General features: G+C 46.7%; 3 protein-coding genes across 8 annotated transcripts in view; 2 read left to right on the top strand and 1 right to left on the bottom strand.

Moving 5' to 3' along the window:
• Window positions 1-2468: 2468 nt before the first annotated feature.
• Window positions 2469-28923, bottom strand: ZBTB49 (zinc finger and BTB domain containing 49). Of its 5 annotated transcripts, XM_065914399.1 has the most exons (8): window positions 28834-28923; window positions 23778-23948; window positions 19352-20454; window positions 15897-15943; window positions 9032-9105; window positions 7500-7582; window positions 7243-7404; window positions 2469-3882 (listed from the first exon to the last, which is right to left on the bottom strand). In XM_065914399.1, exons 2-8 carry the CDS (start codon window positions 23927-23929, stop codon window positions 3206-3208), a joined length of 2298 nt encoding a protein of 765 aa, XP_065770471.1. In that variant the 5' UTR covers window positions 23930-23948; window positions 28834-28923; the 3' UTR covers window positions 2469-3205. The 5 variants fall into 5 exon arrangements, with proteins under 5 accessions (XP_065770471.1, XP_065770469.1, XP_065770470.1 ...); XM_065914397.1 differs by lacking the exon at window positions 15897-15943 and having other exon boundaries at window positions 19272-20454; XM_065914398.1 differs by lacking the exon at window positions 15897-15943 and having other exon boundaries at window positions 19272-20454; window positions 28795-28896.
• Window positions 28924-28997: 74 nt separating this feature from the next.
• On the top strand, window positions 28998-46971 carry LYAR (Ly1 antibody reactive). Of its 2 annotated transcripts, none has more exons than XM_065914230.1 (9): window positions 28998-29137; window positions 35942-36119; window positions 37437-37551; window positions 38382-38489; window positions 38613-38696; window positions 42252-42663; window positions 43004-43090; window positions 46056-46141; window positions 46646-46971. In XM_065914230.1, the coding sequence occupies exons 2-9, from the start codon at window positions 35998-36000 to the stop codon at window positions 46778-46780; spliced, it is 1149 nt and encodes a 382-aa protein (XP_065770302.1). In that variant the 5' UTR covers window positions 28998-29137; window positions 35942-35997; the 3' UTR covers window positions 46781-46971. The 2 variants fall into 2 exon arrangements, with proteins under 2 accessions (XP_065770302.1, XP_065770303.1); XM_065914231.1 differs by having other exon boundaries at window positions 29038-29137; window positions 35947-36119.
• Window positions 46972-61606: 14635 nt separating this feature from the next.
• TMEM128 (transmembrane protein 128) overlaps window positions 61607-62870 on the top strand; it is a 13952-nt gene continuing 12688 nt past the window's right edge. Inside the window, exon 1 of the mRNA XM_065914052.1 lies at window positions 61607-61729. Coding sequence (XP_065770124.1) covers window positions 61633-61729 — 97 coding nt within the window. The 5' untranslated portion in view covers window positions 61607-61632. The remainder of the gene's footprint in view (window positions 61730-62870) is intronic.

Genomic DNA, 62870 nt, shown 5'->3' with positions numbered 1-62870 from the left:
CAGGACGAACCCGAAGCTGCTGTTATTCCTGGGCACACTGCCTCCCAGCTCAGGGCATCTATCCGATGAGGGATGCAGACTAGAGCAGAGCCTCTTCAACTACTGTCCTGATACCACCTGCCTGAGAATCACCTCGGAAACTTGTTAAAATGCAGTTCCTAGGCCTTGGCCCTGACCAAGAATCAGATTTGGTCAATTTGATTTTGATAGCTGCAAAATGACAGAGATCTGCATTGTTAACAGGACTTCCCATTGACCTCACAGAACGCAGAGACCCGTCTGGAAACAGGATACGATTCCTAAGGTCCCGGCCAGCTCTAAGAGGCTGGGGCGCTTCTGAAGACCTGTCCAATCTCTTGGCATCTGCACTCCAACTTTGTAATGAAAGGCTGTTCTTGGCCCTGGAAGGATCTACAGGAGCCTAGTCATGAGTCATCTAGAGTGTTCACAGAGCAACAGAACCGTGAAGACCTCATCCGGTTGTCAGGATACTGAAGTCCAGAGAAGGGAGGGCATTTGTCACACGTTGGTGATGGAGCTAACACAGTCCAGGTCTCCTGACTCTGGGGCCAATGATGTGCATGTGCACATGTACACACACACACACACACACACACACACACAGAGGCATTCGTTCGCGCCATGGATGGCCATGTTATGTGTGCACCACAAAGTCAAGGCCTGGTGCACTGCAACATAATCTCCCATTCAAGGCCACGCTAGCACACGTCCAAACATTTCACCACTCCTAAGTTTTTCCTTATTTAGGTTAAGACTTTGGGGCAGAGTAATAAGGGGAGAAAGAAAGAGGCAGGAAATATGAGTTTTAAAGATTTGGTTTTCATTTTTTCCCTAAACTTTTATTTAGGTCAAATTATTGTCCCAGTCATGCAGATTTATTCAAGGATGGTTACCTTGGCCTCAGTCGCCTCTGACTCTGAGACCCCTTGGACTGTAGCTCGCCCGGTTCCTCGGTCCATGGGATTCTCCAGGCAAGAATACTAGAGTGGGTTGCCATTGCCTTCTGCAGGGGATCTTCCCGACCCAGGGACTGAACCCGGGTCTCCTGCATTGCAGGTGGACTCTTTACCCGCTGAGCCACCAGGGAAGCCCTACCTTGGCCTAGGCAAATCTTATTCTTTGGGCCTTGAGGATGGGGCAGGGAGGGACAGAGGCTGCAGAGCACCATGAAGACGGAAGAAAAGTCGTCCAGGACAGCACAGGGCCTCGATCACCAAGGAAGGAGGTCAAACGGACCCCGACCTCACCAGGAGCGAGTTGTGTTGGAAACCAGAGGGTGGCTGCTTCCCGCCAGCCAGGCTCAGCGCCCCATGTGCAGGAGTAGAGGGCAGGGCTCAGCAGGGAAGCTTGACAAGAGAGGCTGGAGGGTGGATCAGAGCACGTCAGCCCATGGGGTACAGCCTGGGAAGGAGGTGGACAGGGACACGAGGGGTGAGGAGCTGACAGACAGGCTGGAGGTCCTGGTGGGCATGAAGGGCTGCTGGGGCTGGCATACTAGAGGGAAGCTGGAAAGAGGTGGTGAGGATGAGAAAGGGAACAAGCGAGGAGGCCCAGGGAGATGACCACCCATATGCAACTAGGGCTTCCCCGAAGGCTCGGTGATAAAGAATCCGCTTGCCATACAGGAGACGCAGGAGATGGGGGTTCGATCCCTGGGTTGGGAAGAATCCCCTGCAGGAGGGCATGGCAACCCACTCCAGTATTCTTGCCTGGAGAATCTCCATGGACAGAGGAGCCTGGCGGGCTGCAGACCGTGGGGTTGCAAAGAGTCAGACACGACTGAGTGTGCTTGCACCGTCCGTACCAGCGGTCAAGTTTCAAGTTCACAGCTAGGCACGCCCCCTTCCCTGGGCAGGTGTTTTCAAGTGGATGAGATCATCATTTGAGCCTTGTAAGAATACCGAAAGCTATTCACCTCGCACTACAGAAAAGTGAACCCACGCAAGGTTCTGGGAGGTTGAGGAGCTTGCCCACGACCTGACGGGATGTGGCAGCCAGGACCCAGACTCTTGATCTGCGGGTTGCCGAAGCCACTGTCCAGGATGACAGAACTGAACCTGGTATTCACCCTCAGGGTGAGCCCTCCTGGATGCTTTTTATTATTTCTGGCTGCACTGGGTCTTTGTTGCTGCACACAGGCGTTCTCCAGTTGCGGCAAGTGGGAGCTACTCTCTAGTTGCGGTGTGTGGGCCTCTCATTGCAGTGGCTTCTCTTGTTGCAGAGTATAGGCTCTAGGTGCACGGGCTTCAGTAGTTGTGGCGTGAGGGCTCAGTTGCATGTGGGATCCTCCCAGAACAGGGATCGAGTCCATGTCCCCTGCCTGCCAGGTGGAGTCTTAACCACTGGACCACCAGGGAAGTCCCTTAAAAAAAAAAAAAGCCTTTTTTTTTTTTTTTAAAAGCTTTCAATTTATTTGTTTCTGTCATGTCTTTGTTACGGCATGCGGAATCGGGGTGTATGGCTTCTCTGTGGTTGCGGCAGGCAAGCTCTCTAGTTGTGGGGCGCAGGCTCAGTAGTTTGGCTTACTTGCCCCGAGGCACGTGGGACCTTAGTTTACAGACCAGGTATCCAACCTGTGTCCCCCGCATTGCAGGGTGAATTCTTAACCACTGGACCACCAGGGAAGTCGTCGGGAAGATCCCCTGGAGAAAGAAATGGCAACCCACTCCAGTATTCTTGCCTGGTGGCCTACAGTCCATGGGGTCCACAAGAGTCAGACAGGACTTAGCAGCTAAACCACCACCACCACATGGTCTTAGGTTAATAAGAATGTTGAAGGTAACACAGTATTATGCAGAAAGGCAACTTCCATTTATTCAAATTAAATTATTGTATGAGTTCCCTATACAAATAAAATCTTTTTTGTAAATAAAAATACAAAATGCTACAAATTTCACCATGTAAAAATGCAAAAATAATATCTGGATTATTATAGATGTGTATTTTCTCTTTACCATGACCGAAATGGGCAGGAGTTCCCCGCAGTCCATACCACCCGGTCCCTGAGCCCTGTTCCGTCCATGTGCACCTCCCGGAGGGGCCAGGAGGCTTTCTCCTGCACGCTGAGCCCAAGGTGCTGGGTTGCTCAGCCCCACCAGGTCAGGGTTGGGCTGTCTCGAGCCGGACAGAAGGTGTCCCGCCCCGAAGCCCGGCCCCTGACGCTGAGTGAGACCCAGCGGGGGCCTCACTGGTCTAGCTCGCTTTCGTTCTGCAGCGTCTTCATCGCCAGCCCCCAGAGGGTCATGCTGGAGAAGAACTGGCCCTCTGAGTTCCTGTAGGCGGGGGCGGCGGCGCGGCTGCCCAGAGGGTCGGTGCAGGGCGGGTGGTCCAGGGCCGCCAGGGACGAGCGCAGGGCAGCCACGCCATCGGCCTGCAGCGGCTCGGCGCTGGCCGGGGCGTCCATATCCGGGTAGCCGTAGGCCTGGTGCTGCACCGGCGGCACGTGCGGGGGCTTGGCCAGCTTCCCGGGCTCCAGGCTGAGCTTCTCGGGCTTGCTCGACCCGTGCGGGGGCTGAGCCACCGGCTGGAACTTACAGGGGCTGTCAAACTCCGCCACCGTGTCCTCATCTGCCGGGTGCGCGGGGATTTTGACGGTCACAGCGGGCATCAGAGGCACGGACAAGTCCTGGGAGAAGGAGTCCGAGCTCTGGGACCGCTCCAGGTCCGGGGCCTCGATGGCCCGCGCGAGCGCCTCCAGGGCGTCCGGCCCCTCGTCGCGCGCCCGGCAGTGCGTCTTCTTGTGCCGCCGCAGCACGGCCGAGCGGGTGAAGCACTTGTTACACACGTCGCACGTGTACGGCTTCTCCCCGGTGTGCGTGCGCACGTGCCTGCGGAGGTCGCCCGAGCCTCCGAAACACTTCCCTGCAGGGACAGACAGGGCGCGCTTCAGAGGAGGACGTTCGGGAGGGTGTCCCCGCCGCCCCCAAGTGCCAAACGACCCCGCTTTCCTGTGAACTCGGCCGAGCCCTGCTGTCACCCACTCACGCCGGTTCCAGACCCTTCCATGCCCCTCTGCTGCAGCCCCCCAACCTGCAGCCTCGGTCTCCACAGCCCCGTCTCCCTGCCCAGGAGCATCCCCTGGGGGCCTGGGGGCCTGCCCGACAGCCCACGCTGGGAAACCGCATCAGCGCTCCTCAGATATCCCCAAATCGAACACAGCCAATCTCTACTTTAGAGGCATCTTTTCTAGAGTTACTTATACACTCAATTTCTAACATAATTTTACACTCCTTCTCCAGGTCCTATTTCCTTTCTCTAGGTATAAGCTAGAGGTAGGTGACCTAAGGCCTGCCATGATCAGAACACCAGAAGAGAAAAAGCAATACATAACCTTATAGAAGACATTTACAAAGGACTAAAACAAACTATGCTTTGTTTGAAAAGACGCCTGCTCCTTGGAAGAAAAGTTATGACCAACCTAGACAGCTTATTAAAAAGCAAAGACATTACTTTGCCAACAAAGGTCCATCTAGTCAAAGCTATGGTTTTTCCAGTAGTCACGTATGGATGTGAGAGTTGGACTATCAAGAAAGCTGAACACCATAGAATTGATGCTTTTGAACTGTGGTGTTGGAAAAGACTCTTGAGAGTCCCTTGGACTGCAAAGAGATCCAACCAGTCTGTCTGAAAGGTGATCAGTCCTGAGTGTTCATTGGAAAGACTGATGCAAAGAACTGACTCACTGGAAAAGACCCTGATGCTGGGAAAGACTGAAGGTAGGAGGAGAAGGGGATGACAGAGAATGAGATGGTTGGATGGCATCACCAACTCAATGGACATGAGTTTGAGTAAACTCCAGGAGTTGGTGATGGAGAGGGAGGCCTGGTGTGCTGCAGTCCATGGGGTCGCAGAGTCAGACACAACTGAGCGACTGAACTGAAACAAACGACATGATTTACGTGGACACACCTTTTAGAACTTCTCACTTAATCCTATGTCCCTGTATTTGAATTCTCAGTTATCCAGCCCTGGTCAAGCAATGGTGGGCTGTCTGGACTGCTTCCATCTGGTTGCTACCATACCTAAGGGTCAGCGCACATCATTCTTTCCCTTGTTTCCTTAAGATAAATTCTCAGTAGTGGACATTATGTGGCAAAAGGTGTCAATGGATATAAATTTCAGCCACAGGAGAGCTCCCCAGAGAGGGGAAATGGGAGGAGGAGTCTCTCATTGTACCTCAAGTCAAGACAGGGGCTTGATGCGGGTCCCTGGGAGGTCACAGTGGAGCCGCACCCGCCTCCGGCACGGGGAGAATGGAGACAGCTCGCTTACTGTATGGGCGGCCGACAGAAAGAGAGCAAACGGTCACCCCTGCACCCGTGTGGGCCTGCAGACCCCGGAGCACAGAACGTGAGTGTTTCCACAGATCAGACAAGGGTCATGCTTGCAAGGGAGCCAGCCTTGGAACCTAAGAGGACTGCCCAGAGGGGTGATGGGACCCCAACAGGGAAAGTCTCCTTGGAATGAATGGCTACAAAACCGAGGGCTAAAGAAGAAAGTCCAGCCAGAAGAAAATGCACCTTTCCATCCTGGAAAGTGCAGCTAAGTGCTGGGGCGGGAGAACAGGGTGGAAGGGGAGGCTTAGGAAGAAGGTGAAATGCTGGAGGGAGAGGGAGGGGGAGGAGGAGGGAGGGAAGAAGAGGCAGAGAGGGCCAGGCTTTCAAGTCAGCAAAGCTCAGACTGTGAAGCCACCATTAAATGGAAACTGTCTTTTGAATCCAAGAAAACGAAAACATACACCCACATATACACTTGCATGTGAATGTTCACAGTAGACTTGCTAAGTGAAATGAAGTCAGTTACAGAAGGCCACACATTACAGGATGCTGTTTCTATGAACTGTTTGGAACAGGCAAATCTAGGGACCGAGACTAGATTAAGGGTTGCTGAGGGAGGGGATGGGGAGTGACTGCTCGTGGGCATGGGGTTTCTTTTTGGGGTGATGAAAATGTTCTAAGACTGTGGTGAGGGCAGCACAACACTGAATGCACCCCAACTGCTGACTTGCTCGCTCCCAACGGGTGGGTTTTATAGACAGGACTTAACTCAGTGAGTGTTAATAAAGATTCGAACCTGCCACACAGAATCATTCTCGCTCCCTTCCTCTCCCTGCTCTCCCCGAGAGCTGACCTCGTCTGGGTCAGAAACCTCAGTTAGTGAGTAGCGGGGAGGGGTGGAAATGAAGGATGGGGGGAGACAGGGGCCCGCTGCACTGCCTCCTCTACAGGGGTCATAGCGGGCAGCAGGTCCTGGCTGGAAGGAAGGGAACAGTGAACCTGAGGTCAAGTTCACAGTCGGAATAGTAATTTAGAACTGACATCCTACACTAGGGATTTGAGACTGCAACTGTGATTGAAAATGATGCAATTTTATCCTCTAAGAGGGAGCGGACAAGTCACGGAGCGGCAGATGCTGGTGTCCGGGGGATCTGACCCAGCTTACGTGGGAGACATGAAGGAAGCTGCCTCCGGCCACATCCCGCATGTCCTACACTATTTTAGGGACCAACCACGAGAACAGAGCCGCTCCGAGGATGTCCCAATTCCAGGTTCCCCACGGCCTGACTCTGAGCAGTTTTCCTCTTTGTTCTAACCAGGTAGACATAAAAATGGTTACTCACTCATTCAGTCCACATTGTCACTGGCACATGTGTACACATGCGCGCGCGCGCACACACACACGCCCTCCCCCAGTTCTTCAGAAGCTCCAACACTCTGTGATCACGGGTGCTTAACTCGAAGCCCCAGTTCCCTTGCCTGTGCAGTGACGTGCCTGGAAACTGAGCACCGCGGGCCTCCTCTTTCCCTCCCGATGACGTCACTGATGCACCAAATGCCACAGAGGTGACTGCTTTGTGACATGTGACACGGTCTCCAGAAGCCCCCTCCTGAGCCCACCGCGTGCCCCCGCTGCCCCGCAGGCCGCTGTGCCCCACCCCCCACTTTTCCCACTGCCAACGCCCTGTGGCACCCAGGCCTCTGTCACCAGTCACGTTGGTATCTAGGCAGTTGCCAAAACCTCGGGTAAATGCCACACGAACACAGATCAATCAGAGAAGACCAAGGTGGTCAAGAAACAGCAATCACTTCCGTGTTATCCATGAGAAGAGGGGTGACCTATCTGAGCCCCGCTAATGACCAGGACGGCGTGTGGGCAGAGCCCGGCACCCTCCCCATGGGGAGGAGCAGGTGAGCACGGGGTCTGCGGCGGGCGGAAACTTACCGCAGGCCGAGCAGCTGTAAGGCCGCTCACCCGTGTGCCGGATCCTGTGCTTTACCAACTTCCTCTGCATGTTGAAAGACTTCCCGCACTCATCGCAGGTGAAGACTTTGTCAGCCGTGTGCGTCTTTTTGTGCTCCTTCAAATTACTGAAGTTACTGAACCCTAGAGAGGAGACCACACACCGAGGTTAGGCTGATGGACAGAGAACATTTTAATCAGAGATCTTCACGGAAGAGAAGGGAGACGCTCGGCCATACCTCGACCACAGATGTCACACAAGTGTGGCTTTTCTCCTGAGTGGATGATAATGTGACGCTGGACATCTCCCGAGGCTGCAAACCTGCAAATGCAATTTGGAAAGTCAATTAAGAGCTTGCCTGCGTCACTGCAGACCTTTCTAACTCAAGTTGCCCGGGGAGGAGACGAGCTGCTCCCCTAGAATGTGACCAGGAGTGGCCTGATTTCGTTTGAGATGCTCATTAGAAAAGAACATCTTTTTTTCCTCCTCTTTTTAAAGGAAGAGTAGAGAACGATCCTAGTATTTCAATTCTAAAATACTTTTTCCCTACCTACTTGCGTTAACCTTTCTTTCTCAGGGGTGATCGCTAGGTGGGCTGGCGGCGGCGGGGCAATCCCAGCCCAACCCAAGCCCCGGCATGGAGCTCGGTGCCTCTTTGTCCCGCCTCACTTGACCGCAGGACCATGCATCTGGGAAGACTATAAATGCACGCTTTACTTCTAAACGGGAGTTCAGAAGGCTCACACTGAAAACACCCTGAGAAACAAGACTTTCAAGGACCCCCCCCCCCCACACCCCAGAGAAACAGCAGAGGGCCTGTGCTACAAGGCGCCCCAGCCAGGCGGGACCTGGGTGCTGAACCTGGCCTTCAGTGTCGGGCAGCTGGGCAGAGGCACTACCAGGCCAGGAGGCCTTTACTTCTGTTTTCTACCATCTGCAGAGACAACTGCTTTTTCTGGAATTGAACCAAGGGTGCTGCCCCATCCCAGCAGAAGACTGTGACTATAACTGCCCCATGTCATCCCCCCCCACCCCACCCGCCCCTGACTCCTGAATACGAACGTATCAGAGGCAGAGAATGTCAGTGTTCCCATCACAGCACTTAGCACACAGTAGGTGCCTAATAAATGCTGAATGGCTGAATGGTTAAATGAATGAAGAAAACACTAGTGACCAGTAGAGGCCTGGCTGTTGCCTCCTGTCCTAGAACGACCAACCACCAGATAACAGAGGGAGTGGAATCCCCACAAACAACCCCCTGAGGGGCAGGGGGAGCAGGCTGCAGGCCGGTATGCCCACAGGAGCGGGCACCTCCACCTCCAGAGGCAGACTGTGCTCTCCCAAGTCCGCAGCCTCCCTGGCCCCGAGGCTCGCCCGTCCTTCCTGTAGCTGCCCTCTCAGCCTTTTCACGGCTCTGCGAGCGGGGCTGGCGTGCGCCCAGCACCCCCCGCCTGATTCCAGGCATTCAGGCTGCCGAGTTTCACTTCCCTACCAGACGGTCACCTCCGTGGGGCCAGTCATCTTTTAATAGACATTTCTGGAATGAATGGAAATTTTAGCGTAATTGTTTCCTGTAAAATCCCATTTCCTACAACTGTGTCCTAGATTCTCCTTTGATTAACATTTCCATCTCTTTTCTCTGTTCTCATGTGGATCACATGAAAGGCCAGCGGGTTCGGTTCTGCTGGTTCCTGGGTGACCTCAGCCCCTGAGAGGCTTGGGGATGCCGAGACGGCTCCTCTCAGGCGGGTGAACGAGCCCTGCACTGACCTCTTCCCGCAGATCTCGCAGATGTACGGCTTCTCCCCAGAATGCCGACGTAAATGAGTCTGCAAATTACCCGCCTGCGGAAAAGGAAAAGAAAAAATATGCCAATAATGGAAAAAAAACTTTTTTAAGGGCACATACATTCAAAAGGGACACTGACAGATATAGCCAGGTTCCAATCCAACTTCCCAGTGAAGATCCCAGATGCACAACTCAGAAGCAGCAAGAAGATGGAGGCCCAGCCTGGGTTCTGAATTGGGAGCGGCCCTTGCCTGGCAACTGAACAGGGGGCAACTGATTTCAGCTCAGCTCCATGCCAGCCCCTGGCCCGTCCCTCATCAGGGGTACAGGCCGCCATGTCCCTGTAAAATGGGCCGACATTCTGTGGGGGCTTCTTTTAGGGTTGCTAAGCCTGTATTTTGAACAGCTGTTGATGTATCATATTTCCTATTTTTTTAACCTTGACCACCTTCATGCAAACATCATGTGGAAAAAGGTAGCACTTGTACGTGGTCATTTCAGCATGCACTGTTTTTTCTTAAAAAACATGCTTTTGCTCATAAGGAAGGTAAGAAATTTCCAAAAAGTATTTCCTCTGGTGGTACAGTTGCTCTTACTGACAGGTTGGTCATTTTTACTTCTGTGCAAAAAGAGCAAATCAGGAGATTCACGGTGGTCCTTCAGCTGCAGGCCTTCTATGTTTCTAATCTCTGAAACAGCAGGGCTTTACGAAGAATAAGTGATTTAAATGGAGATCACAAAATAGATTTCCATGTGCTAATCAACAGGAAATCAACACTAAATTGCCTAAAGTACAGTGAAATTAAACCTGCAAATGCCTGACATTACAAAAGCTACTGGCAAATGTTTCAAATTAGGACTGGAAAACACAATCTTCCATTGCTGTAATTTACATTAACGGTCTCAATCTGTCACTTCCCGACTTAATTTTTTATAGTGTTCTGCTATGAAAAACACTGAGGAGGATGAAAATATCCAAGGTAATAATATGCAGGCCTTACGTACAAAATAAGCCAAAAAAAGAGAATGAACAATAATCCCCAACTCCTAAATTTGGCTTCTAATTTTTTTTTGGATAGGTAAGAAGTGGATTTATTTAGAGAGAAACACAGACACTGTGGGCCACCTCAGAAGGCACAAGTGGCTAGCTCTGTGAATTTGCAAACTATATTTTAGATGAAACTCAAAGATAGTTCATGGTTGTAGGATTGAAAGTATAAAGAAAACTGTGGATTTTATGTTATGTAACACGGAAGATTCTTTACGTCTATCAGACTCTGAAAACACTGAGTTAGATACTATATTTCAAAATATGATAAATACGGCATAAGGAAAAAAAGCTGGTTTATTTTAGGTAACCAAAGAGAAAGTATTTGGCAAAACAACGGGAAATACCTAGCTTTTAACTGAATGACTATTAATAACAATAATAAAACAGCAAATGTCAACAGCAAAAGACATTTGGTCTACTCACACATGACCAAATTACCCTTAGAAATTGGTATTACTGTTTCTGTTTTCTAGGTGTACAATTGAGATTCAGATAAATAAATTAGTTGCTCTGGTTACACAGTAGGCCAGAAATTAATGCTGGCTGAGCTGAGCTTAAACTCTTGTCCTCCATGAGGGCCTGCAAGCTTCTGTGAATAAGCTAGCCTGTGCTGAATTCTCAGTATGACAGTGACTCTGCTGTCCAGGAAACGGCTCCCTGGATTTAAGATAACACACATTTTAAATCAGTCACTTCCAAATTTCAGAAAAGCTGGTCATTTAAATAGCAATTTGTATGGCACCATCTGTTCCATGGTTTAATTAGATCCTTCGTTCAAGTTCTTATATAAACCATGTATTATGGTTGAAATGCATTGGGATTCAATTCTTAGCAATGGTGCATCTTTCCTTTTTACGTACAGCTTAACAATGACTTGTTTTCAAAGTAAATATAACTGAAATGGTCTTTCACTTAATATTACAGTGGTGGTGTTTTAGTCACTTAGTCATGTCTGACTCTTGTGACCCCATGGACTGTAGCCTAACGGGCTCATCTGTCCGTGGGATTCTCCAGACAAGAATACTGGAGTGGGTTGCCATTTCCTTCTCCAAGGGATCTTCCCAACCCAGGAATCAAACCTAGGTCTCCTGCATTGCAGGCAGATCCTTTACTAACTGAGCTACGAGGGAAACCTAATATTACAGTAAACAACAGTAAAACGAACGTTAAGATGTTTTCTTAGCTATTTAATACTGAAAATGTATCATGAAAATAATTATTCTCCCAGATAAAGGAGCATATATTAATCTGATAAATGCCATAAAAGTAGATTAAATAATGGAAAGATTCAGGCAAAAAATTTTAATCATGCATTCAAAAAATGTATACCAAATTACATAGCAAACTGCGGCCCAGATTATCTGCCCTTTAGTCAAGTCTTTATTTTTGGTAAATTTTGCTATGCTCTGCGTGCTTGCATGCTAAGTCACTTCAGTCGTGTCCGATTCTCTGTGATCCTATGAATTGTAGCCTGCCAGGCTCCTCTGTCCATGGGATTCTCCAGGCAAGAATACTGGAGTGGGTTGCCATGCCCGCCTCCAGGGGATGTTCCTGACCCAGGGATCAAACTATAGGCTCCTGCACTGCAGGATTCTTTACCACTGAGCCACCAGGTTACTAATTATATCTTAAGTACACAGACTGTATCTCAGAAATTATCTACACACTGTTGGATCCATGAAAATTCCAGCAAGTGGTAAATACCAGTAGGTCTCCTTTGTTAAGGGTTTGCTATGAGAGGAACACTTTGCTCACCAGTTACAAACTGGCTTTCAGAGAGTCCTCACAATGTCCTCACAAAGAGTAATTCACCCGCTCCAGGAGGTAAACAGAGGCCCTGGGAGGGGGGCAGCCGTGGCCCCCCCATCTGGGATGGAACACTCCCCAATTTGACTTTGTCTGTGGACTCAAAAAGCTTGTGCTGCTGTTGGGCTGAAAAATATTAGCAGAAAAGGAAACTCTACCCTTTCTAAGTGGACACCACTTTAGTTTATGATGGAGTTGTCAGAACTGAAAAACTCTGCTGTAGAAGAGAAGCTAATGCCTGGTTTGTTGAGTAATTTAAAAAATAAACTCCTAATAGGTATCTGAACCTCAGTATTTAACCATGATCAAATCAAGCACATGATCTCTGGCAGAGTACTCTTCTAGTGGTAGGTGACTGTTTCTGTACAAAATAGGGAACTGTGAGACTTTAGACACAAAAGAGAACTCAGATCTTAAAAGTCACCTAGTTGAGTAGTTTTAAGACTTTAAAACAGAAAAAAAAAAAATCTGGAGATTAACATAAAGATATCACCTAAGGAACAATGATTACTCCATTGATAAAAGGATTTTAACATCAAAAGTATGGAAATACTACCTCAGAGTTGAAGATTTAATAGCTTAGATTCATTTGAAAAATTATTTCTGGCATATTCACCACGGATAGGATGCAGCTTGGCCACCTCTGGCATCGGGCCGCATTAGCGCCCTGGAACATGTCTAAGCAGCCTCCAAGGGGAGGCAGTGCCCTGTCAATCACACCCCGGACACAGGAGGTGGGGGAAGGTACCGAACCTCTCAGAACCCATCCTCCTGCAGCAGCTGCTCAGGGTCTCTATTCTGCTTCACTGGAGAGGCGAGGGAGCTCCACTCCTCTCCCCCAAGACAGCTGAATACACCGGGTTTCCCTCTGCCTGCTTTTCTTGTGACAGGCAGTCCCGACCTGTCACGGTCTTAGATTTCTCCTCTGCTTGCACTGAACGGCCTGGGCCCTCCTGCACACGGGAGACACGTGGCTCCAAACGGGACCTCACGCACAGTGTCAAGTCCTGCATGGCTCTCACTTGCTGTCAGCCGGGCAAGGGCCATGTCTGGAATTCCGTTAGCACACGCAGAGCCTGCTGCCACAATCCAGGCTTATCACAGCTGTTCCAAAGCTGAGGTCAACTGTTTGCTGACTCATTATTAAGGTTGTGGCTAATTTTTTTTTTTTTAAAGACTAGCCAACCCTTAGTAGTATTAAATACTACAATGAGTAAAAAGTTAATTCTTATTGGTAGGTTTGCTTTCTGATTGTTGAATCTTCCCAAAGGGAAGGTATTTTCAGTCCACTGTAACCACATGTATTCCAGTTCACATGAGAAATGAAGGACAGGTAAAGTGTAAACACCGCCACTGCTCCCTCCGCCTGGAACGCCAGAGCCTCAGGCCCATCAAAGCCTCCCATCTTCAGGGCCCTGCCCCAGGCACGGGACACATCCCATGACCTCACCCACCAAACATCCCAACTTTCAGGTTGGAATGACCACTGCCCTCTTTGCCCATACTGTTCCCCATACAAGTGCCATGGAACTTCCACTGTTTCATCGTGCTTTACCACTTTATGCACCTGTTTCTTCCTCTAAACACAAAGCTCCTTGAAGCCTTATTCATCTTTGTGCCCCAGCACAGGCAGAGCTCCTCAGACATTGTAGGTTTGTGATAAATACTTGTTGAAAGAGTTCTTATTCACAAAAACTTCATCATTATATTAGGAAGTAAAACAGCAATATACATCTGAAAACCATAAATATATGGCTATGTTCATTAAAAAAAAAAAAACTCTTTATAAAAATCTGATAAAAACACAGACACCAATATAGAAGAGGAGGATTTCTGTAGCGTCTGTCAGACACGGTTGCCCTTGGTGGGACTTGAGAGCGAACGTGTAGTCAGGGTCTGAAGCAGAGGACAGGGTGCTCAAAAGTACCAACACTGAAGCCCCAGCCCCAACCAGCAGCACCAGAATCTCTGAGGGTGAGCCCCGGCATTAACCCCAGGAGAGAAGGCTGAAGGCAGACTCAATGCCTGAATGTCTGGTTTCACTTTATTTGGCTAACAGTGAAAACCCATGGAATTCTGAACAAGAAAAGGATAGAACCTAAAGTGTTATCACAGTGTAAATGTATAAAGGACTTTCACATCCATTTTTTTTTCCATTTAATCCTCCTAATATCCCATGAGGTGGTATTATCTCTATTCTAAGAATTAGAAAAATGAGACCCAGAGAAGTTGTGATTGCTCGTTATTAATGGTCATTAATCCAGTTTTTACTCTTTCCCATTACACCAAAGCTGGAAAGATTACAGTGGTGGGGGGTGGAGTAGGGGGGTGCGTGCCTTCGGAAACCTGGTCTACAAGAGCAGAGAGGACAGAGATGGGAGGCAGTGGCCACAGGAGAGGGGCTACTGATGTGTCCTGAGGACCCACCATGGGCCAGGCGTGACGCTGAGCATCTTCAGTTGCTCAGCTGTGTCTGACTCTTTGCAACCCCAAGGACTGTAGCCCACCAGGCTCCTCTGTCCATGGATTTCCCAGGCAAGAATACTGGAGTGGGTTGCCATGTCCTTCTCCAGGGGATCTTCCCAACCCAGGGGTCAGACCTTCTTCTCCTCCATTTGCAGGCAGATTCTTTACTACTGACCCACCTGGGAAGCTGGCCCTCTTATAAACTCGTTTACTCCTCACATACCACGGGGGTCAGTGGTCCCACCCTCGCTTTACAGATAAGGAAGCTAAAGTGCCAAACACGTAGGTTGTCCAAGGTCAAAGCAGAAAACCAGAGGCTGGATGCAAATCTAGACTGTCTGGCTCTAGAGGCCAAGCTCTGACCTCCAGGGAAGGCTGGCAGGAAGCAGCACAGGCCTCAGCTAGAGTGCACAGCAGGTAGACCAGCAATCCCGCCACTCAGCTCCGCAGAGGCTTACTGAACACTTAGTGGGGGTGTGCAGCCCCTGCCTGGACTGGTAACGCCAAGGACCCCACTGGGACGTGGTGAATCACTGCTCACAGCCAGCAGGCAGAGTGAAAAGCAGCCGGATGGCAGGTCTGGGTGTGCAGGAGCTCCAGCTCCTCCATCGAGGCCCAGCTCCAAGGTCCTTCCCCAGTCAAGGAGCATCTGGACATGCTCTCACTCCAGGATTATCATGTGTGTGTAGAAACAGTGTGAGCTGTTTCCTCAAGGCACTGGGCCTTGCGAGCAGCTTCTGGGAATAGCTACCCTCCGCTGCAGAAGGATAAGCGGGTTCCCACAGCCATTCTCCTGTGTCCAGAATTTCCGCTGAAACCTTTGCCATGTCTGGTGCCCAGATCAGTACAGAGCCCACAGGAGGAGACGACACACCGACCGAGTGAGAGGATGTGTGCAAGGGCGGGGCGCGCAAAGTGTGTGGTGTCTTCTCCAACGCCCTAACATCTACAACCCCAGTGAGAGTGAGAAGGGGTCTGTCTTGGGTCCAGCCTGGCGTAAACTGACGGGGGTGTTCAGTTGTTCAGACTCTTTGTGAGCCCATGGATTGCACCTCGCAGGCTCCTCTGTCCACGGGATTCTCCAGGCAAGAATACTGGAGTGGGTTGCCATTTCCTTCTCCAGGGGATCTTACCCACCCAAGAATCAAACCCATGTCTCCCATACTGCAGGCGGATTCTTTACCACTGAGCCACCTAGGAATCCCCCAGCCCTCAAGTGGTGCTCAATGTGGTTTATATCATGCACAGGAAGAGAAGAACTATACTAGAATTAGACCCATCCTTAATGAGGGAAGTTATTGTGAGAGTTCACAGTTATGCTTATAAAAAATGGTACCCCTCACAAGGAGCTAGAAATTTTTTTTCTTGAAAATTATTTTCTCCTGATTTAGTATGAAGACTTTTAAGTTACAGATATCATCAGAGTCTGCTCTCACAAGTCCCCAAATTATGTCTCATCTGTAATAAAAATAAACACTGGGTTTCAGGTTTCCGATTATTAACAATAAATAAAAGTATTCCCACCTGAGAGAAGTGTTTCCCACAAATGTTACATTCAAAAGGTTTCTCACCTAAAATAAAACAAAAGAACAGCGGGTAAAATCATTAGTAATACCTGCATGACAGTTTTCCATTTACAATGTTTAAACTGCCTCCGTGTCCCACCATTCAAAACAGAGCATAACATACTTCATCATCAGGGTACGAGCATGGGGAGACTCTGTCCCCACCATCTCTCTCACCCTTAGATGACAGGCAGAGATGATAACAGTGAGATCTATATCTCTGTGTGTGTGTGTGTGTGTGTGTGTGTGTGCGCACTCAGTCATGTCTGACTCTGTGACCCCAGGGACTGTAGCCCGCCAGGCTGCTCTGTTCATGGGATTTTCCAGCAAGAATACTGAAGGGGTTGCCATTTCCTCCTCCAGGGGATCTTCCTGATCAAACCCAGGTCTCCTGCATTGGCAGGTGCATTGTTTACCACTGAGCCACCTGGGAAGTCCCAATCTATATTTACTTCTCTCTCAAAAAAAAAAAAAAAAAAGAAATGGTTCTTCAAATTTAAAGCTGTATTGAAATTAAACGTATTTATCTGCACTCAAAGTATAATTAGGCTTTGGACATAGAATTCTCCTTCAGTCGAAAATCAAATGTGAGTTTTCTTGCTGACCAGCACAAATCCATCCTTCAGCCTGGTTCCTGCACTGACCACAGGTGAGCCCTAACAGAACCAGGGGACTCACCCATATCACACGAGGTATGAACCTGGAACTGCTCCAAACAGAGCAGGACCTCCTGAGTGTGTGTGGGGAAAAAGCCCCTCCCCGCTGCCTTTCAGCCTTGGTTGAAACATGCTAACAGCAGAAAAGAAGATTCCACCATGCGACATGTTCCCTGGCTGATTGCTTGGCCCCTCTGATTCCAGTAACTCTGAATGATCACATTTTGGGACAGAACAGGTGTAGAGAATGGAACTCTACTACAAAGAAATCACAATGATTCTGAAGACAGTCTCCAGAAAATGGTCTGTTTAAAAACATACTTCAGGTACTGCCTTTAACCTACAGAAACCCTAATAAACAAACCATGTGAAGGCCAAGAGCCTTTCACTTTCCCCATTCCCCTCAAATCAAGTGCTTTCATTAAGATCCTTTCTAAAAAATAATGCTTCACCTCCTGTTGTGTTGCTGGAGTTGGCGAGCTTTCTGGGCCTCTGCTAAGGTCCTTTTGATCTTTTCCTGAAACTGTTTAAAGGCTTCCCCAGGATGAGGGGGGAGCTCCTGACCACAAGTACAGGTGACCCATGAGCCACAAGGTTTTAGCTGTGCAAGTCCACTCTTACGTGGATTTTTTTCAATAGTAACTACATCATGGAGGCTGGCTGAATCTGCAGGCATGCAGGGACCAGTACACGGAGGACCAACTATAAGTTACACCACGATCTGACTGCTCAGATGGTCAGCACCCGTAAGCCCTGTGTTGTTCAAGGGCCAACTGTAATTATAATCACATGAATGCTGTATTTTGAACTACATTTATGTCTGAAGTTAAAGAGATAATAGATAATGCTACATTAAAGCCCCCACTATGAGATACGAGAGTCTGAAAAAAGAAGTTGTTACTAGTTCCTAAGAGTCTCAGGTGACCAGGGTTAATAACCCCACACCAGTGGTTCTCACACTTCTTGCTCTCAGGACTCCTTCACACTCTTAACAGTTGAGGACCCTAAAGAGCTTTTCCTTATGTGGGCCATATTTGGTGGTACAGTCTGTATTAGAAATCAAAACGGAGTGATTTTGGAAAAAACGACTAGGCATTTTTCATTGGCCACCAGGTGAAGGCCTCATCACACATCCTGCAGCCTTGAGCCGACTCCACTGTACACCTGCCCTGGAGGAGGAAACGGCACCCCGCTCCAGTCTTCTTGCCTGGAAAATTCCAGGGGCAGAGGAGCCTGGAGAGAGACAGTCCACGGGGCCACAAAGAGTCGACTGGACACGACGGTGAGGGCCTGAGCACTTACACTTGAGGGAAGGGCAGGGAGCATCGTACACAAGGGTGCAAACAGCGCCGGCCTCACTGACCCCCTGAGAGGGCTCCCCAAGCCACGCTCTGAGAACTGCTGCCCCTCTCAATCTATTATGTCCCGGGGAGCAACAGTGCCACAGAGCGGTCCGACTGCTATCATCCAAAGACGCTCTTGCAGAATAAAAACAATCCTTGTTTCCTTTAAAGCTAAAACTGCTAAGTTTCTCAAATAAAAATTATACTGATCTTTAGGCTCCAGAAAATTACAGAATGATCTAAATTAAGCTTTTTCAGGGCAAAATTTAGTCAATGGTACAAAAATGATAGTATTTTATATTCAAATACAACAAAATTTATAGAAGGCTTTCATAAATACTAATTCAGTCTCAACAATGCAATAAGGGAGTGAACATCTAAGCCAATGGGGAATCAGGAGTGATAACAGGACATCACACCAATAGTCACAATCACACAAGCATCTTGAAAGCAGTTACTTTAGAAGCCTCCTGAACATACTCCTTTTCATGCCTCGAAGATAACTGACAATAATGAGTAATGTGTACTAGGGTCATCAGGCTTAAGTGCAGGAAAGAAAATAATATACATGTATTATATTACATACTGTATAAATATTGCATAACACTTTTTCTAAAGCTTTGGAAAAAATAAATATTTTGGAAAGGGGAAGAGGTATGAGCTAAGGTAACAGAACTTTGAAAATTCAGTGTTCAGAGGGAAGAATTTTTCACTTGAAAATACCAAATGGTTAAAGCTGATCCTCATTCACAAGTTTACCTCCTGCCTCCCAAATCACAATTTTTAAAATCTGACATTCAAAGAGAGGGAACATGTACACCTATGGCTAAGTCATGTTGATGTATGGCAGAAATGAAACCAATATTGTAAAGCAATTCTCCTCCAATTAAAAATAAATAAATTTAAAAAAACACATTAAAAACAAACAAAAAAATCTGACATTCAAATTACTTTCCAAAGCTTTCAGAATTACTCAAACTAAACTACTTTGGTCTGAATTAACCAACATCATGCTTTAAAAAAAAAAAAATATATATATATATATAATTCTGAAGAAAGAACTAAATATTGCTTATCTGTTTTAGAATTAATATGAAAATCTGAGTGAATCAAAAGAATCTGCCATACTTTGAGATGGAAAGCTTCTCATAGAAAACCACAATTAAAAGATGAAAAGTGCACCATCTTTTTTAAAATGGCTCTATGAAAGCATTTACTAACTTAAGATTATTCTTTAAACGACATCGCCAAAAACACAAAGCAGAAGATAGCGAACACTCTTTGATTTTGGGGTAAATATCAATGACATCATCAAGCAATAGCAAAACTTCTTACAAAAACGGGAGCAGGCAGTGGTGTCTGATCGTCTGGTATTATTTCCTTTCCTTCTGCCTGCGGGGACCAAATCAGTGTACCTGTATGAGACCGTCTGTGCAGCTCCAAATTGCTGGGGTGTTTAAAAGGTTTCCCACACAATTCACACGCGTACTGTCTCTGTGACTGTGGCATCTGGGTCTGGTCTTCCAGGGCCGCGGGGTCTTCAGGCCTCTCCATCTCACTCACGCCATTGAAGTTCTCAGAACTGCTGAGTTCCTCACTTTCCTTTTCTTCAGCACTGGGGCTGTTCACTTTCTCCACAGGGTGTTCCCTGACAGCTTCCAGCCTCTTGGTTAAACTATCATCGGGTTTTGGTTCAGAGGTTTGCTCTGCAGATTTCTGTGACTTTAGGAAGTTGAGCTTCTTAAGGTGAACGGCCTTCTTGAGCCTCATCTGCCGGGTAGGCTGCTGGCCGGCGTGGTCGGACGCGGGGTCTGGGGCATTTTCACCCAAAGGCTGGGCCAGGAAGTTGGAAGGCAGGTGCTGGGAGGACTCCAGGACACACTCGGTGTGGCTGACCGCACAGGGCTGGCGATCCGCGGCGTGAAGGTCGGCGGAGGCGCCGAAGGTGAAAGGCTGCTGGGTCACGCGCTCGTGACTGGCACAGCCGGCGTGTTTATAGCACTGCTTACTGTACAGGTTTCTGAGCTTGTAGTAACAGTTGGGCTGCTTGAAAGGCAGTTCTGTGCAGCTGCCATCGAACGGGTCGGGGGCTTGTTTGGAGGTTTCGGCCGTGGGGGCATGAAGACCAACTGAGGCTGGCGCGTGAGAGTGTGACTCGTCCACGGCCCTGCCCTGCTGGACGCCCGCGGAGCACTCGGGCAGCAAGGGAGGCGGGTAGTTCTCACTGAGGACACAGTTCGTGTCGGGAGTCAGGGTGCCCTGCAGGGAGAAGGTGCCCTGACAGGGCAGGCCCGGAGGCTGGTCGACAGTGGCGGACTTCAAAAAGGTGTGACACAGATTGAGGACATTCTGAACCTGCAAACACTGGGCTGTGTCCAGCATGACTTGGATGTTGTCCTGGTTAAGATCCAGATGCGACGTGTACATGAAGTCCAGGATCTGCCCGATGCCGCTCACATTCTTAATATCCAAATGAAAAACATCATTCTTCTGGCCTGAAGAGTTCTGAAAGAGGCTCCTGATAAAAGAAAGGATATCTGTTTACAGGGTTAACAATCCATACATTCTGATAGTTTTTTCTTTTAAGTAATATCCATGCTAATGTTCAAAATGACTATCCTTCAATAAATGCTAAGATTAAAAATTAAGTATGCTTTTGAGAACTCCACAGACAGAGGAGCCTGGTGGGTTAACAGTCCATGGGGTTACAGAGTCAGACATAACTGAGTGACTAATACTTTCACAGTTCTATTTACAATAGCTTGGATATGGAAGCGGGGCTTCCCAGGTGGTGCTAGTGGTAAAGAACCTGCCTATAATGCGGGAGACACAGGTTGGATCCCTGGGTTGGGAAGATCCCCTGGAGGAGGAAATGGCAACTCACTCCAGTATTCTTGCCTGGAGAATCCCATGGACAGAGGAGCCCGGCGGGCTACAGTCCACGGGGTCACACCGAATCAGACACAACTAAAGCAAGCTAGCACGGCACAGGACCTGGAAGCAGCCTAGATGCCCATCGGCAGACGAATGGACGAAGGAGCTGTGGTACTCAGACACAGCAGAATATTACTCAGCTATAAAAAGGAATGCATTTGGGTCAGTTCTAACGAGGTGGATGAACCTAGAGCCTATTACAGAGAATGAAGTAAGTCAGAAGGAGAAAGACAAATATTCTGTATTAAAGCATATACACAGAATCTAGAAAGATAGTATCATCAATGGTACATGCAGGGCAGCAAAGGAGACACAGACATAAAGAACAGACTTGGGGACACAGTGGGAGGAGGAGAGGGCGGGACGATTTGAGAGAAGAGCATTGAAATATATATACTACCATATGTAAAAACAGATAGCCAGTGGGAGTTTGATGTGTGATGCAGGGAACACAAAGTCGGTGCTCTGTAACAATCTAGAGGGATGAGGTGGGGAGGAAGGAGGGAGATGGGGTTCAGGAGGGAGGGGACACATGCTTGCCAATGGACGATTCACGTTGATGGCAGAGGCCATCACAATACCTTGAAGTAATTATCCTCCGATTAAAATAAATAGAAACAAATGGTAACAGTTGTTAATGCGTCATGAATAAGATCTAGAGATCTGCTACACAACATAGTGCTTATAGTTAACAACACTGTATACCGTACGCTTAAAAACGTGTTAGGTGGGCAGTTATGTTAGGTGTTCTTACCACCATAAAAAATGTTAAGTCTGTCAATTCTGAGTCAAGATCCAGGTGTGTCTGTGATATTATTGATTCTCAATGTTTTTCAGTATTTTCCTAATCACTCAAAATAAAACATATCCTTTTTAAAAGCAAAAAAAAAAAAGTATGCTTCAATCCTTTAAGAACTTTTTGTAAGCTATTCAATAAAGCAATTTGGATGAACTGAATTTGTATGCTGAATATCCAAACTTCCAAGGAAATCTCAAAGATTTTAAAATATACTCATTGTTCTTTTTTTTTCCCAAAATGTAATTATACATATGTATTATTCATTGCATACAGATAGATTACAGAAAACTAAGAACATACTTTTCAATATTTCATGTTTAGTCTGACAAATTATCTATCTCAAACCATAAAACACATACAAAAATACTTCTGTATCTAAGTATCTTAAAAACATCCGAAAATGAAAATAGAGACAATAAACCAACTCTAGATACAGACTCTTTAAAAAAAATTTTTTTTTTAATTTGTTAACCATGGCCAAACACACATAAGGTCAAACACCTGGCTATGTGGTTCATATGGTAAATTCAGGGGCACTTCGTACATTCGCACCGTTGCGTAACCACCACCACTGCCCATTTCCAGAACCTTTTCATCATCCCAAACAGCAACTCTTTCCATTGAACAATAACCCCTATTATCCCCAACCCCTCAGCCCCTGGCAACCACCCTTCCACTTTCCGTCTCTGTCAGCCTGACTGATCTAGGTACTTGATGCTTCTCAGCAACCCAGTGGTCCACAAACCAGCAGTGAGAGAGCCCTGTAAATTAATGCGGAGAAAAGGCATCATAAAGCCCAGGCCCTTTATTCTGGGTATAAGTTAAGTTGACAGGTGAATGAATTTGTCTCAGTATTTGCAAAAATACTGAGTCAGGTAAGTTGCCCTGCAAGTTTGTTAAAGACATTTTATCAAATAAACTAGCCAATGTATCACAACATCTAGACCTAACTGTCCTGGAAAGACAGAAGAAACAGGCAAAGCCCAAGCAGAGGACCATTTTACACATGGGCAGAAAGTCCTGCTGCCTCAGGGAGCCAATCCACTATAATATGACTTGCAGCACATATGACAGCTGAGACTTAATTTGATGATTCGGGATTATCAAGGAAAGAGTAAATCCTGTTCCATGTATCATTTACTAGAGTAGTAAAATTGTATGCATTTTAGAGGGAAAGGTTCTGAAAAAGTGTGTGTGTGTGTGTGTTAGCTGCTCAGTCGTGTCCGATTCTTTGCGACCCCACAGACTGTAGACCACCAGGCTTCTTTGTCCTTGGGATTCTCCAGGCAAGAATACTGGAGTGGGTTGTCATTCCCTTCTCCAGAAGATCTTCCCAACCCAGGGATCGAATCCTGGTCTCCTGCATCACAGAGAGATTCCTTACCTTTTGAGCTATAGGGAAGTCCTGAAAAAGTGCTTCAGGACAGATAAATCCAGTTAACCAGAAAATGTGTGTAGAATACTTAAATGAAATACTATTGCTATTATTGTTTATAAGTAAACCTTTCATTGAAACAAAAACAATTATAGAAATAAGTAAATTGAGTTCAAACCTGTTTTCCTAGAATAGTAAAATGTGAAACAAAAATGAAAATGTTTTAATTTAAAAAAATGGCATATAGGATGTTTTCCCCTCTCAGATTTCTTATCACAGAAATGTTCTTACCAGAAACTCTATTCCTCAATCTTTTTCCCTAGAAAGGATAAGAAATGTATACAGAAGCCTGATATTAATTACAACTCAGAAATCAAAGACAAAGTGCCAAATTACTTTCATGGCCCTAAATATATTTTAGTTAAAAAGACTCGTGTGTGCATGTGCTCAGTCACTTCAGTCCTGTCTGACTCTTTGTGACCCCACAGACTGCAGCCCGCCAGGCTCCTCTGTCCATGGGAGTCTCCAGGGAAAAATACTCGAGTGGGTTGCCACTTCCTCTCCAGGGGATCTTCCCGCTCAGGTTACTCTAAACACAAAAGCAAAAAGAGCCCACAGTGTGCTACAAAAGATAAGGAGAATGAAATCCGAGGAGAAAATAAAATTTAGACAAAAGATCTCCATTCCGGAAAAGCTTTCTCTCTGTACAATGAGAACAGTCTAAAACACGTACCTAAAGTACTGGCTGAAAGCTGCTAGAACGTTCTTATGGGCTTTAAAGCAGACTCCTTTCACCACCAACATACAGTCGCAGAGCAGGCCTTGAATCCGCTGCTCGTGCAGCTGCTGGAGAAGGTGGCAGCTGTGGGCAGCAACTGGGTCCATGCTCCACCATCCAGGAGACCTAGGACAAAGGGCGCCGATAAGCAGTGATCCTTGATGCCATGACTGGACGCTAAAGGGCGTCCAAACCGACCGACTGATCCGTGCTTCACTGTCATGACGTCCTGTGCAACACGGACACAGAAAGGCAAGCACCATGTCAGATGGCGCGGCGCAGTCCCCAGAGCCGAATCCTCAGGGCGCTGAACGCCCACAAGACCGGGTGATCGGTTACCTACCCTGTCCCACTGGTTGCCTGAAAAGAAAAGCCTTCTTGGTTTATCATTATTATTAGCTATCATTTACTGACTACTTACTACAGACCGGGCACTGTGCTAGGAATATTCCAGTCATTAACTCGAAATAATGCTAGAAGAACGCTTTGATCACCATTTTACAAGTGAGGAAATTAAGGAGTGAGGCATTAAAGTAACATGGCCAAGATCAGAAAACTGTTATATTCCAAAGCCAGGACTTAAACCCTGGTTCCTAAACCCAAAGTCCATGCTCCTATGCCCATGAGAAAAGGGACAGGAAAAACACAACACAGAAGCTTCCTCCAAAGACTTAAGTGTTAAAATACAGCAAATATCCTGAATCTATATCACACATTTTCTGATTATACAGAAGTGACATGCAAAGTTATTCCACAATTTGACTATAAAAACTGTAACTACTGTATGTTACTTAGCATAGTTCTCTAACTGCTTCACGATATCCATCCTGTACCTTCCCAAGTACGATTATAAAAAGCTCCAGAAAGAGAATTTGCATCTTAGATTTTTTATGTGTCTTACAAATAACCACCACGAATCATAATATATCATATACCTCATAAGGATAATCATGATATTTATCCAATGTTTCCTTTATGTCAGGCACTATTCTATCTAAGCCCTCTACACATATGAACTCATTCAGTTCTCAGAATAGCTGTGAGATAGATACCACATACCATTAGCTTCACTGTATAGACAGATGAGGACAATGAAGCACACGGCACATTAAAGATGGCCACAACATCTGTGACCCAAGGAGAGGTGGGATCTAGGTCTCCTCTCCTTGACTCAGAGCAGCCTCTATCTCAATCAACAGAACAGGTGAAAGGAAGGGTGTAAAGCCGTGCTCTTTTCCGGGCCAAGGCCTTTGAGCTGACAGTTCCCACCTTCCATCTTCTGGACGATGCCTCTGGGAGGCCTGCGTTGCCAACAGGCCTGTAAGATGCCCAGCTGGAGCCAGTATATGGGGCAGGAGAAGGGCCCTGTTGAACCTAGCCTTCCTGGCATCCCTTCCCAGGGCCCAGACATGGGAGCAAAGTCATGCTGAAGGCTCCAGGCTGGCCCCATTTCCCACCCACACCACGGTAGGGCTGAAGAACCACCCGGCAGAGCCCCGCCTGAATTTCTGACTCACACAACTGTGAGATAAAACAAAACAGTTTTTAAGGTACCAAGTTTTAGGGTAGTTTGCCACACAGCAAATAGATAACCTGGCCAGAATTAGAGAGGACCGACATGGCTAATAATAATAGGGTACCAACAAGGGACAGACTTGGGATTTAAACCAGGGAATCTGACTCCAAAGCCCACATGCTTAACTGCTACTCCAAGTTACATGCAATAGCTCCGAGGGCTTCCTTGGAATCCAATCAGCACCCTCTTCAGTCTATTACCAACGCCTGGCTGTCCAGGTGACCCCACAGACAAGCACCAGCGTAAAGCACAGCACACAGGAGGACGAACACGTGCAATACAGGCTGTGCGCTACGATACATGGAGCACGGCATGCTCTCTGTCTTTTCGGCTAACTCACTTTCTGACAAGTAACAAAAACCTACTGTCTTATCAATTAGCACGTCTTTGGTACCCAGAAGAGTGCCCTGGACATGGTAGGTGCTCAATACATGGTTTTGAGATGGATGGAGACTCTGGGCCTCAGAGTTTTAATCTGTAAAAACAGAGGCTCCCCTATTGGGTTAGATAATCTCTAAGGTATCTTCCTGTTCTAAAGGCCACAAATCTACATCAAGAATGTGATGGTGGACTGAATGGCATCAAAAGGAAGGAAGAGGAATATGGGAAAAGAGAAAAAGGGAAACAAGAAAAAGCTTAGATACATGCGAACGAAGAGGTGCTTCTACTGAGAATAAAAACCAGAATGGAATTTTATCCTGTAGCGACAGCTCCTAGGGCAAAGGCCCTTCGGTTCCATGAGGTGATTGATCAATTGGCCAAACACCATAGGAAAGAATTTGGGAAGTCTGTTCAGTGGGGCCATTGACAGATTACTTCTCCAAGCGTCTGAGGTTCACACACACTTCCCTTGGTGTGGTTCTGTCTTCCTCTCTGGCTGTCATGCTTTACAAGTGGCTTGGTCCCCAGCCCCCTAACCCAACCCTAATGACAAAAGCACTGGCTATGTGCACACAAGCCCAGATTCCTGTCTTAGCTCTTCAATGACTCTATGATGCTATGTAGACCAACTGAGTTAAGCTGATGCTGTGTGCCTAATACGTGGCAAGATACTGTGGTGAGGATGGAAAGCTAACAAACTCAGAATGGAAGGTTCCCTGCCCTCCACAGGCTGTGTCTCAGTTTGAGTCACTCACATAACTTCAGAGTGCCCACTATATACAAGGCACTGAGGTGAGATGGTAAGCAACTCAGATATAGTCATCCTATGCTTTCACGAAGAGTCAGTTCAGTGGAAGTTACAAAAATAGGGCTTACTGAAGATATTAAATGGGGAAGGTACAAATTAATTTGGGGGACAGGGTCAGAAGAAAACATTCTGGAGGAAAGACATTTATGCTGAAATCTGAAGGTTAAGTTTGCCAGAGAAAGAGCAAAGAGAATTCACCCTGAGTTTTCAGGGGGAGCAAACAAACAAACAAAATGCAGAAGAGCACAAACAAGACTCACACATGTGCTCTGCACACAAACCCACCTCGAGGACCCAGCTTTTAAACCTGGGCAACCTGTCACTTCTGTTGGAGAATACTTCCCTCTCTGTCCACCCAGTAGAGTCCTTCTTTTGTGGGTTGAACTGTGTTTCCCTCCAAATCCATATGTTGAAGACTGTATTTGGAGATTGGGCCTTAAGGGGGTAATTAAATTAAAATGGGAAAGTTAGGGTAGATCCTAATCCAATCTGACTGCTGTTCTTATAGAAAGAGAGGAAACCTGGACATTAGACACCAGGGATGCCACGCACAGAGGCAAGATCACCAGAAGGCATGGCCAGAAGGTGTGCGGCTGGAGTCAAGAAGAGCAGCCTTGGGAGCAACCAAACCTGCTGACACCTTGATCCTGAACTTCTAGCTCCCAGGACTGTGAGGAAAATACATGTCTGCTGTTCAGGCCCTCCAGGCTATGGTATTTTGCTCCCAGAGCCCTTGCATACACCCTCTATTCCATTTCAGACACTGCTCACCTCCAGAGGGAGACCCTCCTTATTACCCCCATATCCGCACCCTAGTCCTAATTTAGCTTCTCACAGTTCTCTGTTCACACCCCGTTCAACCTTCATTTGCTCACCGAAGCCCCACAGTGACCACAATTACTATGTACAGGACCTGTCTTAAGGGTTGAATGAAAGTTGCTCAGTCGAGTTCAACTCTTTGCGATCCCATGGAGTATACAGTCCACGGAATTCTCCAGGCCAGAACACTGGAGTAGGTAGCCTATCCCTTCTCCAGCGGATCTTCCCCACCCAGGGATCGAACCCAGGTCTCTCGTATTGCAGGCGGATTCTTTACCAGCTGAGCCACCAGGGAAACCGAAGAACACTGGAGTAGGTAGCCTATCTCTTCTCCAGCGGATCTTCCCAAGCAGGGTCTCCTGCACTGCAGGTGGATTCTTTACCAACTGAGCTATAGAAGCTGAAGTCAGGGCTCCCACATTTCAGGCAGACTCCTTAGCATTGTGGGCAGACTCTATCATCTGAGCCACCAGGGAAGCCCCAAAGTGAAAGTGAAAGTTGCTCAGTCGCCTCTGACTCTTGGCGACCCCATGGACTATACAGTCCATGGGATTTCCCAGGCCAGAATACTGCAGTGGACAGCCTTTCCCTTCTCCAGGGGATCTTCCAACCCAGGGATCGAAACCAGGTCTCCCCTCATTGCAGGCGGATTCTTCACCAGTTGAGTCACCAGGGAAGCCCGAGAATACTGGAGTGGGGTAGCCTATCCCTTTCTCCAGCGGATCTTCCCGATCCCAGGAATTGAACCGGGGTCTCCTGCATTGCAGGCGAATTCTCGACCAACTGAGCTACCAGGGAAGCCCCTTAAGGGTTGAGAAGAGCAGGTAAGCACTCTACTGAGTGCTTTGCAGGAAATCCTACAATAATCTTATCGAGTTAAGCACGGCAGTGTAACACGCGTTTACAGACGCGGATCCGAGGCACGAAGAGGTCGCACGGCCACGGGACTGGGCTGGGCTATAGGAGCTCTGGGGTCTTCAGCGCTAACTCTCTCAACTTTACACGGCGATGGAGGGAGCCGGGCCGAGGAGAGGGCACCCGCGGCTTACCGCGGGCGGTGCCCTGGGAGGCGGGAGGGGAAAGCGGGTGCGGCGTCCAGGCCGAGCGAGCTGCACACGCCGTGAAGGACGCGCTCCAGAGCCCGGCCTGGTCGTCGCGTCTCCGAGCCGAAGAACCTCACGGCCGCGGGCGGACACGCCCGACCCAGCAGCAGCTCCACGGCCCCTCACGGCGCCAGAGGGATGCGCGGGGCGGCGGCCGGTCCCTGCCCTGCCCTGCCCGGCCCGGCCCTTCGGGCGCCCAGCCCGGCGTTCCGGGCCGTTTCCATCGCCCTCAGACCCGCACGCTCTCGCGAGGCCGGCATCCCAGTCCGGCAACCCCCACCTTACCCTCAGAGACCGCTCCCCGCCCGGTCGCCTCTTTTTCACCTGCAGCCGCCACCGCCGCCCTCAGCGCTCCTGGCCGGGCTCAGCCGGCAGCGGAACCATCGGGGAAACACCGCCCCTCCCTCAGCATTGGGCCCGGCGGGCTCCGCCCCCTGACTTCCAGTTGCGTCACTTCCGCCGGGAGGTGTGGCCGCGGTGCGCAAGCGCACAGGACGCCTCCGAAGCGAATTCTGCGCGCGGAAGCCCTGGAGGGAGGTGGTGCAGGTTGTAGAGCCTTGAGGGAAGCCGCGGTTCCACGTGCTCCTCTCGTGGCGGGTTGAAACCGTTGGCGGGCGCTGACTGAGAGGTGAGGGGCGGTGGCCCAGAGGTCCGACCTGGGAGGCTGGAGTTCGGGCTGTGGGGCGGGGGGTGGGGTGGGGTGGGCACAGTGGCAGTTGCCTGCGTTTCCACCGTTAGAGAGTCTTTTCTTTGGCTTAAACGCATGGAAGAAAGAAATGCATTCAAGTTTCATTCGTGCTCTGGGGGAAATGGAAGGAGTCCTGAAGTTAGAATGATGGAATAGTCCTGGAGTTAGCTCCTCCGGATTTTAAAATGGAAAAGTCGGTGCCGGGAACCCACAGAGGGGGTTCCAGCCGGGATGGTTGTCTCGTCCCCCTCACCGGACTGGATTGTGCAGGCCTGGCTGCATGTTGGGGACGAGGCGCTTGTCTTCTTGGAGTCTTGGGGAGCTCGGTCTCCAAGGAGGAGGCCCTAGGGCATAGTGGTTGAGAGCGCGGGGCTTTAGGGCCGGGAGTAGCCGCGTTCTGAATCCACGTTTGCCACCAACTGCACGTGTAGCTTGCTGCCAGTTACTGAACCCCTTTGTGCCTGGTCTGTCAAAAGGGAAAAATAATGAAACCTAACTCAGAGGACTCTTGTGTATTACAGGAGCCAGGGCTTCGCACATAGTAGATGATCCATCAGTGTCCGGATTTTCTGCAACCCTGCCTTTGTGGAGAGGTTAGAGGCATAAGGTGGGGTTTGAGTGCTTGCAAGCTTACCATTCTTGCAAAGTGCCTACCTGGGACTTACTCACACAGCGCCCCCAGGGCCCCCGGTGCCTAACGTAGTGCCTGACGCATTGGCTTCCACAGGTAGTTATTACACCAGTGCGTAGATGCTGTTTAAACCTCTGCTGTTGGTGTACCGTGTGGGGAGGGTGTGAGACTGGAACTTGGGGTTTGAGAGAGGCTGCTCAGCTTCTGCGGGCCTCGGCTCATCTGTCAAGTGGAGATGGATGTACATTCCTTGAGAGTCTTTGCAGAGCAAGGGAGAGATCCTGCCTGACTATACAGCCTACAGTCAGGAGCTTCGGCGTGAGGCTGTGCAGTGTGTGCTGGTCTGTCTTTCCCTTTCACCATGCCCCTGGTTTCTCGGAGTTTTCCTCTCAGGCGGGGCTTGCCTAGTTGGCCTGATGCATTGTGTCACAGCCTGGAGAACTTAAGTCCCTAGGGGACAGTGACTTGCTTCAGGTCTCAGGGCTCACTGGAGGCTGTTGACAGCTTGGCCCTTCAGGTGGGCAGTTTTGGTGGTGATGGTGTCAGTGGGGTTTAGGTCTGTGTGTATATGTTTGTGAAGGAATTTTTTTTAACAATAGTTTTTTTTGTTGTTGTTAAAAAAAAATAGACAATACAAAAATGTGTAAGGAGGAAGGTTAATAAATAAATAAATCACTGCAATTACAAGCTTCCCTGGTGACTCAGATGGTAAAGAATCTGCCCACAATGCAGGAGACCCGGGTTGGATCCCTGGGTCAGGAAGATCCCCTGGAGAAGGGAATGGCAACCCACTCCAATATTCTTGCCTGGAGAATTTCACGGACAGAGGAACTTGGCAGGCCACCATCCATGGGGTCCAGAGAGTCAGACACGACTGAGCAACTTACACATTCACTTCACAATCCTAGAACCAATTTGAGTTCGTGTTATCAGGGAATAGGGTGGTAGTGTAGGCACCCAGGGGATGGGGAGCCAGCAGAGACTGGGGTGACTTTATGAAGACAGATGGATAGATTGAGGGTCATATTTAAAGAAGCAGTGTTTGGCGGGGACTGGGAGCAATATCATTGATGTGCAAATAAATAGACTGCAAGACATTCTACCATTGAGTAAGGATTTATCTTTCAAATCTGGTATCTTTTACTTTCCACACAATACTGTAAGGTAGCTATTAGTCCCATTTTATAGATAGGCACATTCTGAGAAGCTTAGGTACTTCCAGGTCATTTAGGTTTTAATTGGCAGATGCAGACTCCAGCTCAGATCCTCTGGCCCTGAGTCCAGGCCCAGGTCAACAGAAGATGGCCACCAGCTTGATAAAAGGAGACTGAGGTACCTGAATTGCTTCACAGGTTCCCAGCTCCTAGAGATGCTGTCTGCTACCCATCAGCTCAGCACTGCTGTTCAATACCCATCATCCTCTGCTGTGACATGGGTGGTCTCCTTGTTCAGTGTGGCCTAGCTTAAGAATAAAAGACTTAGGGTTGTAATATTTTTAAATGAACCATCATGACTTACACGGCACTTAGCCGAGTATATAGGTGTCATGAAAGTCTTAATGCAACAAACATGGTTTTAGCTTTTCTAACTTGTGAAGTCCAAATGTTACCAGTTTACCAAAACATCATTTGAAAATGTGGCTGTTTAAATTTCTTTCACATTTATTGAGTCCTGTGAAGTTTGAATGAGTTGTCTTTTGTGTGTAGGAGGTGCTTGCTGTTTTCATTTGGAGGGGCTGCATTTTCACAGGGGTATCTTTTTGTAAGTCTGTAGCATGTCCACTTCTGAAATTGTCAAGCCTACCCTAATATTTGCCACACTGGAGTCTGCTGTACAGTTTGGATGGTTTTGAGCTTGCGGGTGTTTGCAGCCCCTTTCTTCCACCGCAGACACACATACCAGTGTTTACGGCACAAAAGAAAGGTACTTCCCTAGAGGGCTGGGTGAAGAGGGGCGGGTAAGTTCCTCACAGAGCTTATCTCCTTAGCGAGCAGGCGGCCACACTGCCCACGGTGCAGATCAAGCATCAGTATGCAGCTGTGGCTCTAAAAATCCAGGGGAAGGCCCTGGGAGACTGAGTTCCAGCTTAGTGTGCAAGCTACCATTCTATCTTTGAAAAAAATCCCAATAGATTTCTGAATGTGAGCATACGCCACAAAGTCCAAATGAAAACGATTGGAGAGGTATCTTTCTGATGTACATGCGATCAAATTCTCTCCTGAATTGATGTTTACTCTGTTTACACAGATGTTTACTCTGTGTGTGGCTAATCACCAGAGAGAAGACATGTTTTGCACAGATATGCCGAGCATCTTTTTTTGTCAACATCACTGGCTTCATTCAGTCGAGAAATTTCATTTATTCTGAGAAATCCAGCCGTCCTTCTCAGACCTTTTAATTTCCGACCTTCCATGGCAGGCTGCATCTCTCAACTGGATCTCAAAGCTTGCCGAAACCTTCCTCCCCTCCCCTCTCTGCCTCAAACCAGATATAGGATAGACCTCAAAAATGAAGGCTGGAAAGCTCTAGGCCATTGCTGCAGTTTGAGGGGGTATTTTTTCATGGTTGACTCTCATTGTGAAAGTCCTCTCAACATTGTCAGCAGGTAATTTAGTTTGTCCCAGCTGCTTCCACCTTGTGTGTAAGGTGGCAGTCCATCTCTCGATGACTATGGTTTACTCTCGTTTTGAAACCAAAGTGGCCTTTGTGTCCATGTGCGTTCAGTCGTCTCCAGCTCTTTTGCAACTCCATGGACTGTAGCCCGACAGGCTCCTCTGTCTATGAAATTCTCCAGGCAAGAATACTGGAGTGGGTTAGCCATTTTCTTCTTCAGGGCATCTTCTTGACCCAGGGACCAAAGTTGCTTTGCAGGCAGATTCTTTACCACTGAGCCACCAGGGAAGCTCGGCTGCTCTTGTTGCCTGCCAGCAACCTGGTCATCCTTCTGCTGAGAGCAGAATGCTGGCTTTGGAGGAGTGGGTCACAGTCCACGGGAGACCAACTCCCCCGTACCTGTGACTGTTTCATACGTTTTTCACTGTAACTAGGTGAGAAGTTGCTCTTGGTTGGTGCGCATCCCAGAATAGTCAGGCTTTCTTTCCTTTGAATTTGCTGCTCAGCTGTTACTGACCCCATGTAATCCTGATGGAGAGCTGAAGAAGGGGTCCCTGGGTCAGGGGCCCACGTTTTATATGTAGCACATTAAGCAAACTGCAGGGCAGGAGACCTCCAAGAGAGACCAGCTGAGCCTCTGTAAACCCTGGAGTTGCAGCCAGGATGTACATTTTCATTCGAGGCTGAATGGATGGGGGAATAGGCCTGCTCCTTTCTTCGGTTTGTCCTGTCTAGCAGTGACTCAGAAGGTGGGAGTGCAGGAGAGATGGTTACCTCGTGCGTGAGAATTTTCCACGAACCAGGAGTACTCTCTCGTTTGTGCCAGAGGAGTCTCAGATGAAGTCTTAACCCTGAACAAACTGTATTGGTGTACTTGACCCTTACCTTCATGATGAGGAAGAACATGCTGGGTTAAACATTTGTTCTCAGTATTTTTGCTGTGAAACTTATTTATAATGTAAAATGACAATCTAGTGATTAAAAAAATCAAGATCTTAATAACCAAGATAGCCATGATGGTGTGGTCACTCATGTAGAGCCAGACATCCTGGAATGCAAAGTCAAGTGGGCCTTAGGAAGCATCACTAAGAACAAAGCTAGTGGAGGTGATGGAATTCCAGCTGAGCTATTTCAATTCCTGAAAGGTGATGCTGTGAAATACGCTCAATATGCCAGCAAATTTGGAAAACTCAGCAGTGGCCACAGGACTGGAAAACTCAGTGTTCATTCCAATCCCAAAGAAAGGCAATGCCAAAGAATGCTCAAACCACCACAACATTGCACTCATCTCACACGCTAGTAAAGTAATGCTCAAAATTCTCCAAACACGTCTTCAACAGTACGTGAACTGAAACTTCCGAATGTTCAAGCTGGATTTAGAAAAGGCAGAGGAACCAGCAATCAAATTGCCAACATCCATTGGATCATAGAAAAAGCAAGAGTATTCCAGAAAAACATCTACTTCTGCATTATTGACTTTGCCAAAGCCTTTGACTGTGTGAATTACAACAAACTGGAAAATTCTTCAAGAAATGGGACTACCAGACCACCTTACCTGCCTCCTGAGAAATCTGTATGCAGGTCAGGAAGCAACATGGGACCTGAAACAACAGACTAGTTCCAAACTGGGAAAGGGGTAGGTCAAGGCTGTATATTGTCACTCTGCTTATTTAACTTTATATGCAGAGTACATCATGTCCAATGCCGGGCTGGATGAAGCACAAGCTGGAATCAAGATTGCCAGGAGAAGTATCAATAACCTCAGATATGCAGATGACAGACACCACCCTTATAGCAGAAAGAAAAGAGGAACTGAAGAGCCTTTTGATGAGGGTGAAAGAGAATAGTGAAAAAGCTGGCTTAAAACTCAACATTCAGAAAAAAGAAAAAAAAAAAAAAAACCAAAAAACCAAAAAACTCAATATTCAGAAAACTAAGACCATGGCATTGGGTCCCATCACTTCATGGCAAATAGATGGGAAAACTATGGAAACAGTGACAGACTTTGTTTTCTTGGGCTCCAAAATCTCTGCAGATGATGACTGCAGCCATGAAATTGAAAAACACTTGCTCCTTGAAAGAAAAGCTATGACCAACCTAAATAGCATATTAAAAAGCAGAGACATCACTTTGCTGACAAAGGTCCATCTAGTCAAAGCTATGGTTTTTCCAGTAGTCAGGTATGGATGTGAGAGTTGGACCTTAAAGAAAGCTGAGTGCCAAAGAACTGATGCTTTTGAACTGTGGTGTTGGAGAAGACTCTTGTGAGTCCCTTGGACCGCAAGGAGATCAAACCAGTCAAACCTAAAGGAAATCAGTCCTGAATATTCACTGGAAGGACTGATGCTGAAGCTCCAATGCGTTAGCCACCTGATGCGAAGAACTGACTCATGGGAAAAGACCCTGATGCTGGAAAAGATTGAAGGCAGGAGGAGAAGGGGACAACAGAGGATGAGATGATTGGATGGCATCACCAACTCGATGGACATGAGTTTGAGCAAGTACCGGGAGTTGGTGATGGACAGGGAAACCTGGTGTGCTGCAGTCCTTGGGGTTGCAAAAAGTCGAACGTGACTGAGCAACTGAACTGAATCTTGGAAAGTTACAGTGATTTCCAGCACCCTTTTAGATGAATTTGTGTTTTGTTGAGGGCAGTAGCACCTCCATGAACTTTTTAAACGATAGTTATGTGTAGGTGTGGACCCACTGAATCATGGGGCAGTGCTCTGGAAGTCTGGGTTTGGGAGCCCACTCCAGTACTTCAACACCCAGCACTGGGATACCTGGAAGGGTTCTCTGGTTTCTGATTGATCCAACAGGAGGCCTCTTCTGCTCCCGTCCACTGAAACTGAGGCGCACATCCGCATTTTTAACACCTGTGGCTACATGGTTATGCCTGTATGGGTGCTGTTTGTGCTTATAGGAATGATTTTTAGGCCTCTTCTCCACTTTCTAAACCTTCCTTGATTCCCCTTTGGCTGTATCCTTATTGTATTTGGGGACTCGGCGCACTTTTTTTTTTCAGTGCTCACCTAGAGGCAGTAGAGAGAAGGAGAACTGCCTGTGTGCCCTTAAAGTTATTGGAAACGTCCCCAAACTTCATTTCTAGAGGCAGCCTGCCAGGTTTAAATCCTGGTTCTGCTACTGCATGACTTTGGACAGTTTCTTTAGTCTGAGTCCCAATACCACGTGTAAATTGTGGACGACAGTAGTCCTTCCCTCATAGGGTTGCTGTGAGGGTTAAGGAAATACACACACGTAAAGCTCTTAGAATAAAGCCCATCCTGTGGTGAGCACACATTCAACCAGTTTTAGCCGTGGTATTGTTGTTGAATACAGCTTTACTTATGTGATGGTAAAGGTTTATGTAGATTGCGAATCAGCTTTGATTCTATTGTGTTATTTTCATGTGAAGAGTTCGCTGTCTGAGTCATATATTTGGAAAAGAAGTTTCACATTACAATGATAATTATCTTTTTTCCTTTTTAATTTTTTTTTAGGACAGGGCTTAAAACCCATCTTGGGTAAAAAACAAAATTTAATCATTTAGCTAAAAATGGTATTTTTTACATGCAATGCATGTGGTGAATCAGTGAAGAAGGTACAAGTGGAAAAGCACGTGGCTCTTTGCCGAAACTGCGAATGTCTTTCCTGCATCGACTGCGGCAAAGACTTCTGGTAAGTCCATGTGGATCTGTACTAAATGTCCAGACCAGTTATGTGATCGTTGGTTCCACAAAGCATTAAAAAAAAGAGAGAGAGCAAGAGCAAATTTTAGGAAAGAAAATTAAGAAAAAAATGTAGTGCCTGCCAGAACTGTTTGCTCTTTAAAGGTGATACAAAGAGAAGACTCAGAATAAAAGGGAGTTTCGGGTTTGGTCTTCATCTGATGAGTCCATGGCACTTGCTCTCCTGTCCTTGGCACCGTTACCGGACCTAGGGAGGTCCCATGCGGAGCAGGGTTTCCGGTGTGGTGTGCTGAGAACAGGGAAGCGGTGGATTTACAGACCAGAAAATGAAGTTATTCATTCACAGTGGTGATACCTCGGAGAAGAGACTCGGTCCTCCCCCAGAAAATCAGAGGTGATGGAGGGAGTGAAGCTCCTGATCCTGAGTGTGTCAGGTGCTTCCAGGGAAGGGGTCTCTGGAGAGGTGAGGGCTGAGGGGAGGGGGCGGGATGGATCCTGCCCATCCACTGTTTCTCAGGGAGCGTTGTCTGCAGTTGGCTAATCTCATTCTTGCGCTGATTGCCTTCAGCTTCAGAGGGTTCAGCTTTTGGCACGTGGGCCCTACTGACCTCCGTGGCATTTGAGGGATATTTGCAAACAGTCTCTTTTAATTTCATTCTAAAGCAGTGATTTAAAAAAAAAAAAGTTTGGAAACTGCTAAGTGTTCTTACCTAATCTTAGGAGGAAGAATATACAGAAACAGGTGAAAACTGGGCTGTTTCTCCTTAAGGGACTTTGCCCCTGACCTTGTCCCGGCTTTTCCTTGAGGACCCTGTAGAGCTTCAAAACAATCATATAAGACAAAACCAAGTGTCCTTTTTTCCCAAGACTCCCAAGATCCAGAGCTTTCTCATGACCTGATACGACTGTTTTATACCACCTTTTAACTTAGTCTACAGCTAATTATTGATTGCCCACTGTATATTACCAGGAAACTCTACAGGCATTGTAATTTAAGATAAAGCCACCCTGTTGCAGAAAATTCTTTTTTATTTAGAGACTGTTCGCTTGTGACTTAAAAAAAATACTGCCTATCAATATGATTTTAAGACATTTGGGTGGATGGGTGGAAAGTTTGGTGGTGGGATTTGAACAGTTGGGAAGAAGGAAAATGTGATGTGACCAGGAGGTTATCAGTGTAGTAAGTGAAAGGGGTGGGGTGGCCGTGCAGAGCACAGATGGGAAGGTAAGTGTGGAGTGCGTGCCGGCTTTACACAGAGACTCCGATTTGGGAATCACTCTAATGGTGGAACTTTCTCACTTTAAGGGGCGATGACTATAAAAACCACGTGAAATGCATAAGTGAAGAGCAGAAGTATGGTGGCAAAGGGTATGAAGGTAAAACCCACAAAGGCGATGTTAAACAGCAGGCGTGGATTCAGGTAAGCTCTTCCTAACTCACCAAGGAGCTTCATCTGTCACCTGCTTTCCTGAGAAGCCTAGGAAGCCAAGAGTTAATGCATCCTATGCAGCCAAGTACATTCACAGTGTTGTACATCCATCACCGTCATCCATCTCCAGAACTGTTTCATCTTTTGATAGAGGTTACATCTGAACCTTACATCTGAACATCTCTTTAAGTGGTATTGACATCTTATGGTTCTTGGACATGGGATGTCTTTCCATTTGCTTGTATCATCTTTAATTTCTCTCAGCAGTGTTTTTTAGTTTTCAGTATGTATGTCTTTTGCCTCGTTGCTTGGTTAAGTTTATCCCTAAGTATTTTATTCTTTTTGATAGTATTATAAGTGGAATTGTTTATTAATTTCCTCTCCAGTTTGTTCTTTGTTCATGTGGGGAAATGCAGCTTGATTTTTGAGTGTTGATTTTTGTATCCTGCAACCCCTGAACTTTTAATTAGTCCTAAAGATTCCTTCTGTGAAATCTTTTGGGTTTTGGACAGGTAAGACCATGTTGTTGGGAACAGAGATCATTTTACTTCTTTCCAGTGTGCATGCCTTTTATTTCTTGCCTTGGTCTCGGGGAGGTAGTGAAGGAAAGGGAAGCCTGGGCGGGCTGCAGTCCATGGGGTCGCAAAAAGTCAGACATGACTTAGCGACTGAACAACAACATTAAATTGCTCTGGACTTTACTCTGTTGAATCTGTAAACATAGACATTAACATAGAGCCTGGACTTGAGGTGTAAACCCAGTAGTTTGACTTTCATGAAACTCATGTGTCGACTGTTTATTGCTTTTATCTTTTCTGTAGAAAATTCATGAATTAATAAAAAGACCCAATGTCAGCCCCAAAGTGAGGGAACTATTAGAGCAAATTAGTGGTTTTGACAACGTTCCCAGGAAAAGGGCAAAATTTCAGGTATGTATTTGCCTGGACTTCCCTGACTGGAGGGGATGTAGGCACTTCAGTGACAGCTTATGTGTACCTGTCAGCATATGGGATAAGTGGGGTTTTTTTCTTTTTTCTTTTTCCCCCATACAGAATTGGATGAAGAACAGTTTAAAAGTTCATAATGAATCTATCCTGGAGCAGGTGTGGAATATCTTTTCTGAAGCTTCCAGCAGTGTAAGTCCGATCTCACTCTAGACTTGCAGTGTGGCAAAAGTGCTTAGTAAAAATCAAACAGGAATGTCTTATTTTTGGAGGTGAAGACAGCCTTCTTTTTCAGAGAGCCTCTTTGTGCCTTCATTAATGGGAAGGGATACACTGAATGCAATGCAGAGAAGATTTCCTTATTGTGCAAAGGAAGGTGTTTAATCCTGATGTTTGATAACTATTGGCTGACATGACTTGATCGGCTTAGACATGTGGTAGTGGGATGATTGGAAAAGAACAGGTGCTTTGGGTTTCTGACAGACCCGATTTGAATCCCTGCTTTGCTGTTCGCCAGGCGTTTGCTCTCAGGCATCTTATTTAACCTCTCTGAGCCTTCGTTTCCTTGTCTTCAATAGAGATGGATCGTTAGACTCAGTAGGGGCTTCCCAGGTGGCTCAGTGGAAGGAATCTGCCTGCGGAGCTGGGGACCTGGGTTTGATCCCTGGGTCGGGAAGATCCCCTGGAGGAGGGCATGGCAACCCACTCCAGTATTCTTGCCTGGAGAATCCCATGGACAGAGGAGCCTGGTGGGCTACAGTCCATGGGGTCACAAAAGAGTCGGAGGTGACTTAGCGACTAAGCAATAACACCAAAGACTTAGTACTTACTATGCCCGATACGTGTCAGACCCTGAACAAAAAACAGGAAAACAACTCAGGTGGGTTAGTGGCCGGAAGAAAAAAACAACAGGGTGAGGACAAGAGGGGGCGACCAGGTATTCTGGTAGGTGTGGGGTGAGGGGTCGTGTCCCAGTATTAAAGCAGATGAGGGAGTACAAGCCTCCCAGCTCATGCCCAGCAGGGAGTGGGTGCTTGGTCAGTGCTGATCTCCGTCCTTCCGGGGGCCGGAGGGATTGCTTAGAGCACATCAGTAGACCGCCTTCCGAGAAGATGCTTTGATCCGAGAGGCCCCAGATGTGGAATACACCTGCAGAAAGTGGTAGTGTGACATCTTGTAGGCACGTCCTTGCTTCCGTTGTTCAACATTTTTTCTCATTAATTCAGTTGCACTCTGCCCCTACTTGGAGCTTATAGCCCATCTGAAGACATATCATTAGTGTCTGACTGGTCTTTTATTCTCCTCACAGTTGTCAGCAGTTGATGTGCTTTATGCAGAGAGAATAGTTTTGACCACAAATTGGGATAAAAAATGAAACTTTTTCTTGGCAGTGTATCTACCATTTGTCTCTAAACACACAAGTTGGCCCTGCGAAACCTTATAACCAATCATTCAATTGGCACTTATGTGGCACCTGTTTTTTTAAAGGTTATTTCCATTATTTTGGGCTTCCCTTGTGGCTCAGCTGATAAAGAATATGCCTGCAATGCAGGAGACCTGGGTTTGATCCCTTGGTTGGGAAGATCACCTGGAGAAGGGAAAGGCTACCCACTCCAGTATTCTTGCCTGGAGAATTCCACAGACTGTACAGTCCATGGGGTTGCAAAGGGTCGGACACGACTGAGTCACTTTCACTTTCACTTCCATTATTTTAACTAATAGTCATAAAAGTTTGTGGCTATTTAGCTTAACTCTAGAGTTCAAAAAATAGAGTTTTTCAATTTCATTTTTGAAGCTGTGAATATATTAAGAATTAAATAAGATAACCATTAAGCAGCTTGTGGTAACTCTGAGCTCTGCAAAATGCAGATTGTCCTTGCTTTTGGGCAGTGAACATCCCGGCACGTGCCTGGAGTTGGAGATGGGGATGGTGCCAAGGCCCTGGAGGTGTTGGGCTGGAGGCTTTGTATCCTCCTCAGGTGAAACACTCACCACCCCGCTTGCAAGGCGCACCTGGTCGCTATGGACCCAGCCACCCTTGGACCTGGGCCCTTCCCAGCGGGGGAGCTGTATTCGGGCAGGAGAGACCGACAGCTGCTCTTAGGGCTGATGCTGTGATATCACGTGGTGACAAGGGCCAGAAAGAAATGGGAGGCAGAGGTCAGGGCAGAGAGTGAAGGGGGGAGAGTCTCGCTGTCAGGACAGAGGCAGTGAAATCGTATCTGAGGAGACCACGTGGGAGTAGAGCCTGGAACGAAGTAGGAAGCTGATGGGGAGTGAGTCTGTTCACTCACTGATTGAGTGACTGCTTGGCGGGTCAGTGTGTGTCTCCCTCCCTCCTTCCCTCCTGTTTCCCCTCTCCCCCAGAATCTGGGGCGCAGAGGGTGGGCTTGGTTAGGAATTGGAGGCAGGGCAGCAGCTGGAGACTTGGCTAAGGGGGAGGCCTGGGGCGGCAGTGCTCAGACCCTGGTGGGTTGAAGCTCATGATACACTGTCCCATAGGACGGAACTTGTAGGACAGGGCGAGGTGTCCTGGTCTCCCCTCCTCCTGAGTCCTTTCTGAGCTCATCGCCTGCCTCCCCCGCGTGTGCCTGGATGATTTGATCTCTGAATTCCTCCTGAGAAAGCTCCAGTTGTTTAGTTTAGTCTCAGTACCCTAAATACTACTCTGAGCCTGTGACTGGGTCTTACGGGCTTCATGAGCTCAGCAGAGTGCTTGAGCAGGAGGGAAAGCCAGTCCTCCTCCGTTTGGTCCCCTCGTGGCCTCACCTCTGAAAGGAGGAGGGCTCGATGATGGTGTCAGTCACCTGGCCGGTTGCTTAACAGAGCTGGAACCTGACCGTGAGTCCAGCGGTTTGCAGAGCACCTGCAGCTGCCGCGGAGCTGCCGACGCTGACCGTGGCCCTGACCCTGCAGCCAGATCAGGGCTCACGGAGCAGTTCGGTGACTTGCCTCACGTCCTCTCTAGGGAAGGGGCAGGCATGGAGGCCGCAGCATATCTACAGGGTGCAGCTGAAGTCACTCGGTTTGAGTCAGGTGGTGCAGTAAATGGGTAGTCTGTCTTATTCCAGCACGTGTTTCCATGGTTCCTTACTTACCATTCTTGACGTCCCACCCAGGTGTCCCTCCCTGACGTCCCTCTCGGGGTAGCCATCCACCTGAACGGTGATGGTGATAAGGGCACCTCTGTCTAGTACTCGAGTTTACAAAACTCTCCCTGTACATCCAGCTGCTTTCTCAAGCTTAGCTTTTCTCCTTTCTCATTTTATTCATAAACTGTATCAGGTACGTGTCACCACCTTTTCTTTTTATAGATGAGGAAATAGATTTGGAGCAGATAAATAACTTGCCCTGAATCACCTGGCTAGTAGTGAACAGAGCTGGAAATTGAACCCAGGCCTGCGGATGCATCAATCTGGTGGTTTCTGCCACACCCACATGCTCGTCTTCTATCTAACAGGCTGCTAGTGAGCCAGAATTAAAGGTCTGGCTTTTCCATGACATAGAGATCCTTCATTTTTCCAGTGGAATGAAAATATCTATTAAATGCAGAGAGGAATGTGGGCTGGGGGTGGTTTTTTCTCACTTTGTATATATATTGCTACGTGTAAGCTGTGGGGTTGGAGGGGTCGCAGTTATAAAATGGTGAAGTAATAACAGTTTCCTTAGAGAAATTTATGCAGTAGATAAAATGATGTGTGTCTGGAATGAGTATTTATGTGTTTCTTGGTTTTGCTTATTAATAAGGAACCCGTCGGTAAGGGGCCAGATCAGCAGCGGGCAGAGCCAGTGAGCAAGCTGTGTGCAGAGAACAACACCGAGGTCCCGTCCTCCAAAGCAAGCAGCAGCACAGAAGAGCCCGCAGAGGCCAAGAAGAATAAGAGAGAAAGGAAGGCAGAACGGCAGAAGAACAGGAAAAAAGAAAAGAAAGAACTAAGACTAGAAAACCACCAAGAGAACGCAAAGAGTCAGAAGCCTAAAAAGCGCAAAGCAGCGCAGGAGGCTGAGCAGGAGGCAGCCAATGGCTCCTCGGGGACGAAGTGCCAGAGGAAGAAGAACAAGGCCGAGCGCGCCCAGGATGGGGCGGTGGATGGAGGCGCCGAGGCGGGGGAGCAGGCAGACGCCGGTCCAGGCAAAAGAAAGCGCAAGCACTCGGAAGGTTTGTGACTCACTTACGTTCCGAGGGCTTGTTAAAGAGTGTTTAAGCTGTGAGTTGGGGATGGATAAAAGTCTGTCAGACCTTGCGTTTGAAACCACTAGCAGCAAAGACCATACGGTTTGGTGGCAGGCCAACCTGGGCTTAGTCCAGGGCAGACAACACCACCTCTCAACTGTCCTTGGAGGAGAAGCCCCCCTCCTCGGGGCTGGGGTGCTTGGGGGCATGAGCAAGGGGACGGGGTTTTTATTTATAGGAGCCTGGCCCTGTAGGCCTCTCATTAAATGGTAGGTGCTGTTATAAATGTGAAATCTTTTTTTTTTTTATCTTCCTAATGACTTAGTTGAATCAGATTCTAAGAAGAAAAAGATTAAGCTCCCAGAAAATTCTGAGGATGGAGAACCGGAAAACCATGAGGCTCCTGCAAAAGGTATGGCTGCTGTGCTTTGCAGCTCTGCCCTCTCCAGGTTGGGGGAGAAGGGGGTGGGTCGTGCCCTCTGGATGCATGGGAAAGAGTCTGGAGCAAAACCCGTGCTCCAGGGTGTGACTGCAGAGTAATAGTGAGCACTCGGTCAGTCGGTCTCACAAGGGTCTCTCCGGCTTTAAGGATAGAATGTAGAGCCGTCTGGATTGGAGACGTGTATTGTCTTTGGAGTAAGCCCCTTCTTGTCCCTGCCTCTTATCACGCCCATAGATGTGCCCTGAGGTCCAGGGTGCAGGAACAGGCTTGACTGTCCCTCCTCCCGTCTCTGGGTCTGTCCCTGGTGTCCCCTTGCTTGGAGCCCCACGGCCACCCTCTTTCAGCCAGAATATGTGCTTGTCAGACTCCAAAGTGGAAGCGTAAGTCGCTCAGTCATGTCCGACTGTTTGTGACCCCATGGACTATACAGTCCATGGAATTCTCCAGGCCAGAATACTGGAGTGGGTAGCCATTCCCTTCTCCTGGGGATCTTCCCAAGCCAGGGATCGAGCCCAGGTCTCCCACACGGCAGGCAGATTCTTGACCAGCTGAGCCACCTGGAAAGTCCAGGGTTCCTCTTAAATGCTGTCTCCTCTGCAGAACTGTTCCCACTGCCCAGACCGGGAACACTCCCTAGGCCTGCCACTAAGAACAGTCCCGAGGGCTCAAATGGGATTTGAGACTTTATTCATGGAAGTTCAGTAACTGCCCAAGTGTAGTTAGATTTCTTAGCTTGTAACTTTGTATATGTGAAGCTTTTTTTTTTTTAACTTAAAACTTTTGGTTCTGAGGTAATTGTAGATTCACATGCAATTTTAAGAAATAATTAGACATCAGGGATCCTTCTGTGGCCTTACCCAGTTTCTTCTGAGGCCGAGACCTCCCACAGCTGTAGGACAAAACTCCCCTGGGTTCAACACCTTGATTGTTCAACACCTTGAACAGTCAAGAGACAAACATTCCTGTCCCGGAAGGGAATGCTCCCACTGCCCCGTTACAGCCACGCCCACTCCTCTCGCCCCGCCCACCTCTACCCCAGAGGTCAGCCTGTCCCTTACTTCCATATACCTCTCTGCTTTGAAATTGTGTCATTTCAGAATGTGACATAAATGGCATCGTTTACTGTGTAGTGGGCTTCCCTGATATGATAGCTCAGTTGGTAAAGAATCCACCTGCAGTGCAGGAGACCCCGGTTCAAGTCCTGGGTCAGGAAGATCCCCTGGAGAAGGGAAAGGCTACCCACTCCAGTATTCTGGCCTGGAGAACTCCATGGACTGTATAGTCCATGCGGTCACAAAGAGTCGGACACGGCTGAGTGACTTTGACTTCACACTGTGTAACCTCTTGAGTTGGTCCTTTTCACTCAGCCTTATTCTAGGGAGATTCATCCAGGTTGCCGCACATCTCAGTAGCCCATTCCTCTGCACCGTGAGCAGTGGTCTGTGGTATGAGTGTCCCGCAGCTTGGTTATCCATTCATCTGTTAACGGACATCTGGGTTACCTTCGGTCCATGGTCCTGATGAATAAAGCTGGTGTAAGCACTTGTGTAGAGGCTTTCCTATGTCGTGTTTTCTGGAAGAAATGTTCAGGAGGTACAGTGGCTGTGTGGTACATCACTTGCATGATTAGTTTTTTAAGAAACAGGCAGGTTTTTCAAGAGTAACTGTGCCGTGTTGTATTCCCACCAGTAGTGTGTGAGAGATCCTGTCTTCCTACACCCTGATCAACATTTGGTGGTGGTACTGCGTCTGTAGAGCAAGTTTCTGGTCTTGATGAAGCCTCATTTGTCAGTTTTTCCTTTAAGAGATGATACTTCTGAAGTCGTCTAAGAACTCTGCTGGCCCTAAATCCCCAAAAGTTTTTTTGTCTTTTTTCTGTTTTTTTTTCCTTAAATGTCTTGCAGTTGCAGATTTTACAGTCAAGTCCATGATCCATTTTGAGTTAATTTTTATGAGATATGAAACTTGGTTGAAGGTTTATTTCTTTGCTCATCAATGTCTGGTTGGTCCACACCATTTAAAAAGGCTGTCTTTTCTCTTAGTGAAGTGCCTTTGTCAAGCATCAGTGTGGGTCTGTTCTGGGTCCTCTTGCATGGTGTGTGTCCGTCTGTCCCTCCACCACACATCTCGACTAGACTAGGCATATCCAAAGTCTGGAAAACGGGTAGCCTTATCCTCACTTTGTTCTTTTGCAAAATTAGAAGATTTATAATCATCTTGCCTATATCTATAAAAAGTCTTGCCGTGATGATAGAGGAATTGGATCAGTTTGGGGAGAATCGATCACTTTATTTACTGGGTTGTCTTCCAAGCCATGAACATGGCATGTCTGTTGATTTAAATCTTTTGATTTCTTTCGTTAGCATTATGTATCTTCTGCATACTCCTCTTCATCTTCCCAGAAGCAGAGGTTCCCTAGATGAGTCCTAGCCTACTGACAGTAGTAATTGGTGGCCATCTCCTCTGGTTCAAGGTTCAGCTCCTTTTGCTCAGTCTTTGCTTTGCTTACTGTGTTTAGACAGCCCCTTGATCTTAGTGGATCCTTAGTAAATCTTGAGTTCATTAGATTTAACTCATGTCTTTCTATCGGAATTTGTAGGATGGTGGTACTTAATGATCCTTAGTTTTTCCGGTCACGCTGAGAATGAGTATTGTAGATGATAGTCAGTGCCTCTCGGCCACTGTGATTGGACAGGTCAGGTGCCTCCTACACAGTACTGTGGCGTCCAGTTCATTCTGGTCTTGTTCGTTTCCTGCGTAGCAAATAGGTGGTGCAGAAATGAGGCAAGACCAAAAACTAGCTTTACAAAAGTAGTGCCACCACCAAATGTTGGCCGGGGTATAGTGAGACCGGATCTCTCACACACAGCTGTTTCTTAACCCTTTGGGAGTGCCACAAAACACAGTGGTTTACAAATTATTTTCTACATTGTAGGCAAATTCAACTGGAAGGGAACTATTAAAGCAGTTCTGAAACAGGCCCCAGACAATGAAATAACAATCAAGAAGCTAAGGAAAAAGGTATGAAGGGTGTGAATCAGGTGTATAAGCTGGGGAGAATCCGTTCTTTATTTTGAAATGTATGGTTTTGTTCTGTTTTCTCTACATCTGAAATACTGTAAACTTGTAGGTGTGTGTATGTCTCAGTGACTTTCAAGCTGCTTCTTTTTGGTCCTTCAGGGTGCGGGTGGGGATAGAGTCATACCCCATCCACACCTCCTCAGCCAGAGCAGCACCAGTGTTAAGTCTGAAAATCACCGCTCTAGCTATGTTACTGTCTTTTGATTGTTCCAGAACAGTGTTTTTCCCTGTCTTTGTAATTTTTTTTCACTGGCGTCTGACTCAGGCAGCTAAGTGTCACACGTGTGCGGCTGTGTGAATGGCCACAAGCGTGACCCCCCCGAGTAACCAGCACCTGGGTTCTTTGATTTGTCGCTGTCCTCCATGCTGGGGGTCAGAGAACTAACACTGTGGGTAAATTTTCAGGACAAATACCTGTTTGACCGCTGTTTTTTCTCTGTGAAGGTTTTAGCTCAGTATTATGCGGTGACAAATGAACATCACAAATCTGAAGAGGAACTCCTAGTCATCTTCAACAAGAAAATCAGCAAGAACCCCACCCTGAAGTTATTAAAGGACAAGGTCAAGCTTTTAAAATGAACATTTTTTTATTTAATAATTGAATCCGTCCTGTTGATCTCTTTCCTTTCACGATTGTTTGTGAAACATGTAGTGAATTGTAACAACTCGAGTTTTGATTTCCAAAGGTGTATTTTTAAGTTAAGATAAAAGTATATTTTTGGTAGAACTTCTGTGAGAAAAATAAAATATATTCTTATCCCATGTTCTAATTCTGTAGCAGTGAAAATTATTGTACTTAAAATATTCCTGTTTGGGAAATAGTACCAAATGTGACAAGTCAAAAAATAACTTGGTCAGACTAGAAAGCATTTGTTTTTATCACGTCATTTTTTAGACATTTAGAGAGTTTACGGGGGTTAATTTTCTGTGTGGTTTAAATGTATGTGTGAGTTGCAGCGTTTCCCCCAGGAGCGATCCAAACAGTCCTTCGTGTGTAATAACCCTTGCCCAGCCGGGAGTTCTGCTCTTCACGGGGGTTCCTATGTAAGTCTGGCCTGTCCACTCTGACCCAGTTCATCTTCAGCCAAAGACAGATTGGTTGGTGACTAGATTTGGGGGTTGGGGGGTGGCCTGTGACCAGCTATAGGGAACCAACTCGTTTGAAACTGATCCATTGTTTAGCTGTATTACCGTTTCAGTGCCATGGTTAGATTGGTCTCAGTCCTCGTTCACTGTGCAGGAGGAGAGCCGGGCCACTTTCTGATACCTAAGTAGGTTCTGCCCACGAGTCCCTCAGCAGCTGGTGTGTAGGGTAAGAATCACTCCTTTGGGACTTCCCTGGTAGTCCAGTGGCTAAGACCCTGCACTCCCAGTGCAGGTGAGCTGGGCTCCATCCATGGTCAGGGAACTGGATCCCACATGCCACAGCTAAATTTCCCACATGCTGCAACGAAGATCAAAGATCCTGCATGCCGCAACTAAAACTCGGCACAGCCAAGTAAATTTTTTAAAAAAAAACCTTAAAAAATAATAGAATAAAAGAGAAGAATCACCCCTTTAACCAGTGTTAACTATCGTCCTTAATACCTCTTGCTACAGGGGAAGAAGAAATGGGACCTGGAACAAGTGTTGGAAGGATTAGGCCAGGGGGATTAACAGGAGGAAGGGCAGCGGGGTAGATGGAGATAACGCTGTGGGCCTCTTGAGTCTCAGATAGGCCGCCTTACCCCGAACCGTCCCCATGTTCTGGCCTGATTGGGGACGAGCTGCTGTGTCGTGGCTGGATGCAGGGGCTTTGTGTCCAGAGGAAGGAAGACTCTTGGGAATCAGGCCTGGAGTCCGGCCCTGGCTCGGTCCCTTCACTGTTAACCACTTTGAACCTCACTCTTTTCATCCAGACAGTGAGATAGTAAAGGGTGTTCTCAGGTTGCGATTGAAGGAACTTATTTGTGAAAAGCTGACAGCACCGTACCTGGAGCCCAGAGGCATCCGTTCAGTGGTTGCCATCACTACTGTTAGCGAGAACAACTTCTGAGCTATGATCGGCTTTAGACATTTTGGAAGTAAAGGGGGAAAAGTGGGAATGTGAAGCTTGACCCAGAACACGTGCAGGCGTGCTAAGTTGCTTTGGCCATGTCCGACTCTTTGCAACCCTTTGGACTGTAGCCCACCAGGCTCCTCTGTCCATGGGATCCTCCAGGCAAGAATACTGGAGTGGGTTGCCATTCCCTTCTCCAGGGGATCTTCCCAACCCAGGGACTGAACCCGCATTTCTTACATCTTCTGCATTGGCAGGTGGGTTCTTTACCACTAGCACCACCTGAGAAAATGCAGAACACAGTTAGGGGCAAAGCAGAGCCCTGTATCCAGCCCAGGCCGTCTTCCTGTTCCAGGGCTGCAAGGAGCAGAAGCAAGCGCCACTGTCCTCCCCAGGGTAGGGTGGGTATGCAGTACTATTTCCTTTGTGTACGAGCACTACGTATTTCAGGATTTGTGTGGATTTTTATTCTTTTGTCAATTTTGCTGTCATGCCTTTAAGGCAGAGTTTGGCAAACATGACAAAAAACACATGCTTGAACTCGGGCGGGTCCTCACTTCTGCCATCCGTGTCAACCATCACCCAAGATTGTCCTGCGTTAGAACTTGCCGGCAGCACAGCATATGGTTGGCTGTATCGGAATGCTAGCAGAGCACGGGGCTGGAGAAGGTAGTAGCAGCCTCTCAGCTCCCTGGAGAAGCAAGGCCAGCAGATGGTGATTCTGAGGGTCAGAGTTATGGTCACGTGTCTCTTTGTTGGAAACTGCAGTTGGAGAGAATGGCTCCTGTGTCTGCTGTTGCCCCATGTCACTAACTGCAAAGCACAACCCACAGATCCTTCCTGTGGTGTTAGCTCAGAGACCACCCTTTGGTCGGTTGCTGGCTTAACTTGAACTCAAACACACACGATATTGGAGCCCCGGGAACTTCGGAACCAATCTAATGATGTTTGTTTTGGGCTTTACAGCTTCGTTTTGTCTAAGTTGAGAGTAAGATTGAATTCTATGTTCTGCTGTCCCCTTGCTGGTCTGATGGGTCTGGTACTTGGGTTTCCCCAAACCTGCCAGGGATGCATTTTGACACGTCATTAAAATTTTTTTGACTCATTTCTTTCTAGAATTGACTCATTTGTCAGCTGGCCATTTTCTGTGATGCTGTTTACAAGCTGGATTTGAGAGAAGATGGGCTGTGTTCTGCCCAACAAAAGATTAAGATGTGTTGCAGGCTGGGTCCTCCTCAATGTCAGACACGCCAGGCGTCTTGCAGTCTGATGAGGAAACTGAGGCTCAGAACAGTGAAGGGAGGCCACGCAGGAGTGAACCCAGGGCTACTGTTGCCTCTGATCGGTTGTAGGAGCCAGACTCAAGTAATGCAGAAGTCTAAAAATTCAAATAGCTGATGACAGGGGTCATTGAGGTGGAGAACATTTAAAAATTGCAATAGCACTGGAGTCTCCCCAGGTTCATTTTCCTTCAGGCAGGTATAAGTGCCTTGTTAACTTGGTGTGAAGTAAGACCACCCCTCTGAGGAAAGAGGCTTTCAAGGACCCTGTTCCTGGTTCTTTGTTTAAACCCACCCTAACGGGGTGATTACAAGAATAAGATAATAAAAGTCAAGATTAACAACATTGTTACAGATCTGCAGATTTTATGAATATCCTTAAAAAATTCCCATTATCCTTCAAAATATGTCATTTTTCTTTTGAAGTTAAAACTTGAACTGACCAATTCCTATTAAAACAATTTACTTTGATAGTATCAAAGCAGCCTGAAATTACATCTCTTTCCCAAAATAGATTTCTAGGAGTTTGAAAAAAAGATTAGCAGTCTTTGGTATAGACTATTTTCTTTTAGAGAGCACTTTTGCAGTTGAATAAGGAAAGTTATAAGAAATCAGTGGTTTTATTCAAATTCATCTCCGTTAGTGAAAGCACATTGATAGTGTATCTTAGTTCTTTATTCCACCACTGAAAACCTATCTTCCTAGCTGTGTTTTGTTTTCTTTTGTTTATGTGCTTTTGTTGTTTTTTTGTTTTGGTTTTGTTTGGATTTTTTTTTTTTTTTTTTGTCTCAGTGATGAACTTGGGACTCAGCATAAATAAGTGTGTATTATTGACTTTTACTTGAATACAGAACCATGATGCCGTCGCACTCTAAAGATTATAACTCCTTCCCTGTGGAAGGAAATTAGAATTATTATGCTTATCTCACATGAAGGAAACAGCATTTTATATATATTTACCAGTACTTTATGGTTACTAGAGGGGCTTCCCCGGTGGCTCAGATGGTAAAGAATGCCAGGAATGCAGGAGACCCGGGTTTGATTCCTGGGTCAGGAAGATCTCCTGGAGAAGGAAATGGCAACACGCTCCAGTATTCTTGCCGGGAGAATTCCATGGACAGAGGAGCTTGGCAGGCTACTGTCCATGGGGTCACAAAGATTTGGACCCAACTGACCAACTAACACACACATAGTTACTGGAACAGTGTGTATTCAGCCTTTATCCCTTCTTCTAATTAAGCATGACTAGAATAGGCCTTCTAAGATTCTGTTCTCCTTAGTGAGCCAAGAAGAGCACATTGTATTTCTCCTTTACACGGGAACAGAAGTGTTACTTTATAGGAATTCCTAAACTGCACCTGGGCAGGAGGCTGGTTATGTAGTTCATCCTTGTTCTCTCTCCAGTAAGCTGGATTTTGGCAGAAAAGTTGGTCCATGTGAGAACCTTGCCCCTTTCAGCTTCAGACAAGGAATCATTGATCATAAGCATGTAGTGGAATTTTCCTTGAAGAGATGCTGTTGGGAAGTTGTCGTGTATACACTGATTTTTGCTTTTCCTCACAAACATGTTTGGACCTGAATCCTCCACTACCTGTAGGTCCTGTGGTTCTGCTCTAAACTCTTGTTGTGAAAGTCTTTCTAAGTCACAGGAACTAATGAGATAATTCCAGAGTGTCCACCCTGGACTGGGCTGTGTGCTGTCTTTAGGGAAAAGGAGACAGAAGACCCTGAGGCAATCTCAGAAGTTCTGGGGGGTGAACTGGTTATTGGGTGTGCCCAGGGAGGGAGGGAGTCATTCTGCTTAGCATGGGGCTGGAGTGGTTGGGTTATTACCAGCCCCCTGGATTAAGTAACGTGTATTTATTAACTACTTGCTGAATGGGGTCGTCTTTCTCCTGTCTCGGCCCCCTCACTATAATCGAGCAGGGCCCTTGAGGCCTTCCCTGAATAGACCCCCACCACCACCCATGTCCTCCACAAAGCTGGCAAAGAATAAATTTTAATCAAGAGCAAGAAAATGTCAAATAAGACAGAATAATCATTAGCCATTAAAGTCAAGAACCTTTAGTTCTTCCTCAAGGACTATAGATAATATTCTGAGCCACGTCTTTTGAGCTGTTTTGCAGATACTAAGACCCCCACCAGGTGGAAAAGGTTAACTGTATGCTGACCACAAGCACGTAGACCCCAGTCCAGTTGGAACCTAGAGGTTGTTGATACTGACTCGTAGTGACCTCACCACCAACCAATCAGAATGTCCATGACTTGACCACGCCCTGTTCCCTGAAAACTGTAAGACTCTTCACTAAGCCCTCCAGTTGGGGACATGCAGTTTTGAGGACATTAGCCCACTCTGGGCCTCTTTGCCTGGCAAAGCAATAAAACTGTTCTTTTCTGAAAGTGAAAGTTGCTCAGTCATGTCCGACTCTTTGTGACCCCATGGACTATACAGTCCCTGGAATTCTCCAGGCCAGAATGCTGGAGTGGGTAGCCTTTCCTTTCTCCAGGGGATCTTCCCAATCCAGGGATCAGCAAAGCAAAAAAACCATTCTTTTCTACTTCACCCAAAACTCTGTCTCCGAGTTCCTATTTGGTACCTATAAACAGAGGCAGAATTTTAGCAACATCACTTACCTTTTACCCAACACCCATTCGTATGTACATGGGAGACAGCAGGAGGTGATAAACTCTATAAACTGTTTACTTTGCCCCAAATGCACTGAAACTGAATATTTATTAAGTTTCCATCTCTGTATCTTCGCGTATGCATGCTGTCGTGTCTGACTCTTTGCAACCCCATGGACTGTAGCCCGCCAGGCTCCTCTGCCCATGGGATTCTACAGGCAAGAATAATGGAGTGGGTTGCCATTTCCTTCTCCAGAAGATCTTCCTGACCCACGGATTGAACTCGCATCTCCTGCATTGACAGGTGGATTCTTTACCACTGCGCCACCTAGAAAGCCCATCTCTATCTAGCTCCTCAAAATAGCTGTAAAATTCAACGCTGTCAAATATAATCTCTGGGGGTTACCACTAGGTTATAAAACTGGAAAACATCCTCTCCAAGTTTTCACAGATTTCAGCCTTGAATGATGTTAAAGATAAATCAGAATAATAGTTTCCCTCAGTTAAAGAAAAAATACATCTACTTATTAATAGATACTCTGTGACTGTCCTTTTAGATTTTTAAATTTCTGTAATTTGGGGCTGAACCTTCCTTCTAACTCTCCGTCTTGCTTTCAAACAGTGAGGATTTCTGAGAAAAGCTGTGTGCACCAGTGAAAAAAGAAGTTTCTTTGACCACAAAGGCTAGTTGAGTTCTTTTTGTTCTGGGATCCAGGGAAGCTTTAATTTATTCCCTTTAATAAAAGTGATTAAACTACCCCTCTAGTAGCTTAAATTGTAATTGCTGAGAAAATACATACGCTTGTCAGAGTTGAAAGGTCAGACACTGATTGTTTGTCCACAGAGAAGGTATTGTGAGCTGCTGAAATATGACCTTTGCTGCTGTGCCTTCCTGGTGACCTGTTGGAGGCCTATGGTCATCCATATATTAGATTTCTCCACTGTAGATCAAAGGTAGGTAAAGACTCAGTTTTGTTGGAAAGTTTGAACAACACCGCTCTTGGGATCTGGCATGGCATTGACATCGGATACTAATGGTAACATTATAGGATTGCCCTGCTCCATCCAGTTTTATCCTGAACAGAGAGAGACTTTATAGTTAAAACTGGAATGATAATCGCTCTTCTCAGTTTTAGATAAAGGTTAAGGTAATAGAAATTTCTCATTGTTAAGCTGTCCCTGCCTAAAATTTCTTCAGCCTCTTGGCCCTTATCACCCTCCATTCTAGTTTAGATGCTGTGAGAATTGACATAGATTTTTATAGGGTGTGGCTATTTTTATTTTTTGCTTTCTAATGAGAACCAATTCATTAGAAAAGACCCTGATGTTGGGAAAGATTGAAGGCAAAAGGATAAGGGGATAAGAGAGGATGAGATGGTTGGATGGCATCACTGACTCAACAGACATGAATTTGAGTAGACTCCAAGAGATATCGAAGGACAGGGAAGCTTGGCGTGCTGTAGTCTGTGGGGTTGCAAAGAGTGGTACACGACTTAGCTACTGAACAGCAAAATTTTTTGCCTCATTTATCCATATTTCATGAGGTCCCCCCCAAAGTGCTTGGTACTCTACTAATTGAGGATGTTTGAGAATACTGGGTCTAGAAAGAGAGGGAGTGGTTCCAAAGCACTGTGGTGGTAGCAGGCGAGGGTGTTGTGCTAAGCCTTCTGTGTATATGTATATGCATGCATATACATATAATTAAATCTTTCAACAACTCTGGGAGGGTGATATTACCGTATCCACTTCATTGATGATGAGTTGCAGGGAGCTTAAGTGACTTGCCCCAGGTCACACTGTAAGCAGCAGAATCAAGATTCAAACTCAGGTGTTTCCCTGATAACTTAGATTTTTTCCCCCTTAGGTCAGGATCCCCATCTTTGCTTGCATTTGCCTTTTCCTAGCACTGATGATTTAGATCATCATTATAAATTCCAGGTAGAGCTTTTTAAAAAAAAAGAAATGTCCAGGCCAAGGATTTCCAAGTGGTTTCCATAATGGGCCATGAGATCAGAAAGCCCTTTAATGGTTTTATCTAATTCAAGATACTTTGTGGTGACTGGATCTCAGAATGTATTGTCTTTATCTCTTCTACCAATTAAAGCTTTCAAGAAATGGCTAAAATAGGCCTTCTAAATTTGTATATTTAGTGGAAATGGATGACAGTGTGAGATAGTGAGGGAGGAAAGGGACAGTCTGAGCTGACTCCATCTGGAAAAAGAAGGAAACTCCATCTCGCACTTTCAGTGAGCTTTAGACTATATGCCTGGTAGCCATGGGGATAACATACCTCTGGCCAAAGTGGCCTCCGGGACTGATAAGCACCAGATTCCATGCCAAGATTTCCTGTCGCCAAAAAGAATGCAGTGATCCCCTGTGTAGTCAATCACCTTTGTAATCTACAGCGCCCATCGGTGTAGGCTACAATGTATACCCAGCTGACCCCCCCTGATTATGAATCATGGCTGTAACCTGACTGTATCTCCCTTTAACACTTTCCAGGCAAGGTTTAAGGAATTTGGGGATGTGGGCTTAAGCAGTACACTTAAGATATATAAGGTTTTCACCAAAGTCATTCGGGGTCCCTGGCTAAGAGGAGGCTCTGCCCTGGATGGGCCCGCCGGTGTAATAAACGGCACTCCACCATCTGCATTGTCCTTTTGAGTGAGTTTGTTTCCCAAAACGTGTGGCTACAACAGTAGAATATATTATTTAAAATATAGGCGTTGTATGAAAGGAAAAAAAAATTGTTTTATTTGATGACATTAGTAACAGGCCAAGTTCTAGGCTCTGAATAATTTAGATTGTGTCACTGGTATGACCGGCATTAACAGCCTGGAAGATTCTGGGCACCTGGGCAGGAGAGGCAGCCAGGACACACCTTCATCCTTCTCTGGGTTTGTAAGCCTGACAGCAGGTTTCAACAGCAATTTAATACAAGGGACTGTCCTCCCACAGCACCCCGTGGACCCAAATGTAGTTCCCAAACTGGCCACACAGCCAGAAATTTTAGGAGTGTTTGAGGACACGCACCGACTAGTACTCCTGCCTACCTAGCCTCTCAGTGTTAGGCCAGTTCCTGCCTACCAACCTCCTCTTCTTTCTTGTTTTAGGAATGACCCTTTTCTCTGTCCTGATCTTTTGGTTGAGACCAGCACCTGTCTCTCTTCTGCCTGATGAGCTAGGAGCCACAGGGAATTTCTCCACTCTTCTCCCCAACACCCTGTCCAAGAAAATAGCATGCTGCGTGGCCTTAAAGGGTGCCTGAGGGCTTCCTTTGCTAGTTCAGTAGACATCAGTTTGGTTCATATTGATTTCCCTTCTGCAAGAATTCCCTCTCTCTCTCTCTCTCACTACTTAAAAAGGATGGACCAGAGAGAACCCCAGGCAGAGTGACACCTGAGCTGAGTCAGCAGCAGGCTGGCATGCACAGAAATGCTAAGGGCCAGAGGAATGGGGGCAGGCTCACTGCCATCTGCTCCAAGCTTATTCTTGTTTGCTTTCCCAGAGTCATCCTGGGTGTCACCCTCACTCAGACTTGGTTGAAATCCTATTTGTCTTTCAGTCTTGTGAAATACTTCAGAAGCATTCCAATACGTTTCTTTCTTTTCTTTTCTTTTTTTTTGCCATGCAGGATCTTAGTTCCCCGGCCAGGGATTGAACCCATACCCCCTGCCTTGGGAGCACACTCTTAAACATTGGACCACCAGGGAAGTCCCAAGGTTCTTTTCCTTCTGCTTTTTTTTTTTTAAATTGTACATGTATTTTGTAAGGATTATTATTATGGCCGTCATTATTGTTGCTTAGTTATTTTCAGTTGTGGTTGACTAAAATAACTTTTCCCAGTAGTTAGTTGAGTAATAAAAGGACAGGGAATAACTAGGTCCACTTGAAGAGGGTTTGAGTTGTAGCCACTATGGAGTGAATATATACGAGCACTGCCTGGGCACTTTCCACCTGCCTGGATCATCCATTTAGACCCCCACAGGGCAAATTCATCCAAACTCTCCATCACAGACTCTGGAGAGTGAAGAAAAACAAAACAAAACAGAGGTATGAGCATGATCACCCTCAAAAGGTAAATAATAAACTGGAAAAATATATACTACCCACAAATTTGATATTCAGTGATATCCTTGATCTATAAAAAAAAAAAATAAGGGATGAAAATCCCCAAAGATGTACACATGGCCAATTAGTGTGTGAAAAGAATTGCTAATAAAAAATTGAAATGATAGATTTTCCCTCCAACTATCAATTGGGAAAATTTTTACCAAAATGATAAAGCCAGTGGTTGGTGTAAATGATGAAGATGGTTGGTCCTGCTCACTGCTGCTACAAGTAGTACAGTCTGCACTTTCTGAAAGAAGCGAGTTTTAAAATGTAGATCTTTCTTTCAACTGAGTGATTCCAGTTATATTGCTTTTATCAGAGAAATAGACATGCAGAGAAACATATTTCATTGCATTATTTATATAATAAAAGGGAGACTTTAAAAAAGCTGCCTTTGTCTCTGGAATAAAGGGTTGCATTCCAAATGATAGATATTATCATTTACTGAGCATTGTCCACATGTCAGGTGCTTTTCTAAGAGCTTTACATATATGAACTCACTCCTGGAGGTATTTGCAGTCCAGTGAATGATCAAGGGGGCAGGTACATGGTACAAAGAGAGAACATTGTACATGAGAGGGTGGTATTGGTACGACCTCACAATTGCAAGTATCAGAAAACCACTCAAATTAGCATTAGTTTGAAAAAAATCTTTTATTTTTGGCTCAGAAATCTGTGAAATGTTAACAATGGATAGTAACAACAGCTAAAACTTATTGAATTGTAGTTAATATCCTGTGTGTGTGTTAGTCAGTCATGTCTGACTCTTTGTGATCTCATGGATTATAGCCCGCCAGGCTCCTCTGTCCATGGAATTCTCCAGGCAAGAATACTGGAGTGGGTTGCCATTTCCTTTTCCAGGGGATCTTCCTGACCCAGGGTTCAAACCTGGGTCTCCTTCATTGTGGGCAGATTCTTTAATGTCTGAGCCACCAGGGAAGCCCAAATATCCTGTAATAAACCATAATGGAAAAGAACATGAAAAAGAATGCGTATATATATATATATATGCATGTATATATATGTATAACTGAATCACTATGCTATATGGCAGAAATTAACAGCATTGTAAATCAACTATATTTCAACTAAAAAAAAGAGAAAGGCATATCTAGAGCTTTCTATAGGCTAGGCGCTATGCTAAGCAGTTTGCATATGCTAATACTTTTAATCTTTACCCAATCTTGTAGGCAATGGACAGGACCCACGGCTTGCTCAAGGCTGAAACAGCTAGTAATGACAAACCAGTTATGACAGCTGGCCAGGCAGCTGGTTCCAGAGTTCTTATTCTTAACTATGTCAGCTAGGTCTCCACTGGATTTGGAAGTTGAAACAGTGCTATGAGACTTCTTAGCTTGGCTTGCATCTGAGCTTCCTTCCTAGGTGGGCTCCTCTGTGTGTCTCCATGGTGGGTGGCATCCCCAAGCCCACACTGACCTCAGAACGATCTTCCCAACAGCCCCAAACTGAGTCCTGGGGGCTACAGGTCTGGTCTGGGTTCTGAGCCCTCCCCAAGGACAGAATCAGTCTACTAAGAATATTACAGGGCTATTACAGAAGGGAGAAAAGGTGTTTTCTCAGAGGAAGACACATAGGCAGACACGTAGATGTCTATATCAAAGGCCAGAGTTAATTGTGACAAGGATCAAACTGAAAACCAGGTAATGGAATCCTTGCTACACGCCAGGTGTTTGCAAGGCACTGCTAAGATGTGACTGTAGCCCCCAGTCAACTGGGAGAGCCCAAGCAAAAGTAAACTGCAACAAAGAGAAACTGGAGCCCAAGGAGAAAGGAAGAATTGATAAGGAGGTAAGCAGGAACCAGATCCAGAAGACCTGGCAAGCCCAATTAAGCAGCGAACAATGACTTAACCTGAACATAACCCTGCTTGACCATGGGAAGCATTAGGCTAAACAGTCAGCATACATTTATCTTCACTCTGGTACCCCTGGTGTCACTGATGGGGAAACTGATACCTAGGACAATGAAACAACTTGCCCAAGGAATCCAGAATGATGGAGCCAGGATTCAATAGTCTATAAACACCTTGGACCTAACCACATTGCTAAGGCGAGGCCAGCAAAGGTCATGGTCAAATTTATTTTTCCCCTACAAGTAATCCACATTGAAAATAGAATTTCTTGGTTGGTAGCAATCTGATATCATATATCTATCATTATGGTGCACAGTACACACATTGAAGAACTTATTTAATGGGCCCCAGCAATGAAGATGTGGTCATTAAACACTGGATTTTTTCCAACCTGCTTTTAGGTATCATCAACGTGGTCTGTAAGCTGTGCATTTAAAATATTAGGGGGGAAAAAGGCTGAAAGGAGTTTAGATCCAAATACAAAGACTCTGAAACCACCAAAGGGGAAACTGATCTGACCTGAACATACTACATATGGAAACCCTGGAATGCCTGAGATGCTCTTGGGAATATTCGATTACAAGGGAGACCCAGCGCTGACCTTTTTGCAAGGAGACAATCAACAGAAGACTGTATTTGATGAGGAATTTGCTTCCTATTAACAAGGCTTCTAACTCCGTACCAGAGAGAAGAGAAGGGAGGGCGAAGACCCCAGGTGGCTTTGAAGAGGTGAACTCTGGTTCTTTACGAGTCTGAAAAGAAAAAGGGAGGAAAAAAAAAAGCAAGACAGGAAAAAGAAAGTATTGTGTAGAAAGGCCATATGATCCACCCAGCTGTTAAATCCTTTGCGTGAAGTGTTTGCTACAAAGGCTGAGGAAATGATACTAATAAACCTGTAGAAACTTGACATTCTTTTCTTGAATATTTATTACATTTCTTCTGCAAATACTCAGGACATATAGAAGGTATTAAAAAGTGACTACTAATTCAAATTTTACATCTGGGGTTACTTTTTGGACAATCCACCCCTGTACACAACCCACCTCAAGCCACTCTGTGATCTCCACACAGCCCAGCAGAATGAAGGACTGCCCTTTATTCATCGAGTCACTTAGTCCTGTCTGACTCTTTGTGACCCCATGAGCTGTAGCCCACCAGGCTCCTCTGTCCATGGGAGTCTTCAAGCAAGAATAGGGGAGTGGGTTGCCAGTTCCTTCTCCGGGGAATCTTCCCAACCCAGGAATCGAACCCAGGTCTCCCACATTGCAGGCAGATTCTTCACTACCTGAGTCACCAGGGAAGCCCTTTATTCAGCCCATATACAGTATCTCTGTCATGGCCTTGGATGGAAATTGTCTCTTCCACTAGATCTAACTTATCTCTGTCCTCAGCATTTTAGCAGATGTAGCTGCTCAGAAATGTTTGTTAACTGAATGAATGAAATGCTTTCACGCATTTATAAATACTGCTCTCTACTGTAGTAAGTCTCTGTGGTCATTCTTAGCCCAGGAGCTCCTCAAGTGCAACCTCATGTCTTATCCATCTTATCTCCATTGTCTAGCAAGGTGCCTAAGTGTTCCTAACAGATAGTAGGTGCTCAGCAAAGGTTGGAAGGGTTAAAAACAAAATTTCTCAACAAAAGACATGGTAGGAAGGAGGCAGGAGAAGAGTAAACAGGATTATTAATTCTTTTGCTTGTTTTTTTACAACTACATGACTATAACTTCATGTATTTGCCTTGGAAATCTTTTTAAAACATTTATTTATTGGCCATACTGCCGGGGCACGTCAGATTTCAGTTCCCTGACCAGGAATGGAACCCCATGTCCCTGGCATTGGAAGGCAGAGTCTTAACCACTGGACTGCCAGGGAAGTCCTGTAAACAATTACTGATGGAGGAAAACTTCCGAATTAGTGACAAGAGCCTTTTTCAGTTTATGAGCATGACTAATGGGAAATCTTAGTTTTCTGAATGTAACTAAGATAAAAACTAAGATTTCCCATCAGTCATGCTCCATCACTTCATGGCAAGTAAATGGGGAAACAGTGGAAGCAGTGGCTGACTTTATTTTTCTGGGCTCCAAAATCACAGATGGTGACTGCAGCCATGAAATTAAAAGACGCTTCCTCCTTGGAAGGAAAGTTATGACCAACCTAGACAGTATATTAAAAACCAGAGACATTACTTTGCTAACAAAGGTCCATCTAGTCAAGGCTATGGTTTTTCCAGTGGTCATGTATGGATATGAGAGATGGACTATAAAGAAAGCTGAGCACAGAAGAATTGATGCTTTTGAACTGTGGTGTTGGAGAAGACTCGAGTCCCTCAGACTGCAAGGAGATCCAACCAGTCCATCCTAAAGGAGATCAGTCCTGAGTGTTCATTGGAAGGACTGATGTTGAAGCTGAAACTCCAATACTTTGGCCACCTGATGCGAAGAGCTGACTCATTTGAAAAGACCCTGATGCTGGGAAAGATTGAGGGCAGGAGGAGAGGGGAACAACAGAGAATGAGATGGTTGGATGCCATTACCAACTTGATGGACATGGGTTTGGGTGGACTCCGGGAGTTGGTGATGGACAGGGAGGCCTGGCGTGCTGCGGCTCATGGGGTCCCAGAGTCGGACACAACTAAGCGAATGAACTAATGGGAAATGGCGGGTTCCTGGCCAAATACCATGTACATGAGTTTACGCAAACTCCAGGAGATAGTGAAGGACTGTGGAGCCTGACATACTGCAATCCGTGGGGTGGCAAGGAGTCGGACACGACTTAGCGACTGTACAACCACCCGTTTAGCTCCCGCGATTCTGGCTTTGGGCAATTTCTCACAAAAGTCGCAAGAAGGGAGCTAACACAAACCACACACAGGTGCTTCACATTTAAACCCCCAAACATATCCACGAAGCAGGTATAATCCCCATGGTACAGAAGAGCAAACAGGCTCAGAAAGGTTTTTATTTCTTGCCCGGAGTCTGTCCAAGTGGTCAGAGCCAGGCCCAGGCTCCACCGCAGGTTCCCGAACCCGGCCCAGCGGTCCTTTCCTCCTCCTGGGCGTCCTCCAACCCTTTCGAGTCTAGCTGGGCGATTCCTGGGGAGGAGGAAAGAAACTGACGGGCTGAGACGCTATGCGCCTGGGGAGACACGGAGGGTTCCGGATGCATAGAGCGGGAAGCAGCCAAGTACCAAGGCTGGGACCTACAGCCCCGCCCGCGCGCATCCGCCGGCACCTGTAAGTTTTATCCTTCTGGCTTTCCGTAGCTCGGAATAAACAGACGTTTCCTTTGGGAAAGGTCAAGATTTCGAAATTCAAATCCTGTTTGCAGTTTTGAGCACGGAGACAGCGAAGCCAACGCTACCCTACGTTCTTACCAACTAAAACCTCGAAGACAACATAGTCTCTACTTTTCATAGACAGGAACCCTCCTTCCGCCAGGATGTCGCTACAGGAAGTTCCGGTGAGGTTAACGTCACTTCCGTCCCGTTTTTGGGTGGTACCAAGATGGATGCTCTACGGGCTCGGGAGCAGCTCCGGCGGCGGTACCTGTTCCCGCCGGACGCGGAGGTCTCACTGGAACGCGAGGGCTACTCCAGTCCGGGTGAGGCTCTCCCCCCGGGCACGCCCCGAGCCGCCTCGAAGTTCCCGCAGGCGAGGCGCCCGGAAACGGCCGGCCCCGCCGACCTCCCGCAGGCTCACCCATTCCCGAGGGACTGGGATTTGTTTTTATCAAGGCGTACCAAGTAGTTCTGCAAGTTAGGTATTTTAAATATCGTAAAAGGGCGTTAGAGATCAGGTAGCCTTCCGCATCTTCATCTCAGCTGCGCTTCAGGATTCTCGGGAGAGCTGGTTTAAGACGTATTTGGCAGTATCCATTAAAATTAAAAAAAAAAAATCCACTGGTTGTGTCTCCAAGAAAAGAAGCATATTTTAGCCGTACACAAGGACGTATGTGCATGTGCAAAGTGTTTAATCTCAGCAGTGCTATTGCTAGTAACAGAGAACTACTGGAAGCATCTAATTGTTCGTCAGCAGGGAGCTGGTTAAATACAGGTGTACGTCACACAGCAGGCCAACTTTATGTACCAGAGTGGGTAATTTTCAAAGGGAGGCGGAGAACAAAGTATGATATACCACCATTTGGACTCAACCACATAACATGAAATGTATACTCACCTGTAGATGCATAAAATATGCAGGAACTCAGTAGACGTTGATACTGGTAGTTGCTTTGGGCTGGGGAACTGGGGTTAAGAATCGAAAAGAGATTTCACCTTAGAAGTTTTTGACCTGTATGATGTTAAAATGTTGTGTATTTATTACCTTTAAAAAAATAAACACAGAAGACTTCATGATCAGGCTTTCTGGTTTAAAAATTTTGAGGATGTCTCCCAGAATTTGTATTATGAGTAAGGTGCCCTGGAATTCTGATGGTCAGCTAAAGTCAGGAACCTCGGATTCATACCAGTGGTTCTCACATGAACTGAGAGAGAGGGTGTGTCAGTCACATGGGGAACTTGTTAGACCCCATTTGACCCAAAGACAGCCAGTTGTTCTTTCAGATTGGGTCCCAGATGGAAGAAATTTGACTTGTCCATCACTAGTCTAGACAGTATGGTGTTGGAACTGTACCTCCAGTGTGACCTTTCCACTTTTGAGCTGCCTGAAAAGGTTGTGTTTGTTTAAAACAAGAAAAATATGTAGTGTTTGTAAGTAGTGTTTTTGGAAAATCACAAGTCCAT

The sequence above is a fragment of the Muntiacus reevesi genome, chromosome 22 (genome assembly GCF_963930625.1).
Source record: "Muntiacus reevesi chromosome 22, mMunRee1.1, whole genome shotgun sequence".
NCBI classification, from domain to species: Eukaryota; Metazoa; Chordata; class Mammalia; order Artiodactyla; family Cervidae; genus Muntiacus; species Muntiacus reevesi.
The sequence above is the reverse complement of the archived record's forward strand: the minus strand, read 5'-3'. Positions and strand labels throughout refer to the sequence as shown.

Excerpts from the sequence above, each read along its gene's own strand:
- ZBTB49 (XM_065914397.1), bottom strand. The coding sequence starts at position 23,929 with ATGGACCCAGTTGCTGCCCACAGCTGCCACCTTCTCCAGCAGCTGCAC. Across the intron at positions 20,455-23,777 it reads GCTTTCAGCCAGTACTTTAG|GAGCCTCTTTCAGAACTCTT; the intron begins GTACGTGTTTTA and ends TTCTTTTATCAG. Across the intron at positions 7,583-9,031 it reads TGCGAGATCTGCGGGAAGAG|GTTTGCAGCCTCGGGAGATG; the intron begins GTCAGTGCAGGG and ends TTGCATTTGCAG.
- LYAR (XM_065914230.1), top strand. The coding sequence starts at position 35,998 with ATGGTATTTTTTACATGCAATGCATGTGGTGAATCAGTGAAGAAGGTA. Across the intron at positions 37,552-38,381 it reads AACAGCAGGCGTGGATTCAG|AAAATTCATGAATTAATAAA; the intron begins GTAAGCTCTTCC and ends TCTTTTCTGTAG. Across the intron at positions 38,697-42,251 it reads TTTCTGAAGCTTCCAGCAGT|GAACCCGTCGGTAAGGGGCC; the intron begins GTAAGTCCGATC and ends CTTATTAATAAG.